Below are 72,089 nucleotides of genomic sequence, written 5' to 3' on the forward strand. Positions count from 1 at the left end.
GTAGGCTGACAGGCAGGTTATTTTAGCCGGGCCGGCTAAAATGATTGGTCGTGTTTTTTACAGTACTACGGCTTCCACAGATGAAATGTTTTTATGGATTTTTTGTCAAAGCACTTAAGATATTCATTGCTATCCGGATGTTAAGAGCATTCCATGGAATATAACAAAAAGTGTATCTCGAGCCGGTTTCTCAAACTTACCTACCCCACCTTTAATTGAAATATTCTGTTATTTTCAAAAGCTTTTTTAGTCTGATGCTTCGATTCATTTTAAACAGACCGTTCAACAAAAGGATACCCAACATCTAAATATTGGTTTGTTCTTTCTTAGTAAGATCCAATTTTCATTTCAAATGTGGTCTTACCTTGACTTGAAGATGAAGTCCATGCTATCCTTCTGGACAACAATCTCCATTACCTTTTTGTAAAAGTCCTCCTTATCTTCCTCTAGTTTCAAAAGTCTAGTTTGTTGTTTGCGTCTACCGTCTCTGCGTAGAATAATAGTAGCAACAGGAACCTGTGGGCTCACTTGCGCCCCCTTCAGTGCGGTAGAGGTTATGGCTGCCTCCCCTGGTGCTTTCTCATTGCCGTTGTATGATGAGACCAGCGAGCTTAAATATCATACGTGAAATAAGTTATTTAGAGACTATGGATGGCGAGGATAAATGTAATAAAGGGATCTACAAACATTACATTGGTGACATACAGTGAGATGGTAACAGGCATGCGCTTAGGGTCCGCTTTCCAGCCAGTTTCTGTGGGGTGACGCATTCTGAGGCGAGGTAGAGCTCATCTGTGCCTCACCTCACCCCACAGTAACTGGCTTGAGCGCGCTCACAAAATAAGTGTCCGCGCTAAATTAGTGCCCGCGCTCCAGCCAGTTACTGTGGGCTTACGAGAGGCAGAGCTCGTCCCTGCCTCACTTCTCATCGCTCATGTCGGCTATTTGTAGCGGAGCTCGGCAAATTTGCCGATTTTGACGATAAAAAGTGATTAGAATCATACATAAATCACATCATTTACAACACAGATCAGTGGAGACATTTTATTATTATTATTATTATTTAGTTTTTCTTTCGGTTTTTTTCCGTTACATTGGAGTATGACAGGTGAGGCTCTCTCCCTTGACTGCACGTCGCTGATCAAACTATAGATCCTACACATCCACTGGACGTGGATTCTAAGAGTACAATATACACTTCTCGCTAGAAATCGAATCAAAAAGCCTTTTAATGGCCAAACTATTCTACAATTTAGGACTTTCCAGAGAGGGTTATTTGTGAATAAACGAATAAACGGGAGCATTTTGTTTCTTACACGACCACTAGAGGTGCTACACTTTAAAACGTGGCTATGGGTCCTAATCTAAGCTGCTTAAACAATCAACCTATTTGGTAGTTTGTTGTAGGAGGACAGGCTGCTAAACACAGGGGTACAACGGAGCGGATCCAGATTTGCCATTTGTTTGTTTGTTTGTTTATTTATTTAAAGGAGAGTGCACATTAATCCACATTGCTGTAAATGAGCCAGTATTAGCCAGCAGGCTAATTTTCAACTGTTGTCCTTGGCAAGATGATAAATGACCACAACAAGACTAGAGAATTTGGTGGACCCACGGCCCTATCAGAAACGTCGTTATCAGAAACAATGCGCAACACTCAGAGCTAACGCTGTACTGGAGACAGCGGCGCCGGATTCATTTTAGAATCCCGATTTCATTGCCCTCTCCCGGTTTCCTCCCGGGGTCATATTTATCCCGCATGTCTCCCGACTAGATCTGATTTGTGAGTCACGACCTGTTTCATTCTAACATAACGCTCCAAATGTTACTGTTTCCACTCAGACTTCAATACAGCTACACCATTGTTTGGTTTCCATGGTAACAAGTTGACTGGTGTTCGACTGAAGTAAGCCCACTTTTTTTTGACACACTCTCTGTGAAAATGAGACTTTTCGTGGCTGTCCAGGAGGCTTGGGCACTTTTTCCAGTTATATCCGGTATTTACAAACCTGTCGTCTCCACATTTGGAGAAAGTTACAAGCCGTTTGACAGCAGCAAATCTGTATATTTCACAGAAGGCTCGTTTAGTGGTTTTGCAAAGAATGAACCACTCTCTGTTTTTGTACCATTCTGCATTGAAGTACCTTTCTCTTGTGCTGCTTTACCCGTCTCAATGTCCCGACAACAAACCTCCACGCAGTCGGAACCAGCCTGTTTCGGTTCAACGATGCCGGCATTTTTTACAGTCTCAGCGGTCGCAGAGCTGCTGCTTTGGGGTTCATCTGGCTGCGCTGGTTCTATGGTTGAAGGGCCAGGCTCCGGAGTTGTGGATGTCAGGGATGTGACATTCAAGTTGTTGAATTTCAGTTTTGTTTAACTGTATTTTATTTTCTTATGCGCTGGTTCTTCTGACATGTTTGTGATATCAATACCTACATTTATCTATCTAGGTTAACGGCTGACACAGAACAACGTAACAAAGAAACAAATCTAAGTTTTATTGGTTGTAATGTACATGGATACATTTGAAGGTGTGACAATGTCCTATTTGATTGGATTAAAATGTATATATTCTTCCTGTTATGTTTGCCTGCTTTATTTTATCTAATGCAATATACAGTATGAGCCTCTGTCGCTGCCTGTATGAGATTGTCTTATCATCTCCTCAATTTGCAAAAATAACAAAATATACACATCTAGATCAGATCGCGTTCTTTTTAGATGCAACTTTAGAGTAGAGGGGAATTATTGAAAAGGGATGTACAGTGTTCCACGGCATCCGCCGCTGCGAAAATGTGGGGCAGGGCTGTAAATTGGGGGGGCCAATGGCCCCTTGCCCCCCCTGCTTCCGGCACCCCTGACTGGAGAGAGTATGTGCAAAAAAGCAGGAGAAAAAAAGGAACTCACCCTGTGGTAAACCTGCAAGAGAAAAAGCATTTGAGCTTCATACTGTTTCAGAAATAATCCTTGATGTGGTTTTGGACATGCAATGGCGTTTCATCACGGCAGCATTTAGCTGAATATCTCAGAATAATTCTGAGCAGGCATTAGCTCCCCGCCGTCTTTTTTTTTTTTTAAAGCTACAGACCCAGAATCAGCACTTCTCTAACAGAAATGGAGGGGTATGAGGCATGGCTAGAATGTGTGATCTGTTTGGTATTTTTAGCAATATATCTGAGACCCATAATATATGCCTAAAAATAGCAAGATAGGAGATCTTTAAGATTGTGATCTGCCAGTCATCACGCGTATCAACCAATGAGAGCATTTGGGGCGGGCCTTGCAGCGCTCACATGAAGGGACCAGAAAGAAGAGGCGGGGACAGAAACATGGAGGAAGGTACAGAACTCTGACAGGGACATTTACATCTCTTCAGACGGAGGAGTTGATAGAACCAGAGTTATTTGTAACCACTGCAGAGTTTTCTTATTTCTGGACTCTGAGGGGAACTACTATAACAAACTAGATAACACATTTTGGTTTGTATATTTGATTTGAATACATTAATTAATGTCTAAGTTGAGATTTACAAGACATATTTTAACTGCTACTGTGTAAAGGGAATATTAATAAACAACACCTTATTGTTTAAAGAGTTTGCAAACCAAATGTTTTGCACTTTTGTTCATATAGCAATACTTTAAAATTAAAATGAGCAATAACATCACTTTGTCAATTCATTATGTAATTTTGTGCATAACAATGATCAAATCATGAGATAAGTTGCAGAAATCTTGCGATTAATCGTTGCCCAGCAGGGCAGCACTAGTACATTTATAATTTCATTTTATATTTACCATTGCAGTCAACCCGCCAGCATATATTCTACTATGTTATACTTATTTTATAAATACTGTTTACTTACTTTCACTGAATGTGTACTTCTGTAAAACAAAAAACTAAATTGTATTTTAAATGCTATATGTATGACTTCTAGGGATGTAACGATATATCGCGATATCGCGGTAAATAAATGTCTCAATATCGTCGTGAGACTGACTTAATTCTTTTTGAAATATACATATATTTTTTAAAAACCTTTATTTAACCAGATGGTCCCATTGAGATCATCGATCTCTTTTTCAAGGGAGACCTGTCCAACATGGCAGCAAGTAGGTTGCAACATGAACATAGGACATGGTATTTACATGGCTACATGTACATACCTAGAGACATTGACAAGTACCAACAGTATGTTTATATCTCGCCGTGTCAATAAGCCTCACCTTCTTGGCAAAAACTGTATTGTTTTTGAAGTGGTGGAGTCTCCCATCTGGCTTACTCCTGGAATCCTCGCCTGTCCCCGACCAGCCCTTTGCCTACTGTCTGCCGGTTTGTCCCCGACCAGCCCTTTGCCTACTGTCTGCCGGTTTGTCCCCGACCAGCCCTATGCCTACTGTCTGCCGGTGTGTCCCCGACCAGCCCTTTGCCTACTGTCTGCCGGTGTGTCCCCGACCAGCCCTTTGCCTACTGTCTGCCGGTTTGTCCCCGACCAGCCCTATGCCTACTGTCTGCCGGTTTGTCCCCGACCAGCCCTTTGCCTACTGTCTGCCGGTTTGTCCCCGACCAGCCCTATGCCTACTGTCTGCCGGTGTGTCCCCGACCAGCCCTTTGCCTACTGTCTGCCGGTGTGTCCCCGACCAGCCCTTTGCCTACTGTCTGCCGGTTTGTCCCCGACCAGTCCTATGCCTACTGTCTGCCGGTTTGTCCCCGACCAGCCCTTTACCTACTGTCTGCCGGTTTGTCCCCGACCAGCCCTTTGCCTACTGTCTGCCGGTGTGTCCCCGACCAGCCCTTTGCCTACTGTCTGCCGGTTTGTCCCCGACCAGCCCTTTGCCTACTGTCTGCCGGTTTGTCCCCGACCAGCCCTTTGCCTACTGTCTGCCGGTTTGTCCCCGACCAGCCCTTTGCCTACTGTCTGCCGGTTTGTCTCCGACCAGCCCTTTGCCTACTGTCTGCCGGTTTGTCCCCGACCAGCCCTTTGCCTACTGTCTGCCGGTTTGTCCCCGACCAGCCCTATGCCTACTGTCTGCCGATTTGTCCCCGACCAGCCCTATGCCTACTGTCTGCCGGTTTGTCCCCGACCAGCCCTTTGCCTACTGTCTGCCGGTTTGTCCCCGACCAGCCCTTTGCCTACTGTCTGCCGGTTTGTCCCCGACCAGCCCTATGCCTACTGTCTGCCGGTTTGTCCCCGACCAGCCCTATGCCTACTGTCTGCCGGTTTGTCCCCGACCAGCCCTTTGCCTACTGTCTGCCGGTTTGTCCCCGACCAGCCCTTTGCCTACTGTCTGCCGGTTTGTCCCCGACCAGCCCTTTGCCTACTGTCTGCCGGTTTGTCCCCGACCAGCCCTTTGCCTACTGTCTGCCGGTTTGTCCCCGACCAGCCCTATGCCTACTGTCTGCCGGTTTGTCCCCGACCAGCCCTATGCCTACTGTCTGCCGGTTTGTCCCCGACCAGCCCTTTGCCTACTGTCTGCCGGTTTGTCCCCGACCAGCCCTTTGCCTACTGTCTGCCGGTTTGTCCCCGACCAGCCCTATGCCTACTGTCTGCCGGTTTGTCCCCGACCAGCCCTATGCCTACTGTCTGCCGGTTTGTCCCCGACCAGCCCTTTGCCTACTGTCTGCCGGTTTGTCCCCGACCAGCCCTTTGCCTACTGTCTGCCGGTTTGTCCCCGGACACTATCCCTGGTTTCCCGTGTGTTGCATTTTGGTTCTCAGCTCGTTTTTGACAACAAGAAACCTCCATTCTGGAAAGAGTCACCTCCTCCATCCCCCCAGGACCAAACTGAAAACCATGTGAGACTGAGCCTTCTGCTCTGAGACTGCAGAATGAGCAAAGGATACCACACACTGTGGATGCTTTTAAAAGGCCTAAAAACCCATATTTTTAGCAACGCTTTTTACTAGAACTTTAACCACGCATTAGTTGCCATGACTGCCTTATGTTTTTTATTCTGATAGTTTATGTTTTATTTTGTTTCTACAATTGTATTTAAAAGCACATTCTTCTTAAAAGTGCGCTTATTAAAATGCATTATTTAGTGGGAATGCTGTTTACATTACAGCATTCCCACTAACTGTTCTTCTACGGACGAAAAGTGTATTATTATTATTATTCCGCTGGTATTTTGGCCCGCTTCTCCTCCCGCATTGAACATCGCAGAAACTCCGTTCAAACATCAAAACGTTCAGCTCAGTTGGGAATCGCAGGCTATTACTTTTCTCATTCATAACTTTCATAATTCCAGAGATACATCCCATAATACATCACATTTTTAACATCGAAGTCAATGGAGAAAATCTTCAGACTTCAACAAATCTTCATGCGACTTCAACTGCTAACTGTTCATTCATACTTTCACTCAGAAACCTCATTCCAACTTTAAAATGTTACACATCTTTCTGACATTATTCGTGTAAAACAACTTTTAAATCTGATTCGTACTTTTAGAGATATTAAACATTGTTCAGACCTTGTTTTCGAGGTTTTCTTCACATTTTAACATTAACTAGAGTGCGTGATGTCACAGCTAGAGGGTAAGAAATCTTGAAATTTGCCTTCATATTTTCTTTTAAAACTGCCATAATTCCCAAACCCTACATTCCTGAGACATAATTTTTCATGACAAACGTAGGAAAACATCTCATAGCTTGAAAAAGGACAAATAATTAAGCAAAAATGATTAAACAAAATGCCTGTTGAGGGCATGAAGTGACAAAAACTTTCAACATTCCTCCATTAAAACCTGTTAAACCGTTAAATGGCGTTTTTTTTCACGACACTGTGTCTCAGGGGATCTTAATATTTAAGAACCTAATAATGTGTTATACCAGATTAACGGGAATAATCTCAGCTAACTGACGATACAAAACACAAGTCTCATAAGAAGCATCTAAATGACCCCTTAGTGAAAAATGCTAACGGACATTGGCACAGAACTCAAGATAAAATATACCCTTATTACTTATCATAGCTGCACATACAAGATATCCAATTAAAGCTGAGGTTCCACAGATTATTTAAGTATATAGTATCATCACTGAGTGATCCGAACTCTTTACAGGGGAAGCAAACACAGACACCACAACACGTACCTTTACGGAGCTTCTAGGGAGATCGTCTCACCGTAGCTGTCAATCTGATCAAAATACGTGTTCAATGGCATTAAAACCAGAAAAAACGCGGCTGAATCGGTTAATCCATAGGTTTTTAACGTCTCTGTATAAAAAAATGATTTAATTTATAATCAATAATTCAATTTGTATGTAAAAATCGTAGAGCAAAAGTTAGTTGCTAATGGTAGCTACCAGAGTGGCTGCTGCTTCCGGTCTAGGCTATGCAGCAGTCTAACACACACATTACCAAATAAGGACTATGTGTGAGTTCCCCTCGATTCCATTGGCTCTGATGGTTAGAAAGAGATGTCACATGTCAAAATCCAGCAAGGGGGGCCAGAGATATGGAACATTTCACTTGTTTTGCATCAATCTTGATATAGGGTACTTATTATTTGTTGTACTTTGGATTCCTAAAGCTTGTAGTCTACTAACCCATCATCCAAGGTTAGTTTTCACTATAAGTACAACATATGTTTTGGACGGACACTATAATTTATAGTTTTTTACTATGTTCAATCTGAATTTTCTTTAAAATAAAAAACATCTATATTTATTCTGACTTTTCTACATCCAACACACAGGTTTATCATTACTTTGAGAAAAAATATTATTAATTTAACCCTTTTAGAAGGGAAGATATGGTCATTTGTTCTGGGAATGTCCTTTTCGAGCCTGAGACCTGAAAAACAGGCTCGGGGTTTAACAGGTTTTAAAGCCCATTGTAATTTCAGCCAGATATTTCCTCACGGCAGCAGCCGCACACCTTTAGTTAAACTGCCAAAAAGGCCACATTATTAACCCGAAAGTACACAAAAATTCACGTTTTGAAATTTCACAGATATCTGTTACGGTTCTTCCACAAAACGTTCACATGTAAGAGGTTCATCTCTCATTCAGAACAATGGAAACCTGTGATCTCTACAGAGCTCGTTAGCTCAACTATAAACACCTGTGTAATGGAACACGATGATGTCATCGCTCCAGCTGACATGCTCAGAGCAGCAGACTTCAGATAGCAGTGTGCTAACAGTCCAGCTGTGAAGACATCTACGGGACAGTTTGGAGAGTTCTTCAAATGCCGTTGCCATGGCAACACATTGCTCGCCTTGAAACACGGTTTTCTCATAACTTCAGTGAAAATACTCCAAACAGCCCAAGACTTCACAGGTTTGGTAACGATGCAGCCTTCAACGCATCTAAGCGTAGTATGGGGTGTCATCAAATGCCGTTGCCATGGCGACAGATCATTCGCCATCAACTTAGTTCAGAAGTTTGCGGTTCAAATATTCTGCTGCTTTTCCAAGCCTTTTTACTTTCTTTTCTTCTCTCATCGCTAGGGTTGGGTACCGAGAACCGATGGCATCATTTAGAAATGTGAATTTCGGTTCCGCTTTTCGATGCCTGAGGAAATGTTTCTCGCCGCTCTCCGTAGCCTACTGTATGACTGTGAAGGGGCGGGAAATGTAGCGTTGTACCCAGGGCTCTGGTTGTATCTACACTTCCTACAGCGTAACCTGGGACCAGGGCCGGCCCGTCGCACTGGCGTTATAGATGTTCGCCTAGGGTGCCAGATCTGTGGAGGCGCTGCGCTGACAGCTCTGGGAGGAAAAAAAAATGTTTTGACCGTTGGGGCTCATCCTAATGTTCGGCCTTGATGTAACAACATTCATAATTAAGTAAATGTAACACCCTTTTCATCCCGGTTACACTTTCCATTTGCCCTGTACGATGGGCGCTGTCAGTGATGAAAATGGGGGATGTTGGCTTATCTGGCACCCGCAGCTCACAGCCAAAGTGCGAGTGAGCGTGGGAGCGAGCGAGGGAGAAAAGGAGGGTGCACCGGTACCAGCGCTGTTGTTATTAGCATCTGCTGCGAGCTGCTCTAACAGAAGAAGAAGATGTGTCTACAATGATGTGGAGGGAGAGTCCTCTACAGTCAGACTGAGAGGCTGATAACTACAGCTCAGTGAGGTAAAGGACTCTTGAGTGTTTAGATAGTTCACTTTAGTCTAAGTTATCTCAGTGGGTCTCAAACGTTTTGATCACAATTTATGTAAACACATATTTCCAAGGCACTCCTTTATAATTATTGGGATAAAACAGGTTTGAAATCATTCCAATGTATACTATAGGACAGTAAACCAGACATATCGTTTTAAACTAGAGATAAAAGAATATGCATAAATAAAATAGTAAAATAAGATATGAATGAACAACACAAATAAAATACGTTACATGTATTTGTTATTGGCTATGGTAGGTTATTGGTTATGTTCACATACTTATTTAATTATTAAAATGTAAACCGATCTTTTTCATATGGGTGTTTAGAGTTGTACCCCCTAGATCTACTCTATAGTCATTCTGCTTAAAGTGCACCAGATTGAAGCATTTTACTTTAAAATGTTCAAACATTTCTTCCCGGTTTGCCTGAGAAGGCAGATATGCTTGTTTTTCTCAACAAGAACTGTTTTTAAATGGGGGGGGGTTTCCTTTAAAAGTTGGACTGTTGTAGCTTCAGTGGTTCTCAGGTTACAATTACATAGCAGTGAATATAAACAGACTGATTCATGTGAATATTACTGTAAACTAACCTGTGTAAAAGTTTCTCGAATAAATGTAATGTTTTTGGTGGAAGAAGCATGTATCATTTTTTTACCCTGCCCCTCAAAGAATCGGAATTGAGAACCGTTAAGAACCGGAATCGAAAAGTAGAATCGGAATCGGAATCAGAATCGTGGAAATTCAAACGATACCCAACCCTACTCATCACACATTCAAGCCCCCAGTGTTCATGTATCATTTCAATCTAAATTCTTCACTTTCTTCTTACACATTTAATTTGAATCTAAATGATTCACTTTCTTCTTACACATTACATTTCAGCATAGCAGTTTAGCGTCAGCTTTTCAGCATAAAGCATTCCCACTAGCAATTTCTTCAGGAATTGCATTCTCTAGTTGTTATTGTTCTTTATTTAGCGTACATGTTTAAATGCTTTAAAAAAATGTCTGAATCTCAAATAATTCGTGAGATCCTTTATTAGCATTTCATATACAAAGATGGCACCAAAGTTATACATCAATGTAACAGCCAATAATCAAGTTACATTTTATGCTAAATAAGTTATTGCTTCATTTAGTCAGAATCAAGTATTATATTGTGAGTTCTTACATTTAAAAATGACATGATATGCAATTATTACATTAACCTCTCTACACGATGCAGAATGAAAGAGTAGTATCATGGGCTGGAAAAGGCTTGTCTGAAGGATACATCTCAAAAGCAGCAGAGGTCTACAACATGATCCCACAGCAGGAGCAGCTGTGAGGAATGTGCTCTGAGTTTGGTCTGGATCCCTCAAGCCACCAGCTGAAGTACAACGTCTGAAAAGAAAATACTGGGAGGTTAAAGAGAAGATACATTCTGGGCTTTAATCCCAATTCATTTCTAGAATGATAGGATGGCTGTACATAAAAAGACAGCTCTAACATGACTGTGGTATATAATGCATACAATTATGTGTGACATGAAATATACACCTGCTGTGTTGTGCTCGGATCTCCTCTCACTCTGGAATGTTGGGAGGCCTATGGAAAGTCTCAGTGCAGACACACTCAGCTGAATACACAGAGAGGCGGCTGTGAGATACAGAGTAAATAAACTCCTCTTCATGTGTCACAGTCATCCTCAACTTTATTTAAACATTTTCAGAAACACAAGTGCAAGTTCTGACAAACAACATGAGTGAATTGACATTACATTCTACCAGGATCGCTGAAAAACAAAAGGACGTTTTTGAAAATGTCAGCAAATTCTGTTGAGCCACTAGTCTGACAATGAGCAATGTCACACTCATTGATTAAACTGCATCACACAGTCTGTGTACAAACAGGAGGGCAGTAAATGTGTCTTACTGTGTTGTGTGTGGCTGTGGGAGGTAATTATAGGGAGGACAGTAAGGCGTGCTTGGGCTGCAGGTCATTTAGAAGGAACATGGCAGCGCTTTCTAATCCCTCAATGCTCTGGAAGCATTTACATGGCTCATGTAATGCTACAGTGAGCTGCTGACTGTGAGAGACTGAGTTCTCCCAAAACTGAAATTACAAGAGCTTGCTTGCCTTCAGAATATGTCTGGCCATAAATAAGATAGTGAACGTCACAGAAACAGTGTGTAAGGTCAGGTCAATATTTTGTAACAAGTTCCTTCCGTAAAGGAAGAGTCAACTTCTGATTATTTAGTTTTGTGTGTATACAGTGTTCACTGATGTCAAATCACATGAATGTTATATGAATACCGCTGAGGTCTGAGTTCCTGCACACTGGCTCAGTCTGCAGGGTCCTGGCCTTGGAAATGAAGGCTCGCCAGTTCATGTCCTGATCGGAGTGTGAACTGGTAGCTGGAGTGGTGCCAGTTCACCTCCTGGGCCCTGCCGAGGTGCCATGAGCAAGGCACAGAATCCTCAACTGCTCTCTGGTGACGGACAGCCCCTTAGCTCTGGCACCTCTCTAAATGCATTTGCATGTGTTTCAAGTTTCAAGGCTTTTATTGTCATGTGTGCATAGCAGTGTAGTTATGACAATGAAAATTGTAGGCATCTATACCTGTGTGTATTTGTACTGTGTGTATATTAATACATGTATAAACAGAGTTGAAAACTGAATTTCCTTCTAGGGGGATCAATAAAGGTTCATATGAATAATAAGCTTATATGTGTGTGTTTATATGTGATCTACTAGTATATCTCAGGACATGTATTTATTTATCAATTGCTCTTAACACAAACCATATGACTGTAACATGTTTGATACATGTTGGAAAATATGTTGTCCTCCATTGCATGCTGTGGTTTCAATGTTCATATACCATGACTATTATTTTACAATAGAATTGAAAATCGTAATCCCATCCTTTAAGACTCAAGACTTTGGCTGAGCTTATGTTCACAGATTTTAGAATGCGCACATATCCTCCCTCTGTATTTATCAAATGTCAAAAATAAAACATCAAACAAAGCTATGGCAGGAATTCTACATCCATCCAATACCAAAAGGAAGTTGGGTCATAAACAGCCTGGCTCAGAGGGAGTCCTTCCTGTTGGGCTCTCTACAGCAGAGCGGCGGGGTCTCTGAGTGCATATGTTTCCTTTGCTACGTGATCACATCCACAATCAAACAGCTCAGTGGCTCAGAGACTTATTTCACCCTGCTGACTAATCACACTGTGTTCCTGCAGTGAGTCAACACTAATGCATGTTTTTACAAACAACATGTCCCTGTCTGCATGTTCAGTGTTTAACAGATTCCCAATACATTGGGTGATTTCTCTGTTATATCCATTGCTCTTCAATTAAATGCCAATTTCTTTAGCTGGAACATAAACTTCATATGCTGTTTTTAATTTCAAAGATAGCAGCATCTAAACTTTTACTAGCCACATTTTAAACTGCTGATACCTTCCAACAAAATCAAGGCTCTTTCCAAACTCATCTAGAGAAGATCAGAAAGCACTTTAAAATTAAAGTGCAGTGTATCTTGTATTGTCATTATTATTATTATTATTATTATTATTATCAAGCGAAAGGAAATTAACTGTCTTAAGAGTGTTGTTGGAATTAACTCGTAATCCTTGCAGGCATTCAGTCATCAGAGTGTAAAAGACACTCACATGTAGACATGAAGCATGCCTGTTTAAGAAACAATGAGCTGGAACAGAAACATGTTTAGATTGTAAAAATCTCTTTCACACACACACACACACACACACACACACACACACACACACACACACACACACACACACACACACACACACACACACACACACACACACACACACACACACACACACACACACACACACACACACACACACACACACACACACACACACACACACACACACAGTGGCAGGCACCAGAACCCTGGAGCACTGGAGCACTAAACAAGCAATTAGTCGTGACTCAAAACTTTATGATGAGAAAAAGCTGTCGTATAAAAACATTGTTAACTTTCATTTCACTCTGAGCCACCAAAACAGAGGTTTTAATTGCATTGCGATCTTTTGTTTAGACAAAACAAGAACCCAGATAGAACAGCACAGTGGTTCTGCAACACTTGATGTGGACTGGTCGGCGGGGGCGGCTTCCAAACTTTTCACCCTTTGCATATTTCAAAGCTTTAGCTACACGACAAAGTGGAGAAGTGCTGACTTCTGCTAATGAATCCTTTCATGGTCGGGAAGTGGTCACTTTTAAATACATTGAGTCTAAGGAATATTGTTATCAGCCTGTTGGAATTGAATTGCAGAATGTTGTTATAACATTCCCAGACAGAATACCAAAGATGAGAATGAGGTATATTAATAACATTATACATATATATCTGCCTCTCTGAAGAACCAGCACCTTACCGTGGTAGAGAGGTTTGTGTGCCCTGATGAACCTGGGGGCTGTGTTGTCTGGAACCTTGTGTTCCTGGTAGGGTCTCCCATGGCAAATTGGTCTCAGGCAAGGGGCCAGACTAAGATTGGTTCAAAAGACCTCATGAAAGACGACACAAGAAGTGAGGATACCCGGCCCGGAGGAAGCCCGGGGTCCCCTTCTGGAGCCAGGCCCAGAAGGAGGACTCGTCGGCGAGCGTCTGGTGGCCGGGCTTGCCACGGAGCCCGGCCGGGCCCAGCCCGTAAAGGCAACGTGGGCAACACCTCCGCTTCTCCGTCCCGCGGGCCCACCACCTACGGGAAACAGCGATGGGGTCGGGTGCGCTGCCAGAAGGGTGGCAGTGAAAGCGGAGAGTCTCGACGGACCAGACCCGGGTGACAGAAGCTGGCTTTGGGGACGTGGAACGTCACCTCTCTGGGAGGGAAGGAGCCGGAGCTTGTGCGGGAGGTGGAGCGTTACCAGTTGGATCTGGTTGGGCTCACCTCTACGCACAGCGTCGGCTCTGGAACCTTACTTCTGGATAGGGGTTGGACTCTATTCTTCTCCAGAGTTGCTCAAGGTGTGAGGCGCCGGGCGGGTGTGGGGATACTCACAAGTCCCCGGTTAGGTGCTTCGTTGTTGGAGTTTACCCCAGTGGACGAGAGGGTCGCCTCCCTACGCCTGCGGGTTATGGGGGGGAAAACTCTGACTGTTGTGTGTGCTTATGCACCCAACAGCAGTTCAGAGTATACGGCCTTCTTGGAGACCCTGGAAAGAGTCCTGTATGGGGCTCCTGAAGGGGACTCTTTAATCTTGCTGGGAGACTTCAACGCACATGTGGGCAATGATGGAGACACTTGGAGGGGCGTGATTGGGAGGAACGGCCCCCCTGATCTGAACCGGAGTGGTGGTTTGTTACTGGACTTCTGTGCTAGTCATGGATTGGCCATAACAAATACCATGTTCGAACATAAGGATGCTCATAAGTGTACGTGGTACCAGAGCACCCTAGGCAGAAGGTCCATGATCGATTTAGTTATCGTATCATCGGACCTGAGGCCGTATGTTTTGGACACTCGGGTAAAGAGAGGAGCGGAGTTGTCAACTGATCACCATCTGGTGGTGAGTTGGGTCGAGTGGCGGGGGAAGCCTCTGGATAGACCTGGTAATCCCAAACGTGTAGTTCGGCTAAACTGGGAACGTCTGGAGGAGGCCCAAGTTAAGGAGGCCTTCAACTCACACCTCCGGCGGCGCTTTTCGGGCATTCCTGTGGAGGTTGGGGACATTGAACCAGAGTGGTCGGTGTTCAAAGCCTCTATTGCTGAAGCCGCGGCGGGGAGCTGTGGTCTCAAGGTCCTAGGTGCCTCAAGGGGCGGTAACCCTCGAACCTCCTGGTGGACACCGGTGGTCAGGGAAGCCGTCCGACTGAAGAAGGAGGCCTTCAGGGATTTGTTATCCCGGGGGACTCCCGAGGCAGTTGCAAGGTACCGACAGGCCCGAAGGGCAGCAGCCTCATCCGTGGCCGAGGCAAAGCAGCGGGTGTGGGAGAAGTTCGGAGAAGACATGGAGAAGGACTTTCGGGCGGCACCAAAGTTGTTCTGGAAAACTGTCCGACACCTCAGGAGGGGGAAGCAGGGAACCATCCAAGCTGTGTACAGTAAGGATGGGACGTTGTTGACCTCAACTGATGGAATGTTAGGGCGTTGGAAGGAACACTTTGAGGAACTCCTGAACCCGACAACTCCGCCCTCTATGTTAGAGGCAGAGCTGGAGTATGACGGGGGATCAACACCAATCTCCCGGGGGGAGGTCACTGAGGTCGTCAAACAACTCCACAGTGGCAAAGCCCCGGGGGTGGATGAGATCCGCCCGGAAATGCTGAAGGCTCTGGGTGTTGAGGGACTGTCATGGTTGACACGTTGCATCAACGTTGCGTGGAAGTCGGAAACAGTACCGAAGGAGTGGCAGACCGGGGTGGTGGTTCCCCTTTTTAAAAAGGGGGATCAGAGGGTGTGTGCCAATTACAGAGGCATCACACTACCCAGCCTCCCCGGGAAAGTTTACTCTAAGGTACTCGAAAGGAGGGTCAGGCCGATTGTCGAACCTCAGATTGAGGAGGAACAATGCGGATTCCGTCCTGGTTGTGGAACAACGGATCAGCTTTTTACTCTCGCATGGATCCTGGAGGGGGCCTGGGAGTACGCTTATCCGGTCTACATGTGTTTTGTAGACTTGGAGAAGGCGTATGACCGAGTTCCCAGGGAGTTACTGTGGGAGGTGCTGCGGGAGTATGGGGTGAGGGGGTCTCTACTCAGGGCCATCCAATCTCTGTAATCCCAAAGCGAGAGCTGTGTCCGGGTCCTCGGCAGTAAGTCGGACCCATTTCCGGTGAGGGTTGGCCTCCGCCAGGGCTGCGCTTTGTCACCAATCCTGTTTGTAATATACATGGATCGGATTTCGAGGCGTAGTCGTGGGGGAGGGGGTCTGCAGTTCGGTGGACTAAGGATTGCACCACTGCTTTTTGCAGATCATGCGGTTCTAATGGCTTCATCGGTCTGTGACCTTCAGCACTCACTGGATCGGTTCGCAACCGAGTGTGAAGCGGCTGGGATGAGGATCAGCACCTCCAAATCTGAGGCCATGGTTCTCAGCAGGAAACCGATGGACTGTCCACTCCAAGTAGGGAATGAGTCCTTACCCCAAGTGAAGGAGTTCAAGTATCTCGGGGTCTTGTTCTCGAGTGAGGGAACAATGGAGCGTGAGATGTGCCGGAGAATCGGAGCAGCGGGAGCGGTACTGCAGTCGCTTTACCGCACCGTTGTGACGAAAAGGGAGCTGAGCCAGAAGGCAAAGCTCTCTGTCTACCGGGCCATTTTCGTTCCTACCCTCACCTATGGTCATGAAGGATGGATCATGACCGAAAGAACGAGATCGCGGATACAAGCGGCCGAGATGGGTTTTCTCCGCAGGGTGGCTGGTGTCTCCCTTAGGGATAAGGTGAGAAGTTCGGTCATCAGGGAGGGACTCGGAGTTGAGCCACTCCTCCTTCGCGTCGAAAGGAGCCAGTTGAGCCTAGTTAGCCTAGCACCTAGTTAGGATGCCACCTGGGCGCCTCCCTAGGGAGGTGTTCAGGCACGTCCAGCTGGGAAGAGACCAAGGGGTAGACCTAGGACCAGGTGGAGGGATTATATCTCTTCGCTGGCCTGGGAGCGCCTTGGGATCCCCCAGTCAGAGCTGATTGATGTCGCCAGGGAAAGGAAAGTTTGGGGCTCTCTGCTGGAACTGCTACCCCCGCGACCCGACCACGGATAAGCGGGAGAAGATGGATGGATGGATATATATCTGGCAATTCGTCACAACTTCCAACAGACAGGAATGCAACCGAAAACACAAGTCATTCTTCTACTGCTCTAAGCCAGTGCTTCTCAAAGTGTGGTCCGCGGACCACTGGTGGTCCATGAGCGCCCCCTAGTGGTCCGTGAGTATATTGGTAACATTTCACATTTGAAATAAATAAATACATTTAAGTTTTCCGCACTCTCGTGGGAATATCTCCGCAATGGAGCGAGCTTAAGTTTATTTTTATTGCATGATATAGCCCAGCTGAACACCTTCATCACACATGTTGCCACTTGTTTGTACCATTTCCAGGCGATTTGTAATCTGTTCTAGAAAAACGATGTGATTTTGGATATTTGTTGAGTTAGGTGGTCCGCGAGTGTTTTTTTATTGGTTAAGTGGTCCTTTTTCAAAGTTTGAGAAACACTGCTCGAAGCAGAGATAGAGAACGTGTGTGATTAGCTGTATGTGGCCCTCTGGAGGAGTGATGTGTATCACCTCCACCCAGTAGCGTAGGCAGAAATGTACTTTAGGGTGGGCCTGTAAAAAATAGGGTGGGCCAGATCTTTCTTCTGCGCATCAGAAGCTAACAACAATCCCCGCCGGTGGCAGATTACTTTTAGAATACTTTTGGAATACTTTCTTTTTCCATAACAGATGGGTATGTTTTGGTGAACAGGAGACACGTATTTTACTGTTTTAATGGCTTATCAAGAGCACAAACACAACATCTTGGTGTCATTCTGGACAGCTCTCTCATCTGCACCACACATAAAAAACATCACCCGGACTGCATTCATTGTACTGGCTTAAAACCTTTCCTTAGAATATGTTATGAATTGTAAGGTGTCCTTGGGTGCTTTGAAAGGCGCCCCTAAATAGAATGAATTATCATTATTATTTATTATTATTATTATCTGAAACGATGTAATAACTTTTAAAACTTTTTCCAGTCCGGCGCACTTCCTGGGGGCTTGGTTCGGGGTGTCACTACTAAGCCCCCAGGAAGTGCGCCGGACTCAGATGAAAATATTCGTGCTGGCCAAACGGCGGTACTACACTTCCGTTTGGTTGCCAGGCCCGGAAACACTTTTTCCCATTGACTTACATGGGGAAAGAGTGGTCTGTAACTCGTTGGATATATTTTTTTAAAACTAAATAAACTACCCAGTATGAACACTTGTATAGCCCTTATTAAAAACATTCGTTCCTCAAGTTGTAAAAATGTGCTAATAACGTTATTCTGAGAGTTATTTCCCTCTGCATTATGAACGCGCATCTAACCCACGGGACCGCGCCGCCCGGCACGTTCATGTTACGTGTCCCGACCAATCAGAGCACACTGTGCTCACAGGGAGGGTGGGGCTGGAGCTATTGGAGCTACAATGAGCCGTTAAAGGCAGAGAGTGAAATTCAGTGAATACACGTAGTTTACAGAGATGCTGTATGAGAAACCAATGTGAGTTGCGTTTATCTTTACCCATGGATAAGAACGGATCCATATCGTCTTACTGCCATCCCACGGAGCTGTAATAATGGATATATTGCACATGTTTGCTGTAATTCATTATCATACTACATGGGCTGTATGATTAAATCTTGTACCGTAAATGTTGTATTAAATAAAGTTAATATTACCGACATTATTAACGTCCCTGTAGCTTCGTATTGCACTAAGAAGCTTATTGCACTGTATATAAATATATATAAATATATATATATATATATACAGTGCAATAATTATTTCATGCTAAATGAAGCTCTGTTGGATATCACTAGATCCTGTTACAGCGTAATATAAGTACATAACGATTGATGTGTACATTAGCATCATTACTAGCTAGCCGCTAGCTGCTAACTGCCGCCTCGTTCATATCAAATCCATGATAACAACAATCCATTACCATGCTGTCATGAACGCGTGGTGCTGTTACGTGTACGCAAATTGACGTGCTTGTTGTGAACGAGCATTTCGGTTAAAGTTGCGCATGCTCTATGAGTGCACATACGGGTACTTCTCAGGCATGCTGGGTAATCTGTGACGTTTCACTCTCTCAAAAGTTGGGCCATTTTATCATCATGCGCTAATGAGCAGCTCTCATAGGAATGAATGAGGCCCCGCCTCCCACGCTGTATCCAGTTCTTATTATACATCCATAGTCACTACCCGATCTGCAGCTCTGCCCGATCTGCAGTGCGCATGTGCGAGATGGTCCGCCATATTGGACAACTCCGGACGGTAACCCGAGATGGACACTTGACACAGTGGCTTTTAGCAAAGCTCAAAAATAAAACGAGAGAGAGATGAGTTATTGTTATTACGAATTGTTCACAAGTGAATTTTCACAGAATTTTCACTTTCACAGTGAATCTTGATTTAACTTCTGTTAGACAGCTATCATACTGAATACATATTTACTGTGAATGTGTGCAAAAATGTATGGCATATGGCTGTCTAACAGAAGTTAAATCCATGTCTCACTTATTCTGACAATATACTTAACCCCAAATAAAAGAACCCAATAAAAAGAATTGTTAAATAGTAGTGAAGTCACGTCGTAATAACAATAACTCATCTCTCTCTCGTTTTATTTTTGAGCTTTGCTAAAAGCCACTGTGTCAAGTGTCCATCTCGGGTTGCCGTCCGGAGTTGTCCAATATGGCGGACCATCTCGCACATGCGCACTGCAGATCGGGCAGAGCTGCAGATCGGGTAGTGACCAAGCCCCCAGGAAGTGCGCCGGACTCAGATGAAAATATTCATGCTGGCCAAACGGCGGTACTACACTTCCGTTTGGTTGCCAGGCCCGGAAACACTTTTTCCCATTGACTTACATGGGGAAAGAGTGGTCTGTAACTCGTTGGATATATTTTTTTAAAACTAAATAAACTACCCAGTATGAACACTTGTATAGCCCTTATTAAAAACGTTCGTTCCTCAAGTTGTAAAAATGTGCTAATAACGTTATTCTGAGAGTTATTTCCCTCTGCATTATGAACGCGCATCTAACCCACGGGACCGCGCCGCCCGGCACGTTCATGTTACGTGTCCCGACCAATCAGAGCACACTGTGCTCACAGGGAGGGTGGGGCTGGAGCTATTGGAGCTACAATGAGCCGTTAAAGGCAGAGAGTGAAATTCAGTGAATACACGTAGTTTACAGAGATGCTGTATGAGAAACCAATGTGAGTTGCGTTTATCTTTACCCATGGATAAGAACGGATCCATATCGTCTTACTGCCATCCCACGGAGCTGTAATAATGGATATATTGCACATGTTTGCTGTAATTCATTATCATACTACATGGGCTGTATGATTACATCTTGTACCGTAAATGTTGTATTAAATAAAGTTAATATTACCGACATTATTAACGTCCCTGTAGCTTCGTATTGCACTAAGAAGCTTATTGCACTGTATATAAATATATATAAATATATATATATATATATATATATATATATATACAGTGCAATCATTATTTCATGCTAAATGAAGCTCTGTTGGATATCACTAGATCCTGTTACAGCGTAATATAAGTACATAACGATTGATGTGTACATTAGCATTAGCATTAGCATCATTTATATTTGAGTGTTGTATGTCTTTTAATAATGGACCAAGAGTCTCTTTAAATAAAGATGATGATGATTACTAGCTAGCCGCTAGCTGCTAACTGCCGCCTCGTTCATATCAAATCCATGATAACAACAATCCATTACCATGCTGTCACGAACGCGCGGTGCTGTTACGTGTACGCAAATTGACGTGCTTGATGTGAACGAGCATTTTGGTTAAAGTTGCGCATACTCTATGAGTGCACATACGGGTACTTCTCAGGCATGCTGGGTAATCTGTGACGTTTCACTCTCTCAAAAGTTGGGCCATTTTATCATCATGCGCTAATGAGCAACTCTCATAGGAATGAATGAGGCCCCGCCTCCCACGCTGTATCCAGTTCTTATTATACATCCATGGTAGTGACACGGGGTACCAGATGTGTTCGGGGGCCATCTCTTACCAGTGACGTCACGCATTGTACGCATTGTGATTGGCTGTACGGTAATTTACCCAGGGGTGCTCGGGGGCAAATCACATCTACAGATCATGACGAACCGAATTGAAGTATTCCTATACTCCTAGCGTGTGAAAATGTTTGTGAAAAACATGTTAAAAAAACATGAAAACGGAGCAATGGCTGTACGCCATTGGCTGTACGGCAACTCAAGAGGACCATCATACACGGTCAAATTCCGAACATTTAAACATAGCCTACACTTCATTCTTTACTTTTTCCGTTATTATATGTAGAAGATATTACTTTTTTCTCCATGATGTTGTTTCCATAGCAACAACTTCAAACAGGAAGTTAACCTAAATTACATTTAAGACACTGCAACGATAATATTTGTGAATAACGTGTGCAAAGTCTCCGAAGACGGAGCAGTGGCTGCGATGCTAGCTTTGCGGCTAGCGGTTAGCATTTTCAATGGAAATATACATCGAAACATCATGTTTCAGTAAAAAGAAGGCCCCACTGATCATCTAATGTCTGAGACGATTCCAGGGATGCCTGACTTGAGTTTCTAGCACCAGGGAAAGTGGACAAAAGTGCCCGAGATCAGCCTCTTAATTTACCCAGGGCCTAGTGCTTGGCTTTGGGCATAAAAATTCAGGAAACTCCTGAGTATTTTATTACATATCTCAACTTTGGAGAGGAGTTGGGGGACGAACGACTCATCAAATCACATCTCCACATCAAGCTGAAGCTAATTAGAATATTCTTGTAAATCACATTACGTCATTACGCCGTACATCGTACGTCGTGACGTCACTGGTAAGAGACGGACCCCGAACACATCTGGTACCCCGAACACATCTGGTACCGACACCGGAACCAACAATCAGTTTTTACCGTAAATGAGTTCGGTTCAGAGGATAACACACATATAACATTAATTAAACTCGATATTTGTTCACTTGAATTTCACTTAGAATTATTGGATATTCTCAATGGGTGAATACATTTTTTGACACCAAAGCTTTCTCAGAGTGGGCCAATGAGTAAACTGGGTGGGCCTGGGCCACTGCCTCCACCTCCAGCATGTTCAACATGTGTCTGCCCGAAGACTGGAAAACACTTTCATCTTCAGGATGCAAACATCTTGACAATGATTCTGGCGAAGACAGATTGATGTTGAAACACTTGTACACAGTATTGCTAATGGATAGCATTGTGTGTGTTTATATGTATGTATTGGCCTTTATTGCATGGCTGAAATGTACAATTTCCTATATGTTTGAATATTAACTTTGCAGAGGAAGAAAAAAAAGGTTGCAGATACACTGAACAAAAATATAAATGCAACATTTTTGTTTTTGCTCCCATTTTTCATGAGATGAACTCAAAGATCTAAAACATTTTTTATATACACAAAATAACCATTTATCTCAAATATTGTCTCAAAAAATCTGTGATAGTGAGCACTTCTCCTTTGCCGAGATAATCCATCCCACCTCACAGGTGTGGCATATCAAGATGCTGATTAGACAGCATGATTATTGCACAGGTGTGCCTTAGGCTGGCCACAATAAAAGGCCACTTTGAAACGTGCAGTTTTGCTTTATTGGGGGGGGTCTGGGGGGGTCCGAAAACCAGGCAGTATCTGGTGTGAGGGGTAGGGGTAGGGTTAGGGTTAGGGTTAGGGTAATGTTGTGAATCGAGTGGCCCATGGTAGTGGTGGGGTTATAGTATGGGCGGGCGTATGTAATGGACGACGAACACAGGCCCCTCACACCTGGTTTTACGCGCTAGGGCTGTCCCGAATACCATTTTTCGGGCTCCGGATATTCGGTAGTAATCAGCAGCAAACCGCTTCAACACGTGTATTTCGGTTTATTCACGGCATTCATTTTATTATACTACAGTATTGTTGTTTTATAGTTATTTGTTAATGTAACCCAATTTGTGTTCTTTGAAATTGAAAAGGATATTGCATTGTGTTTGTTACTTTCGTTGCAGTTGTATATGTCTTAAGTGTAATTTGTCTTGGCTTCCTATTTTTTATGGACATGCTTTTATTTTGAAGGAGAGTTAGCGCTGTTGACAGGAAGTTGTTGTTGCTATGGAAACAACGTGACGGAGAGTAACGGAGAAAAGTCATATCTACATATAAAGACGAGAAAGTAAACGATAAAGTTTATGGTTAAGTGGTAGCACCTCCCGAAGAGGCACAAGCTCTTACGTTGATATTGGAGATTTCAATAAATTCAATTTGGCAGCCGCAGTGCAGCTCAGCTGCCAAAAAAAACGAAAAAATAAATAACGAATATCCGAATAACGAAATTGAAACCCGAATAGTACTCCAACGAACGAATATTCGGATATTCGGGTACAGCCCTATCACGCACACACACAAACAGGTAGATTTCAGCACGATATAGTCCAAGTTTAAACACACACACCAGGCCTGATCGTCCTGCTTTACATTACAGTTATGACAATAAATGTATTGTTATCAACAATTTCAATAATAACACCAAAGCCATCAGTAAACCAACCACAGCGGGGACTTCAATGCAACAGTGCAGTTTATTCTGAAACAGTTTTGGACAAGCTGCTCTGTGTCAGGCCCATCACACTGAACAGCTGAGAACGAAAAAACATGACACTCACTGCAACAACATGGGTTTACCCACAGTAGAAGGATTTTTTGTACTGCCGTAGATCAGTATGACAATCGCATGAATCAGACAGAGTAAGCTCTTCAACAGTCCTGCAGTGAGTAAAGCCTTTAACGTATTATTAGATTAAAATAAACACTCATGTGCATCAGCACTCCAAACCCTTGAGACAGATCAGTGTCTGCGGCCTGAAAAACACACACACACACACACACACACACACACACACACACACACACACACACACACACACACACACACACACACACACACACACACACCACACACACACACACACACACACACACACACACAGTTTAAATGATAACTGCTGATACTCCCTTATGAAACCTTGTGACGAACATGTTCCCTCATTAGGCTAACACTTTAAAAGCTAACACAATAGATGACACGTTGTTTTTGCTATTTCTTTGCCAATATTTAATTATTGTCCGAGCGTCAGATCACATCTAGGCTGCCAAAAATGATTTGATCAGAATTATCAAATCATGAGATGACTTCATATGTTTAGTGTATTTTCCTCTGTAATGGCTAATTGTTTTACTTGTTTTGCTTTTAAAAGACAGCTGAATCAACAAAAAGCATTGGGAAATAAATCTCAGTCATACAGAATTATATTGAATTATTAGATGCTGGGTAAACTATACTCATTTAGCTCTATGTGGTCAAGATGAACATAGTTTAGTGTAATAACTGAATATGTACATTGTTCTCAAACATGCTCTAGCATTAGGATGAATTTATAATATTACATTGTTGCAAAGCTTACATTCCGTACATGTCCTCTTAACGTGTCCTCACTTCAGCAGCTCTTATTTAATATCAACTCAACTATGGCCAGCAAAGATATTGTGTTCTCGGCCCTCAGAAGCCCTAGCTGGGGGGAACTCATGCACAGATTAACGCCCAACAGGCAGGTGGGACTGATATTTTTCAGAAACACGCTTAAACTTGGTGGAGGGATGTGTTTAGGGACAACATGGTGGTGTTAGTGCAGCCTGCTCTGTGTTATTCCAGGTGACCGTGGAACATGAGAGCCGCTCAGAGGAAAATGAAAACATATGCCAGTGGCAGATCATTGTTGTATCTGTAGTGAACACCTCCTATTATTATTGTATCAGGAGGAACGGAGGGGGGGGGGGGGGGGGGGGGGGGGGGGGTGGGAGCTGCTGAGGATGAGGGTGGAAAGAGTTCAGCCGGTTCATCAAAATCTTCAAGTCATAAACAGAAGCAGAATGGAAGTCAGTTTCCACCTAAAACTAATATTTCTGTAACACATTTTTCCAAACTGCCATTGGCGGACATGTGCACCCTGGGACCTGGGACCTGGGACCTGGGGGCCCCGCATAGACACTGCATGTGTTTAAAGTAGAGCTGTCCCTGGCAACGCTCCCAATTAATTTTGGAAACCTTAACATGTGGAAAATAAATAACTTATCACATTACCAATATTGACCAAAACATCCTCCCGTAATAACAGCATGGACTTTTGCCATGAACTGCATGGTAGTGAAAAGGCAAACACGGACCACTGGACATCAGCAGATGACAGATAATAAACTGTACTTGTTCGCTTTAGTTGTGGTGAAAATGCGAAAAAGGTGTTTTGCTGAAAAATGCATTTTTTTGAAGTTGCAGACGAGAGGGAGAAAGCGGACAGGGTCACATCTGTAGGAACAGATCTATGACAGTGGCTTTCTCGAAGCTTTTGCTAATTGTTGGGAATAAGCGCCAGACTTCATGCGAATCATTTATAAATCATTTTATAATAAACCAAAAAACCCTCTGAAGTCTCTGCCGAGATTGCCATGCATTTCTTAATTACAATACCATGTGTTATTGTTTTAACTCACCCCAAAATACAAGCAAATCCTATGTTATAATTGTCAATAATAATGAATCATGATTAATCACATTCATTAATACAAATATCTAAGCATAATTGAAACACAATTACAGCACATATATTCGATAAAAAAAACATTAGTTTATACTCTAGAAATACAAGCTTTTTCACCATGTCTTCATCATGAGTCTGAGTCTTCATCATGTCTTCACCATGAGTCTGAGTCTTCATCATGTCTTCACCATGAGTCTGAGTCTTCATCATGAGCCTGAGTCTTCATCATGTCTTCACCATGAGCCTGAGTCTTCATCATGTCTTCATCATGAGCCTGAGTCTTCATCATGTCTTCATCATGAGCCTGAGTCTTCATCATGTCTTCATCATGAGTCCCCCAGATTTCCCCTGCCACTGAACTCTCACCATGCTCTGCCTCTGCTTTGCCCCCCGAACATCTGCCCCAGATTCTCTGCCAGGGAACTTGGATACCCGCCTTCCCTTCTCCTTTCTCTGCGCTTGGGTCCTGATAACCCCCAACCCTGACAAATAACCTGCTTGGTTTAGCCTGAGTGTCAGAATGCAAACCTGCCAGTTTAAAGGCGAGGTGCTTCACATTTGCAGGCCTTTTGTCTTGTTTGATGGTTCAGAGTTTATCCTTTGCACATGATTCCCTGTGAAAGGTGGCACAATGCTCGGAAATATTGCAGCTGGTGATGAATCAGCGTAAACCCAGTTTGATGGTTTCAGTGGTAAACAGATTTATGTAAGTTGGTAGTTTGCACCCCGTTGCAATAACATCCGAGCAAGGATAGTGATGCACATTCTCTGTTAGTGGCACTGGATGATGTCAAACTCGGCCAATGTCGCCCGTTTAGTTTTTGGAAGTAGCATTGGAGATGGTGGCTTTTCCACTATTATGAATATTGCAATAAGAATCTAATTGTCCGATAGGCAAGAATATTTTAATATCCACAGAACAAGGGAAGCATGTTTGTGACAAGTGATTTGATCCCCAGGGTCTTGATCTTAATTGTGGGTGCTTCAAAACAAGGCCAAACTGAATGGGCAAGAATAGCAACAACACATATAGCAATCACTGTAGCATAGAACGAAGCAGGTTGCTTTGTTAACATTTGCAGTATGGTTTTGTTTTACATTTTGAGGGGGGGTGGCAGCGAGGCAGCACCTGCCATACCGCAGGCTGCCATCTTTTCTGTTGCAGTTTAAAGGTGTGCAGCCACCACATTGTCTGCAAGGATTTCATTAATGCGTGTGTGAAAACAAAATGATCATAATAATTGCCTGTAAAGAGCTCTGTCTCTGGTATTTATTCTTTTTTCAATGTTCAACACATTACAATACAAAGCAACAGCAACACAAACTACATGCTCCACAAGGACATCCCTGTAAAACAGTTTCGACCAAGTGTATGATAAATGAGAGGGTTTATATTATTATATTATATTACATCAGTTTTAGCTATGTGTACATAATAAAGTTGTTTCAGCTGGTTCTCCCTGCTACAGTCTGCAGCTTTGCCCTGTGAGAGTTACAAAGTGAACATCTCCACCACTGTTCTTTGAGTCACACAGTTACAGTCAATGACAAAAAGCCATCTCATGATGATCAAAATGGTTGTAACTGCACTCACCTACAGTTAACACACACACACACACACACACACACACACACACACACACACACACACACACACACACACACACACACACACACACACAGTCTCACTGATCAACTAATTGACTGGTATTGTAAACTACTGTTTACTTATTTGCCATATTACTGTAATCTTCACTAAAATGTCAGTTTATGTTCTTTCCCAGCTCCCACCACCCACTGATTTAAATGTGTCTCAGGCTGAGGAGAGGAACAGAGCCTCAGTTTAGTTGCAGTGCCTGCTATTGTAGCCCCAGCTCTTAAATACAGCTCCTGCACAAGATGATAGTAATTATTTTTAGTGAGTTAAGTGCCACTTAGGACTGAAGAATAGAGATTTGGCCACACCGTATCAAATGAGAAATATAATTATTTACAGCGTGACACTAAATGATGGTTTGATGTTTGTACTGAGATAATTACTGCTCTCGGGCCGGATCATGATACAGCGTCTCACTGCAGGCTGGGAAATAGAGAACCCACACACAGACACACATACATGTACATGCAGTGGTTGAATAAAAAAAGGTACATTCACTCAAGTATTGTATTTATTTTACATTTTCAACGTACTTAACTTGAGTATTTCCCTTTTGTACTTTATACTTCTACTCCCTTCCTTTTTTCTGAAAATATTGTACTTTTAACATGTAAAAAAACATGATACATATATGTGATATGATGCAGTGCTGTACTGCTACTAATCTAGCCAATGACAAAGAAACAAAAAATGGCTCCACAATGACAAACTGACATGTATTTGTTGTGATAAAAACTGAATAATAATATTCTATAATAATGTAATACTGCAAACTGAGTACTTTTTTGATGATTGAAATACATTTACATAATACTTCTGTACATGTACTACTCAATTAACATTATTAATTCAGGACTTTTACTTTTTTAAGAGCTTTAAGATCATAGTATTTTTACTTTAACTTAAGTAAATAATTGTTCACACACACACACACACACACACATGTTGATATTCTTCAGGCTGCCTGGTCACAATCACTTCTCTATGCCATGCTTATGAGAACAGTAAATGCCGTCATGGGTTGCTTCATTATGTAATTTCCACACACACAAACAAACAAACACACACACACACACAGTAGACAGGCTTCATTAGCAGGGATCAGAAAGCACACTGAGGACAGATGTTTCCAACCTTCAGTGTTTATAATATGAACTATAATCTCTGAGGAGTTTTTTGTTTGAGGAGCCACAAGACAATCACTGTTGGAATAAAAGTATGTGCTTTGAATAAATCAATGTCCACAGCCTCTATGAATACAAGATTTATCTACAATAAGTCAAATGTTTTTTTTTTTGTATTTAGAAAAAGCATTTCCAGCACACTGTTGTAACCGTATATTTATTTAGGTGGGCCAACAGATTCAAATCTGGCTTTAAGCATGATACTTTAATGCTTTATCCGGTAATTGTTTAATTCCAACCTATCTGGTGTTCTGCTTGTGTTTCATGCCAAAATGTTTTTATCTAAACTGAAAGAGAACTATTTTGATTGTAACATTACATGACATTGACCTCAATTCTGTTGTCAAAAGATATTTCCGAACCAAGATGTTATTAGAGTGAGAAGATATATATTTGTTTACATATGGTCATTTTCCCAGATTTACTATCTTTCCCTACTGGGGTAATTTGCAAGAGCTCATCAGAGATTAGACCCTTACTTTGTTTGACTATTGCTACATTTCCATTTTTCATTTTATTATGAAGGGAAAAAACTAAATGATTTCACAGTTTGTGTCATGGACGAAACAATAAACCAACTAAGCACTCCTCGTAAGACCCCCCCTACCAACACACACACACACACGCAATAACAGTTACATGGGAGTGTGCATCCCAGAGCTCTTCCAGGGACATTAGAGGAGCTGTACCCTGCTGGCTTTCCTCCTGCTCCTCTGACCTCCTGTGGAACATTCCTGAAGGACATCCTGAAGACAAACAATGGCAGAGAACAAAGATAGGCAGCAGTTCCCAAGCTCCCTTCTATCCCCACGTTCAACCTGAACAATAACACACGGATGGACCTAACACTATGCTAACACTGGACTCCAGTCTCTGCTTCCCGGTAACTGTCTTTCCAAGGTCTGCTGAGACTCTCCACTTTTAGTTAACCAAAAAAAAAAAATGCACTTATGTACTCCTTTTCCGATGGATGTGCCAAGATAAGGATTTTTATAATTTATTACACAAATAAGATTTTGTTGTATTATTAATCATTATTTGGATGGTATTTTCTTGGTCACACACACACACACACACACACACACACACACACACACACACACACACACACACACACACACACACACACACACACACACACACACACACACACACACACACACACACACACACACACACACACACACACACACTGACTGGCGCAGACGGGGGCGGGTCTTCTTCTGTAGTCCTCTGATGACGTAGTCTCGGCTCGTCTCTCGCAATATTTCTCATACAATTCTTCTTATGTTTATTGGTCATACACACGTAATAATAGCGGTAATGCAGCGTCAATAAGTGAGAGTTAAAGACGGTGTGTTTAGTGTGTAACTCCACACGTCATTCTCCTTATATTCACATACACAAAATACTATTAGCTACAGGCTACAAACAATAAATATCGTGAAACCGGAAATACAATGAAGGACTCTTTGTTTGTAGATATCTACTAAACTACAGCAAATACAGAGAGTAATGTAGGCCTGTTATACTGAGTGATATATATTTTACACACTGCTCTGCTTTCTGCACGGACCTCACAGCTGTTCTCTCTGGAAACATCGCGTTGCGATGAAAGCAGTTTCTAAAATAATATCCAGGGGATGCATGCAGAGCTGTGATTGGCTGAGATAAGTCTGGCCGTGCGTCACGACTCTTTGAAACATCTCCGTTGTCGGAAATACATCAGCGGGGGACCCGCGGAGGACCCATCAGTGTATCCTCGATTAGAGCTCCTCCAGAGAGCCTCCTCGACGCTCGATCCTCGATGTGCATTTAGAGAAATTAGATGTCCTTCAACATGGCGCGCTGAAATCCATTTCCGGGTCACTACCGGAGGACCGAGGAGTCGAGGAGGGGAAATTAGAGAAATGAGAAACATTCACTGTCGCCCACATCCGGTCCCGGGAAACACTGCTTCAGTAAATAATATCATTTAAAGTTCCGGAAAAATATATTGATTTATTTCTTACAGTTGTAAGCTGGATCATGGATGTCTGCACACCACAGTTCACTGAAAGCTCACAGCACAGCCATCTGCTTCCATTCGTCATACAAATAACAGATTTGATCTTCACTTGAAACAGTCCAACTCTCAGCTTTCTCATCACTGCACAGGGAGATTAGCCTTTGATTTGAACAGGACTCAAGAGGAATGCAATCATGCCTGAAAGGATTGTTCCTTTAGCCACACTGTCTGTGCTTTAAATCACACCTAAGTGCAACAAATTATGGCGAAGATGGGAGCTATTTTTTTTTTTCATCAACTGATCTCAACTTGTGATGGGTGTGTAGATTCCTTCTTTTTGTACCACATGGAAATACCTAAACAAGCTCTGGATGAAAAAGATTGACTGTGTGATCTGCGTCAGGGCAGAGACTAAACAGTGTATTACAGTGTACAAATGTATTCATCGCAGGGCTATTGCAGTGTGGCTTTTTTCTGGTCACTTAGTAAATAGCAGTGCAATATGTCAGAATGGTGCTGATGGTGTGAGGATTTATTATATCCCGTGTAATGTGGGGAGACAGTTGCATACTCCTGTGACCCCCATGTCTAATGTAATGATTAATATATATTATTTCAGAAGCAGTCCTTGTTATCACGTGAATTAAATGTGGACAACCTCACCCTGCCAGATCATTGAAGGCCATGAGATCCAGGACATCCAGGTAAGTAGTCCTTATGGGATGGAATTTATGGAGCAAATGTTCCTGCAGTTTTTTTGCACACTGAACATCTAGAGGCTTTTCTTAATGGTTCATTCTGTTAAAAGGGCAAGAAAGCGGAGGAATGGCACAGCAGATGTTACGCCCCTGATAAAAGGGGAGAATTATGACTAGAGTCAAAGTTAGGTTTCACTTGCCGGTACTTTACTCGAGTGAGTTAACAAATGCAACATACAAATGCAATCACGAGACTCCTTAATTTCCACAATATCATTGACAAGATAGCAACAAAAAAAAAATAGTTACTACACTCATTCTCGGCTATCACACGCACCAGCCCAAGTTGATCAAACGTAACAATAACACACTCAATATTTCACAGAACCGCTTTAAAACACTCTTTAAACATGTTATGTTATAGTTTGGCCCAATTTGCTATGTTTTTGTACTATACAAACCTGATAAAAGGGGAGAATTATGACAAGAGTCAAAGTTAGGTTTCACTTGCCGGTACTTTACTCGAGTGAGGAAAGTGCCGCGAAACCCCTCAGATATGTGGGCGGAGACAAAAACAATCGATCTCCGGCTCCCAGATTAATGCCATCTAGTCGATCACAGTTCAACAGATCACACGTCTCCAAAACGAACACAAACAAGCACACACAGAATACCTTCTCATCCTTTCCAAACATCCTACAATTCAACTACATTCATTTAATTTCAAACCTTTATTTAATCAGATTGGTCCCTTGAGATCATAGATCTCTTTTTCAAGGGAGACCTGCAGCATATAGGTTCCACATGAAACATGAAACAATAAAGGACATTATACATTATATTTACAGGATACATTTACATAGTTAGACATTTACAAGTGGCCATAGTATCAACGAGCATTTCATTTAGCCTAGCTTTAAAAACATGCAGAGGAATGAGATTGCTCAGTTTCAATTCTTGTTGAAGACTGTTCCAAGCAAGTGGAGCTGCACATAAAAGCTGTCTTACCTAAGACAGTCCTTGCTCTTGGCACATCTAACAAGACTACATCATGCGATCTCAGACAATAGCTGCTTGCAACTCTCTGTGTTATCAGAGAGCAGAGATAATACGGGAGTTTACCCAACAAAGCTTTATAAATAAACGTGTACCAATGACTGAGCCTCTTTACAATAAGTGATGGCAAACCTGCCTTGGCATACAGGGTACAGTGATGTGTAAGTGCTTTACCATTTGTGACAAATCTCAGTGCGCTGTGATAGGCGACATCTAACTTGTTCAGGCAATAGGCAGGTGCATTCATATACAACAAATCACCATAGTCCAGCACAGGTCAAAAGGTCACAGGACTTGTTTCTGAAAAAGAAACCTAGTCTAACCCTCAGCTTTTTAAGCAGGTTATTGACATGAAGTTTGAAAGAGAGACAATCATCAAGCCAGATACCTAGGTATTTATAACAGGTAATCACTTCAAGTACTTGTCCTTGCATAGTAACAATATCTAAAACAGGCTCTGCTGTCTTTTTTCACTTTTGAAAAGAGCATTACCTTGGTTTTATCAACATTTAAAAGAAGCTTAAGCTCAGAGAGCTGAGTCTGAATAATGTTAAAAACAGCCTGTAATTTAACACTAGCCTCCTGAATGGAGGGACCTGCACAGTACATCACGGTATCGTCCGCATACAAATGTAAAGTAGCTTCATCCACATTTTCACCTAAACTGTTGATATATATGGAGAATACAAGTGGACCTAAAACAGAACCTTGAGGAACACCATTAGCAATGTTTAACCACTCAGAAGACAGCCCATCAAAATGAACACATTGGGACCTTTCAGAGAGGTAGTTCACAAACCACCCACTGCATGGCTGGATATGCCGATACTGAGTAGCCTCTGCTTTAAGATGCGATGATCGACGGTATCAAACGCTTTGGAAAGGTCAATACATAGAGCTGCACAACTCTGCTTATTATCTAAAACAGGGGTTCCCAACCTTTATTGTGCCAAGGACCAGCAGATCCATTAAAAAAAAAATCGCGGACCGGTTGTCAATTTTAACTGATTTTAATATTTACTCACCACCAGCAGCAACAGAGGCTAATTGTATGTTACAGCCTGAACAAATACTAGAACAATATGCATCCAAAACATTAACAACGTTTAAAAAAGAACCGGTGTCGTTTTTTGGTTTTTCGGAAAAACGGAAAACCAAAAAAACGACGTTATTCAGTTTTTAAACCAAAACAGGAAAGCAGATAAATCAACGTTTTGGTTTTGTTTGTATGATTTACGGATAATCCAGTGAATGCTGGGAAAACAAGGAGAAGGCGCATTATGAAGGAGATGTCCGGTCGCCAGGGTGTGTGTGTGTGTGTGTGTGTGTGTGTGTGTGTGTGTGTGTGTGTGTGTCACTGGCATTTGTTTTCAGAAGATATTATGATAGTGACGTTCGTTCCGGTGCACTCCGACAGCATTTAGCTCTACATCGAGATTAAGATTAAACTATAACTTCTTTTGGGAACACCCGCATATAGGCTACCTATGGAGTTAGCCAGATGTGTGTAAATTACTGTTCATGGTCATTTGAAAACAAATGCCGGTGTCGGACACACCGAACACACAGAGCTGAGCTGAGCAGAGCACATACACTCACACACACATCATGCGCCTTGGTGACTGGACATCTCCTTCATAAAACTAATAAAAGGGGGAGTAATCGGGCAGTTCGATTTGTGTAGAGGTGTGTGTGGTTAACACGTAGCAGCCTGCAGTCAATCGCTGTTCTGATGAAGGTAAACACAGCGAAGGCGGTGCGTAAAAAGGCACATATTTACCCGCTGGTGCTGCACTTCTCAGAGGCGGAGTATACGTCCCGCTGCCTCCTGATGCTGCAGCCATTTCATGAAGTGAAGGAGGTTTTCCTTCTATAAAACAGCTGTGGGCAGCAGATACTGTGAGAGCCCCGGACATGAATTCATAGGAAAGGTCAATAAATAGAGCTGCACAACTCTGCTTATTGTCTAAAATACTCGTAATGTCATTCACCACTTTCATTGTGGCAGTGATGGTGCTATGTTGCTTTCTGAAGCCTGACTAATGTTTACACAGGATATTATTTGTACATAAAAACTCCTTTACTTGTTCACTCACTAGGCATTCGAGCACCTTCGCCAGAACTGACAATTTAGAGATTGGCCTATAGTTATTTAAAATAGTTGCCTCCCCTCCTTTTAGTAGAGGCAGGACATAAGCTGACTTCCATACTTTTGGAATTGCATTTGTGCTGAGGGAGAGGTTAAAAAGAGTATTGAGAGGAAGAGCAATCAAATCTGCAGCTATCTTTAAAAAGAAAGGCTCTAAGTTGTCCGGGCCAGCCGGTTTCTTAGAATCTAACTTGGTTAAGACTTCATGAACAACATTAACAGTAAAAGGAGTAAAACTGAAAGGGTGTTCCAGACCACATTGTTCAGAGTCACGGATTGGGGTGTTCACAGCAGCAGAGTTAGAAACAGAATCAAACATAGAACCGCAGGACACAAAATGCTCATTAAAGCAATTTAGCATAGTGGCCCTGTCCGATATAGTGCCAGATGCTGTGGTAAGGCACGGAGGTAGCTCATTACGGATCTCACCGGTGGATATCGATTTTATGGCTTTCCAAAATTTCCTAGGATTATTTAGGTTTTCTGTGGTTACTGACAGATAATACTTAGACTTAGCACTTTTGACATGTGAAGTGAAGCTATTCCTTAGCTGCCTAAAACGCAGCCACTCTACCTCTGAGCCTGAATTCCTAGCCTTTGCCCAGGCCTTGTTTCTCTCATGAAGGAGACTGGACAGTTCAGCAGAGAACCAAGGATTGTCTCGTCCCTTCACTCTAAATTTACGCAGGGGTGCATGTCTATCAATGATCTCCATAAAACCAAGATACAAATAAGACCATGCGGTTTCTACATCAGCACACATATCGATTGTTCCCCAATCAAACCCAAACAGATCATGTACAAAACCCTGCTCCACAAAATGTTTTTTGTCTCTCTTAATGATAATGCGAGGTTTACCCTTTAGGACTTTTGTGTCCCTAATTGTGGCTACAACACAGTGATCGCTCAGATCATTTGCAAATACTCCCACAGATGAGTATTTATGGGGAACATTAGTTAAAATGAGATCAATTAGGGAGGATTTATTTGGGGACTTAATGTTAGGGCGAGTAGGACTGTCAACAATCTGAGTAACATTCAAAGAGATACAAAGGTTTTTAAAATCCTCTGATACTGCAGTTAACCAGTCCCAGTTAAAATCTCCAAGTAGCACTATTTCCTTGTAGTCTAGTTGCGATAAAAGATTTGCTAGTTAAGACAAGGAGTCCTTGCCAGCTGAGGGGGGTCTGTAACAGCCCACCACCATGACCTGTTGACCCTTTGCCACTTCTATATTTAAGGCCAAAAATTCGAATTGCTTACTGATAGATTTGGAAACTAATGTGGATACACTGAACTTATTCTTAACATAAATGGCAATGCCACCACCTTTATTAGGCCGGTCGCAACGATACAAATTAAAACCATTTAAGGCAATGTCAGAGGCCAAAATAGATTTGTTTAGCCATGTTTCTGATAAAACAATGACGTCAGCGTCAGTTGAGCTCGCCCAAATGCAGACAAAATCTAGTTTACCTAACAGACTGCGCACATTCAAGTGGATGAGACCCAACCCAGACCAAGCTTTAAAATCAGCAGGAGTAGCGATCTGACTACTACTACTGGGCGGACCAGGGTTAGGTTGTACATTTCCTCAGTAATAGCAACAAAAAAAACAGGCATCTTTTCCTCTTAAAGGAAGCGTCCAAGTCCAAAGCCCTGTCGCTACCTCCTCACCGAGATTTTCCCATTGATCTCTTACCGGGAGCCCCCATTTCCAAGGGGAGACTTTACTCGATTTCGAGACCTGAGAGAGCAGCAATGGACGAATACATCTCCTCTTCACTCAAATCAGGGATGATCCATCCTTCATCTTCTCCAGCCGGAGCGGGATTTTTCTTTGTGGGAAAGAAAGACGGGTCTCTGAGACCTTGCATAGACTACAGTCCACTAAATGACATTACGGTGAATAACCGCTATCCTCTGCCACTCATGTCATCTGCTTTTGAACTGCTTCAAACTGCCAAGATATTCACCAAGCTAGATTTAAGAAATGCATATCACTTGGTTAGAATAAGAAAAGGGGATGAGTGGAAGACAGGATTCAACACTCACAGTGGTCACTATGAGTACCTAGTAATGCCTTTTGGACTATGCAATGCACCAGCTGTGTTTCAAGCTTTTGTGAATAAGGTTTTGAATATTTCAGTGTTTGTGTATCTGGATGATATTCTGATTTTCTCCCCAGACGCTAAATCTCATGTTAACCATGTCCGACAGGTTTTGCAGAAACTGCTTGAGAATCAGCTATATGTCAAGGCAGAGAAATGTGAGTTCCACACAGAAGAGGTGTCGTTCTTAGGATACATAATCTCACCTAATCATATGCAAATGGATCCTGCTAAAATAAGTGCAGTATCCCAGTGGCCCACACCAGACTCCAGGAAGAAGGTTCAGCAGTTTTTAGGGTTTGCTAACTTCTATAGGAAGTTTATTAGGAATTTCAGTTCTGTTGCTGCCCCTCTGCATGTTCTGACTTCTCCTAAGGTTCCCTTCAAGTGGACTCCCCAGGCGGACATCGCTTTCCAACGCCTCAGAGAGAGATTCACATCAGCTCCCATACTCACCATTCCAGATCCCCAGCGCCAGTTTATGGTCGAGGTTGATGCTTCCAATAAGGGAATTGGAGGAGTACTGTCTCAACAATCTGTAGAAGACAACAAGATGCATCCATGTGCTTACCTGTCGCGGAAGTTGACAACAGCAGAGCGGAATTATGACGTGGGAAACAAGGAACTGTTAGCTGTAAAAGCTGCCCTCGAGGAATGGAGACACTGGCTAGAGGGTGCAGAGCAGCCGTTTTTAGTCTGGACAGATCACAAGAATCTGGAATATATAAGAAAGGCTAAACGTCTCAACTCCCGTCAGGCCAGGTGGACACTATTCTTTAGTAGGTTCAACTTCACACTCTCTTTTCGTCCCGGGTCTCAGAATCAAAAACCTGATGCTTTGTCTCGTCTTTACGATCCAGAACCACTTGCTGTAGAGCCCAAGACCATCCTTCCACTTAACCGTGTGATCGGAGCCTTTTCCTGGCAAGTGGAGTCGGACGTTAAAAAGGCGAATGTCATGAATCCAGCACCTAGCGAGTGTCCCAACAATCTGCTGTTTGTTCCTGAGGCTCTTCACTCCAAGGTCATCCACTGGGCTCACTCATCTGTGCTTTCGTGCCATCCGGGAGTAACAAGGACAATGTTCAGGATTCAACAACGTTTCTGGTGGCCAGCCATGAGGAAGGATGTGGCGGAGTATGTAGCGGCTTGTCCGGTGTGTGCGTGTAATAAGACCTCGTCTCAAGTCAAGATGGGCTTGCTCCAGCCGCTGCCGATTCCCCAACGTCCTTGGTCACACATTTCAATGGATTTTGTGACAGGATTTCCTTTATCCAGAGGCAAGACTACGGTTCTAACAGTGGTGGATCGATTTTCAAAGATGGCTCACTTCATCCCATTGACCAAGCTTCCCTCTGCCAAAGTCACCACAGAGGTCATGATGAATCACATATTCAGGATCCATGGATTCCCTGATGACATTGTTTCCGACAGGGGTCCACAATTCATTTCCGGTTTCTGGAAGGAGTTTTGTCGACTCATAGGTGCCACCGTCAGCTTGTCATCAGGATATCACCCTCAGTCAAATGGACAGTCGGAGTGTCTGAACCAAGAACTAGAGACTACGCTACGTTTTCTCGTCTCCCGGAACCAGACCACCTGGAGTGACCACCTCACATGGGTTGAGTTTGCCCACAATACTCTTCCTACGGCAGCCACAGGTCTCTCTCCATTCCATTGTGTCAATGGTTTCCAGCCTCCGCTTTTCCCTAACAACGAGGAAGAGGTGATGGTTCCATCAGCTCATGCCATGATCAGACGTTGTCGCCGAGTTTGGGCTGGTGCTCGCAGTCTCTTCTCCGAAGTTCAGCTCGGATGAAGGCTGTTGCAGACGTCCATCGCAGGGTCGCTCCCTCCTACAGACCAGGCCAAAAGGTTTGGCTTTCCACTAAGGACTTACCACTCCATGTCGCCTCAAAGAAACTGGCTCCGAGATTTGTGGGTCTTTTTCTGGTGTCCAGAGTCATCAACCCGGTGTCTGTACGCTTGCAACTCCCCAGGAATATGAGAGTGCATCCGACGTTTCACGGCAGTAAAATTAAGCCAGTGTGTGAGAGCACACTTGTTCCCGCCTCCAAGCCCCCTCCACCGCCCCAGTTCTTTGAAGGGGGTGAGGTTTACAAGGTCTGTAAGCTACTGAAGGTCCGTAATAGGGGGAGGGGGAAGCAATTCCTGGTAGACTGGAGGGGTTACGGGCCTGAGGCTTGGAGCTGGGTAGCTGCTTCATTTATCGTAGACAAGACTCTTATCCACGACTTTTACAATCAGCCTGGGCCATCAGGAGTCGGCCCTAGGGGGGGGTACTGTTGTGCACCGACAGAAATGCTAGAGAGGTTCAGGTTCATGTTTTATGTTTGTTTTCTCACTCACCTTTTATCTCTCATTCCAGGCTTCCTGATTGTTTTCACCCTGTGCTCATCAGCGGCAGTCCCGCCCCTGATTGGTCTCACCTGTTTCTCATTATCATGTGTTTAAATTCCCCTGTCTCCCTGTGTTTCTCGTCAGTTCGTTTTTGTCGATTGCCATGGTCAGTGCTTTACTCTTGTCTCTTGCCACAGTCAGGTCTATGCTCTTTTGAGGTCTTGATAAGTTTGATCCTCACTACGTGAGCGTTTTCATTTTTGTTCTCCATTTTGTAGAGACCATTTTTTGTTGATCATTTTTTGCTGTTCATTAAAAAATAAAGTATCTTACAAATACTTTAGCTCTGTCTCCCGGGTCGTGCAATTGGGTCCTACCTCCTAAGTGTCTGAGTTTATAACACAGGCTATAAATGCACTATACAACAGTGGCGGTTCTAGACCAATTTGACTGGGGGGGGCCAGTCTGGGGCCAGTTATTTTCTGAGAGGGGCACACCAAATGCAGGACGAAAAAGACAAAGACACTATGAAGTAATTGCACATAAGAAAACAATGCAATACAGTTATTGGTATTTGTTTCAGTACATGTTACTAGCCTCAGGCCTAGGGGTACCTGGGCCAGCAGCAGACTCTACCTCTGTATATGAAAAACACACAAGGCAGAAATGTTAGCATGTTTGTAGCTCAACTGCAGGATTTAATCTGCTCATTTGGAAACATTCCACAACAAAAGCATTTATCCATGCTCATTTCCATGAGGCAACAACACCAGAGATCAATAAGGCAACAGCATCCACATAACAACGATGACATCATGGTAAAAATACAACAGAAATGTACAATAAAATCGTCACACTCAGAACTGACTGTTATCCTCACACTCAAATTCCAATACAATACACACACTTCAAAGAAACATATACAACCTATATGCATAAACACAATCTACCTCTCATAGTCATTTACATCATACCCAAGCAACACGTGTCTACATAGTACTGTTTAACCTTAGCGTTAGCTCCGCTAGCCGTTAGCTCCGCTAGCGTCACATTGCACATAACTATACATAACTGCCTTAAACAACACACTCATAACACTTATACTGGGACACTATGGTGACATTTGAAGGACTTAGAACCCACCTGTATATGACAGTGGCGAGCCGTGACTTTTATACCTAGGCCCTCTGACCCCCCTTCCCTCGAAAAAAAAGAAGAGATATTACGTCACAGCGTATACTTCAGCGTAGTATCAAAACCCGGGGTGCAAAACGCATCAATGACAGCGACCCTCTACCACACAAAACAATACAATTTATATAAACACCTATCATGACAGGCTCCCTTACTTACAGCCAAGTAACAATTGCAAATGAATTAAGTCGGCACGGCGACCCACATTGAAAATGACTTAGGCCTACCTTTGATGATCAAATCACTTAAACACAAAGTCCATCCTCCTGTCCTTTTGGATGAAGCACTTGATGGCGGGTCATGCAGCTGATCCTTTGCCACTCCAGTTTATCATTGTAACTCAATCTTGAAAATGACTCGGTTAATAATTTCGCAACGATGTCATCACTATCACTGAAGTGAGCCATCATGAACGAACTTATGCTAATTTATAAATCTATCGATCATAAATCTATCGTTTAGATTTATGATTCAAAGATAATAAAAGTAGGGTAGACATGTGGATATTATCCGGCTGAACAAAACGTGCATTTATCTAACAGGTTCGTTTTCCACAGACCTTATTTCGAGCTATTTTCCAAAATCCTATGGAGAAATCCCACTGCTTCCTGTCGAGGGAATCCGAGCGAAGCTTACTTCCGGGTTATAGGATGCGTCACTGCACCACTTGCATAGACCTCACAGCGGGCGGAACTTGTCATAAAGTCCGCGAAAATAAAGCCCGCCCATTTAGAGGGAAGATATGATTGGTCAATTGTACTGTCATTTGACATTACTCTCTCGTTGAATTACTATAGCTGGCCCTCTGTGAATGTAGAGAGGGACCAACAAGCTCTCCCGTCTTCACATAACTCGCAGAGACGGCATTTAACCCTTCACAATCTAACAGAAACTGAACAGGCAGATTCGAAGGATTTATTTCTTTGGAAATATTATTTTAAATACAATTAAATCAAGTTATTTTGGTAAAACTAATGAAAAATGTAACAACAACAACATATAAAAAAAATATTTAAAAAAAAATGTTTTTTTCTTAAAGGGATAGTGGAAATCCGCGAATTTTGGGTTTAACTTATGTATTTTTATTAAAAAGAAGCATATTAAACAATTTTTTTTTATTTCATCCGCCTAGTTTCATTTTATTTTCAATTTTACTGCGCCCTCTCAATGAAACGAAATACTTCGGGAATCGTCGGGAATCTTCGGGTGATGACGAGAGCTCAGGAAGACGGGCACAAACAATGGCGGACATTCAATAGCATTTGCATGTGAATAGCCGACCTTTATTATGGTGAATAGATGTGTTTTGTATGGCTGTAGTGCGACAGAAAAATTCTACGTGACACAACGACATTGGATTAACCTTGAGATGCGTTTTTATTCCGTTGAACACAACTTTTGATCACAAATCAAAAAAGGTAAGACGTAATTATTGTAATATTTTTGGAACCGGATGTTGTTTACTTTCTCTTTTCTGGCTGATAGCTCCAGGAATTCGAGGTCTTACAGTGATGACATTACATGTATGGAATCTGTGGAGTCTCAGCTTTAACTCGTATATCTTGTTTGTGCAGTTAAGATAGTAATAAGGGCATTTCTACCGTGTGTTGTGTGTAAAAAAGCGTTAGCATTAGTTAGCATTGTTTCGCTCAATGCTAATTCAAAGGCTTGGTATTACTCTTGTGTTTTTTCTAGCTAACAATTGTTCTTATTGTCAGTTAGCGGAGTTTCTTACCTTTAAAAGGGTATGAAACCTTAATAGTTTCATAAATGTTAAGAAGCCCTGAGACATGTGAGAGAAAAAAAACGGTGGGAGGGGTCCACTGGGGGGACCTTCGGCCTTAACTGGTTAACAATGATTAATATTTGTAAAGGCTACAGGTGATCTTAAGATGCGTGAGCTATGCTTAGGGACCTACCAGTCAAGATTATTTGTGCGTAGGGGTGCATCATCTGTCGCCTGGTCCTGGTCATCCTCGCCATTGCCCATGCCGTGAACCATCACCTCGGGCTCGGGCTCGAACAAATAAGGACGTAATGGTCCATCTTCTGGCTCAATATTGTCACCATCGTCGCTTACTGAACCGGATTCAGATTCAGTTCCTAAAACGACATTTTCGTAGGAAAGCCGAGAGGATGTTTCTGACTCGCTATCATCACTGGATACCTCGTACAATCCTTCTTCTTTGTCTGGTATATTTGCTCTTCCACGTTCATTCTGCATAGACGCCATGGTTTGTTATCGTATCGTCTTCCTGAGTTTTCGTCACTTCCGGTTAGGCTGAGAAACATTTCGTTTCTAAAAAACTTCGGGGAAGCTGCAATAAAGTGCTTCTAACATGCGTAAGGCAATTATTATATATTTTTAATCAGGTGTGATTGTTTTGGTACGTAATTATGCTTGTATATAAGTTAAAACGAAACTATTTGAGGTTCCATTTCCACTATCCCTTTAATGTTTTCAAATATTATTTTTTAGAATATCTTAGGCCCTCACAGAGGGCCTAGAGGGCCCTGACGGCTCGCCACTGGTATATGAAAAACACACGAGGCAGAAATGTTAGCTTGTTTGTAGCTCAACTGCAGGATTGAATCTGCAGGGTTCTAGATCCTCCCGAGTGGTATCGCCCTTTAGTGATCAGTCCGCCACACAGTTGCAATGTAATACAGTTTAATGACTTCTAAAGAGACATCAACAATAAAAAATATGGGGGTGACACTTTTTCAACTTAACTTATTTTTTTTAACAATGAACTGGTTTAACCCTTTACATACACATATTTATTTCAGATATAGGTATCGAATCTCCCTGCGGATGTAACTTACAGGCGAATACAGTGATGTGCTCTCACAGTACCATGGAAAAGTGAAAGTGACCAGAGAGGAGTGATGATTGGTTAACACGGGATAACATTTCAGGGTAAGCTAATCAGAGACAGAGTTGGGCGGGTCTTGCCTTATGGGGAAAATACACAGACACACAAACACTTGCTAATACACACACATACATGACAACGCCCACCACCAGCACACACACAATGGCAGATGCAAGTATCAACGAGAGCAGCAGCGCATTTACAACTTGGAGATATAACCACTTTGTTACACTGCCAAAATAGTGTAGTTGTTGTTAATGTGTACACTGCCAAAAGAGTGTAGTTGTTTTTATTTAATATTGCACTACAAGTGCACTACTTAGAACTTGATTGTTGAGGCTACAATAAAGATGCCTGTCAAAATGTCTAAACATATCTTTTGTGTTTTATTGTTCCACTACATTTCATAATGATAATTTCTACAATGATGGGGAGTTGTCTTTTCTCTTACGGTGCCACAGAACAACACAAACACTTGTATTTGTATTGTTATTATTTTTAAAGTAAAGTAACTTGTTACTAGTTACTTTTATAATTTGGTAACTAATAAAGTAACTAGTTACTTTTTTGAGAGCAGCAACTATAACTATTACGAGTTACTTTTTTAAAGTAACTTGCCCAACACTGATTATAATAGAGCCAAAAAACAAGCAGTTAATCAAAATGTAACTGTCATCAATATACAATCATTGTCATAGTTCATAGTCCAATGTTTGTGTTAGGTGTGCTTGCATGAGTTCAAGAGAAAATCGGGGGGGGGGTGGCATGTGTGTGTATGTGTGATACTGGGTGTCAGAGGTTACTAGCACATGACATCTTGTGTTCAATCAACTGCTTCCAGGAGCAGACAGAGCTTGTCAATTGGTCGCTGTAAGGTGCTACTCTTGGTTTTCACCAAGACACTTCGGACAAGCCCTTTCGGACCCTGACAGTGTCTTTATCACCCGGCCCAGTTGCCAGGAATTTATTGGTGCTGTATTATCCACGATGACGACGAGATCATTGGGGCGAAGGTTCCGTTTGGGGTTGTGCCATTTGACTCGCTGTTGCATGATTGGGAGATATTCTCTTATCCATCTCCTCCAGAAGAGATCTGCGAGGTATTGTGCCTGTCTCCATCTCCTCCGTGAGTACAAGTCCTCCTTGTGAAAGAGTCCAGGTGACATAATCGGTTTTGACTTTAGTAGAAGGAGGTGATTTGGCGTAAGGGGTTCGAGATCGTTTGGGTCACTTGAAACTGTAGTCAATGGTCTGTCATTCATGATGCTCTCAACTTCGCACAAAGCTGTCTGTAGAGTCTCATCATCCAATCTCTGTTCTTTTAGAACGGAACACAGAATCTTTGTTACAGGTCTGATAACCCTCTCCCAAACTCCATACGGCGGATTAAAAGTCCATTTTACTCCGTCCCCTGAGTAATGCATTTTGAATCTTGTGTTGATTCAGGTCTTTAAGAGCAGCTCTCAGCTCTTTCTGTGCTCCCACAAAGTTTGTGCCATTGTCTGTCCTGATGCTTGTCACTTGCCCTCTGCGACATATGAATCTGCGCAAAGCATTGATGCAGGAGTCAGTGTCCAATGAGCTCGAAACTTCCAGATGTATGGCACGACTCACAAGGCAGGTGAAGATTACTCCCCAACGTTTTACATTTGCTCTGCCTCGTTTAACCTCCAGGGGTCCAAAGAAGTCGATACCAACATGAGTAAAGGGTGGTAGATCTGGAGACACCCGATCCTCTGGGAGGTCAGCCATTTCTGCTCTCCAACTGTGGCTAGCATTCTTCAGCAGAAAACACAGGCTCTGATTATCTTTCTGGCTGTCGAGTTAGCACGAGGCAACCAGAATCTTTGATTTAGTCTTGAGAGCATGTGGCTTCTCCCCGAGTGTCCAATCTGCTGATGGATGTGGCCCAGGATCAGTTTGGATACAGTAGAGTCTCTGTGGGGTTCTTCAGATCCATTGGCATTGCTGATTTGCTTATTCGTCCTCCCACTCTTAGCATGCCTTCAACTAAGATTGGGTCCAGCTTCCTGATAGAGCTGCTTGCTCTTATTTGCCTTCCTTTCTCCAAAAGTGCATGTTCCTGAGAGAAGTGACGTCTTTGCTCGGAGTGAATTATTGACCTTTCAGCTTCTCTAATGTCCTCCACAGACAGATGTTGTGATCCAAATGTCAACTTTAGCTTGTTCATTTTGTCCTTTAAGGATTTCAAAAGAGTCCCATCTGGGGCAAGGTCAGCTTTTGCAGATGTCCTTCTTTGAGCAGAAGAATAATTCCCCTTAATTTAAGTATCCAAGCAACCCCTCTCTGCAGTCTGCTCCATGATGAGTAATACTCAAACAGTTTGCTGGTTGGGTTGGTTTCATGGACACTCAAACTGTTAACTGCTACGTCCTTTCTAACCTCTGGGTCCTCTGATGGAATAAGGCCCAGGTTCTTAGGTGTTTTTGGCCAATATTCCTTTTCCTTTTCCAGATACTTAGGTCCTGTTATCCACCTTGATGTCTTTAGAAAGTCTTCTACATGCAGCCCATGGGACGCGTCGTCGGCAGGGTTGTCTATGGAGCTCACATGCCTCCACTGCTTCTCCTGAGACAGGTCCTTGATCACTGAAACTCTGTTTGCCACAAATGTGTGATATCGTTTAGTCTGGTTGCTGATGTATCCGAGGACAGAGGTGCTATCTGTCCAGAAGGTTGAGTCGTTGAGGTCCACTTTAAGCTCCCTTTTCAACATCCTGTCCACCTTTACTGCAAGTGTTGCTGCAGTAAGCTCCAATCTGGGAATAGTGATCTGTTTGAGTGGAGTCACTCTGGATTTTCCCAAAATAAATGCAACATGGACCCTTCCCATACTGTTTGTAAAGCGAAGATAGCTGGTGGTGCCGTAACCTTTTTCGTTTGCGTCACAGAAGTGATGAAGCTCTGCAGTCCTGATTGGTCCAAAATTCTCAGGTTTCATACACCTGTGCACTTGAAATCTGCTAAGCTGTTCCAACTCTGTGATCCATTTCTGCCATTGTTTTGAGTATTCTTCTGGGATGCTTTCATCCCATCCACACTTTATCCTGCATAGCTATTGGAGGATCTGCCTGGCTTTAAGGATACATGGGGAGAGGAATCCTAACGGGTCGTGGATGGAACTGACTGTAGAGAGGATCCCTCTCCTGGTAAGAGCTCTGTTTTTGATATTGACTTTGAATATGAAGGAGTCTTTCTCTGTATCCCATTGGATTCCAAGTGCTCTTTCAATGGACAGGTTTTCCCTGTCAAAGTCCAGATCCTTGAATAGCTTTGCTCTGTGATGCTCAGGTATACTTGCAAGCACTTCACGGTTGTTACAGACCCATTTGGTCAATGAGAAACCTCCTTTGGCGCATGCGTCTCTGAGGTCTCTGATAAGCTTAATGGCTTGTTCAACTGTGGCCACTGTTTTGAGGTAATCATCAACGTGAAAGTTGGAATTGATTGTTTCAGTTACCTCTTTGCTGTACTTGAAGCTGTTGTCTTCTGCCACTTGTCTGAGAGCATAGTTAGCAATGCTAGGTGAGGACACAGCACCAAAGAGGTGGACCTTCATTCTATATGCCTCCAATGCATTTTCAGTGTCTCCATCTGGCCACCATAGAAACCTAAGGAAGTCTTTATGCTCTCTCTGGACTTGCACTTGATAGAACATTGCCTCGATGTCCCCCATGAAAGCAATTTGTTCTTGGCGGAATCTAAGCAGAACTCCAATGAGAGTGTTCGCCAGGTCTGGACCTTGGAGAAGTTCCTTGTTAAGAGATGTGCCTTTGCATGATGCAGTGCAGTCGAACAAAACTCTAAGTTTGCGCTTTTGTTGATGGTAAACACCAGGGGCGTCGCCTGGGGTAGGCAAGCCCCGGATGTTTTTTCTTTAGCCCCGGACAAATTCTCCCTCAATAATATAATACATTAACCTACTTTACCTATAGGACGGACGGCAGAAATGTAATTTCCCATGTTCAGTGAATGCAACACAGAGGCAAGACGACGCCACCAGACCAATCAGAGAGTTGCATGGAAATAAACGTGTTTTATTGGCTGACAGGTACGTACCTCTCCTCTGTGATAATGTTTAAACTTTAAACTGTCAGCCCCGGACGCGGAGATTCTGAAGATGGACATTAGACATTTCTTTAATAAAAAAAGACGGCAATTCTCAAGTGGTGGCTCACACAACAACCCCAGAGCCACCACCTGAGCCAGGTGAACAAGGTATGTACCTGTCAGTAAACTTACAAGTTATGCGAACATGTAAGCAAAGCATAAATTACAGCTACGTTGACGTTACTTTGAATCGCGCGGGTAAGCTAAACCGTTAGCAAGTAGCTATAGCTAGCCAGATATATTAAATAAACACTTTGTCATACAATCTAAATGTTGTGTTTTTTTAGCGTTACCTGGTGATTTCAAAGAAAGCTCTCTGGGAAATGTTGACTTACTGTCAGTGTTCGACATGAAGCTAGAAGCTACCTTACAGTAGTACACAGTTGATCCTGATTCCTGAGTCCTGTCAGTTAAAGTGTTTCATAGTTAGCTTAGCTAAGCATCAACCTAGCACTGAAATATATATATGGATGTTATGTGACAGTATTTCTGAGGAAAAGTCAGCTGAAATGGTGGCATACTTGCCACTGCTTTACGTGTCGACAGCATGTTTGAACGTATTTGCAGCAATAAATGTGGCTGTCTGGCCACTGACGTTGCCATAACAACACCTGAATTTAAATGTGCAACCTCTTTTTGTGACAGATTTTGCATGAAAATATAATTCTTCTGATTGATATTTCCTATTGACAGCTAGTTTCTATGTGAACATTATGAGATGGACAGCCAGCTAACAAGCTTTTTATACAAATATTTCAGATCAAAGCTAATCCAGTGGGGCTCCTGAAAGGGGGCAAGGGACACTATGCTCCCAAATATTAAGCCTTGACCCCCATCTTAAAATTGATATGATCAATCAATCAATCAATCAATGTTTATTTATATAGCCCAATATCACAAATGTTACATTTGTCTCAGTGGACTTTACAGTTTGTACAAAATATCAGTATGACAATACGACACCCTCTGTCCTTAGACCCTCACATCGTACAAGGAAAAACTTCCGGAGAAAACCCACAGTTTAAAGGGAAAAATGGGAGAAACCTCAGGGAGAGCAACAGAGGAGGGATCCCTCTCCCAGGACGGACAGACGTGCAATAGATGCCGTGTGTAAATTGAAAAGATAATACATTTGCAACATAGGTAGTCCAAATGTTTGGAAATGCATGTGTGTATAATAGGAAGATGAATCCACGAGGATATCCATCCAGGACCTATGATCCAGGACCACAGCCACGACTCAAGATCCAGGGCTCGCGATCCAGGACAGAGGAGCGCAGGATCATCCATGACTCCGGATCCCGGCGTATATAGACACCAAAAAGAAAGACATTTGGGGAAGCTGGGTTAATCGGAACATGAGAGTACACAGGTATAGACAGAGAGAAGGAAGAAGTAAGATGTCCCCCGACAAACTAAGCCTATATCAGCAAAACTAGGGGCTGAATCTAATCAGCCCTAACTATAAGCTTTATCAAAAAGGAAGGTCTTAAGCGCACTCTTAAAAACGGATAGGGTGTCTTCCGCCCGAACACAAACTGGAAGCTGATTCCACAAATGTGGAGCTTGATAAGAAAAGGCTCTGGCTCCCATTGTACTTTTAGAGACTCTAGGAACAACCAACAACCCTGCATTCTTGGAACGCAATGCCCTAGTAGGACAGTAGGGTATAATGAGTTCTTTAAGGTAAGATGGCGCCTGCCCATTAAGGGCTTTGTAGGCGAGAAGAAGAATTTTAAATTCTATCCTGTGTTCTATAGGGAGCCAGTGTAAGGCAGCCAGAAAAATGATCAAAAAATGATCTGCATTGTCGGAGGCCTTTTTTCCTCATTATCATGTCAAATTGTACAGCTTTCCTTAGTGTTGAATGCAGAAAGATGACTATATTAGAGTATTAAGTGAAAATGACTATATTAAAGTTTTAAGTAAATATATTAAGTGAATTACTCAAACTGCATTTGTATAGGAATGATTCTGTCCTATTGGCAGATAACTACTCTAACAGTGATATCTACAAGAGGTTTCCAATGTAAATTTAACTATTTTCAATTGGTTAGTATTACATTTTGTGACAGTGTGGTGACACTCATTTTAATGAAGTGTGTATCTTGAAATTCATTTATTTGACAGAGCTGGAAACTGATACATACTTGTTTGTGTTTACCTACACAGTCATCACAGATGAGCCAAACAGAGTAGAGGATGAAGAAAGGAGAACAGGAGAAAGGGACACACAAGAAGGAGATACAACAGACAAGAACAACAATGGAGACAACAATGAACAGGAACACCAGAACAGACAAGAGTCAATGGGTAACATGACTGATTTAGGGACTGCAGATACAGGGCCAAGGCAAGTGAGACATCACTGCTTTCCATCCAGCATGTTTGGCCAGCAAAAGAGATCATTTCAACCGCAAACAGCAAGTGATGAGGGAAGCAGCAAGAGATGAGGGATTATTATGTCCTCCTTCCATCCCTTTTTTCTGTTTAATCTGATTACTAACTACTTCTAATCATTTGACATAGTTTATGATTTAATTGGAAAATGAAGTGTTTTTAAATAATAAACCCGTTTCTGATTCTGATTCTTTGATTTCTTTTTGACATATGGGTGTTGAGAGATGTATCCATATCTCTTAATGTTGCTCTCAAAGTGCACAAGATTGATGCTTTTAACTTCAGTATTTAAAAAAAATCTTCCTGGGGGACCCCAGAGGAGGTGAGTTCCCCCCAAAATAGCACTTTATCTCTGCTTATGTAACTCCGGTGTAGTGTCCCCTCGGCAACAGATCACTCAGAGCTGGTGATTACTTTCCTGCATTTCAATGGACAGCATATAAAAAGGACACGTAAGCTGCATTGCTTAAGAGATCTTCTCATGCTATCTCTTTTACAAAATAAGTGTCCAGTCAACAACAAAACATCAGTGATCGTATAGTGGTAGTATATTTTTCACAAGCAATGTGAAACATTAAACTTATACAAACTGGTGTACAAAACTCACATACCTGCGTTGATCTCCTGGAGTGTCTCTACTCTTTCTTCTCCACATCTCTTTCCACCATCAGAGATTGCAAACATTTCAGAAACAGCTAGAGGTAGGGGACAAACAACTTGTTCGCTGGGCATGTCAAAAACCTCCATGCTTTGATCAAGACTTTAGGGAGCCTTTCAGCCCCTCTAGCAAAGGGACTGGAAAGCAAGCTTTGAAAATTCAGTACCATCTACATGCTGTCATGTTCCAGACACTGCTCTCAACCACTCAGGGCCTGCTTGAATACCTGCAGAAAGAAACACTTGACTTGGTGCAGGCAGTAGATTACAAAACAGCAGTTGAGAACACACTGAAAAGTTACCGAAGTAACGAGAAAGCACATGAGGTCTATGACAAGACCAAGGCCCTGTGCAATGATCTTGATATTGCCGAAACTGTGACACAGAGGAAGAAGCGTAGAAACATGGAAGACTTTGTAGTCAAGGCATCATGTGGAGCAATGTGAAACATTAAACATAAATAAACTGATGTACAAAACTCACATACCTGCATTTCAATGGACAGCATAAAAGGACACGTGAGCTGGGTTCTGGTGCTCAGATTAGCTATTGATGATCACGTTGATAAATCATATAAAACAAATAGCCAATCACACTAAAAACATGTTGCTGTGACTGTGAGCATTAAACAATTAACATTAAACTAAACAAACACAACAGTACGTTATTGTCCTTATAAAATAAAAACATACATTTTGTCCACCGAGATAATACAGGCACCTTACCCTCAAGAGATGCTCACGTGCTATGAGAATCTCCCACACTCCATTGCCGTAACACAGCTAATGCAGGCACACGTTTGTGACACCAGATGGCGCAATTGTGTATCTGCGTGTGGGGAGTCTTGCAGTAGAACATTTGACTGTAGCGCCGCCACTGTGGGCTAAGCCCCGAATGTTTCCAGGTCCAGGCGACGCCCCTGGTAAACACCGTGGTGAGGTATGTACCATATCTGTCCATCATTCCTGTTAAGCTGTTCTGGTGGCACTCTCTCTGCATAACCCTTTTTTAACACATCCTCCATGAATGTTTTGTATTCCATGGCATATTCTGCATCCCTCTTAAACCTCTTTAGGAGATTTAGAGTACGTTGTTTTACCATTTCGTAGTTGTCAGGCATAACTAAGTCCTTTTTTCGAAAAGGCAAGGGTAGGTGATAGTGTCCATCCTTGAGTGCTACTGAGCTTGATGCTATCTCCATGAACCTTTTGTCTTCACCTGACATTTTCTTCTTCTCTTCATAATCTTTTTCCGAGAAGTCCTGATTGTATTGTGTGATGAGGAGATCATTCAGGTTGGTTACTGATATTCTGTTGACCATTGTGACCACAGGTCCGGATTCCACAGTTTTTAGCTGTACTGTACTGTACCCAATATACAAGCTGTTAATAAACTTTTCAATCAAACAGCAGTACAAGCGTTGAGTGGTCCATTTACCACCCATCCAAACACTGTCCTGACTGCATATGGTCCATTTCCTTGACTTCTTATTATGTCCCAAGGTTCCATTGCCTTGGGAACATCAACTCCTGTTAGAAGCTCTATGTGAGCATCAATTTCTTTCAGCTGTATGTCACTTAGATAGGCCATCTTTCCAGATCCTTTTGGGTAGGTACATTTTCTTTTGAGACAGGAATCTTACTCTGTGTGTACACCTGAGGTAGGTCATGGTAAGTACTGCCATCTAAATGTCCTATCTCCAATCCTTTGAGTTGTAACTCTTTACAAGTCTTTCCTGACCCATTGTTCGTAGAACGACTGTCGTGTTTCATGATTTGGGATTCAGCTGTCTCATTAGATTCTCTGTGCAGAATGATGCTGAACTGCCGGGATCAAGAAAAGCATAGGTTGAGATAAACTTATCTCCTTTGTGAACCTTGACTCGAACAGGCACTATGGCTAGGGCACAATCCCTACCGGCCCCAGTGGCTTCACCAGCCGAGACAAGTGCACTGTTGACCCAAGCTCCTTTTGTTTCAGTAGGGGGAGGCTTTTGTAGGAGTGGACTGTCAATGTGAAGTATTGTTGGGTGACTCTTGACACTTTTGACATGTCAGCCAACAATAACAATTTATCTTCAAAAAGTCAACCTTTTCCTTGTGTGGATGATGTTTGAACTGATGGCAATCAGTCAGCACGTGCTTGCCTTTACAAAAGTAGCAAAAAGAGGCAGGACTGCCCCCTTGTGGCTGTTTGAAGGTGCCACGCTGCTCTGTGTTTGATGGTGCAGCGCTGCTCTCCTGATCACATGCTGCTGCGATGATGATGGCGAAGCTGCTGCCTCTACTTTTAGGTGTTCTGTGGCTCATGGGTTGGCTCCTAGTGGCCATCCTTGGGCTAGAGATGTGGCGATCCTGTATATCCCCAAATAATGGTTCCAGGAGTATTTTAGCTTGTTTTTCCATAAGCTCCACTAGGTCACGAAATCTAGCTCTCTTCTTTGTTCTCTGTAATATCTCATAAGCCACTGTCCGCCATTTTTCTCGCAGTTTGTAAGGGAGTTTAGATATTATTGATCTTAGATTGGAAGGAATATCTAGTTCATCCATGTACTTTAAATCTTGCATAGCATTGCAGCATCCTCTTAAATACATTGCATATGCCTGAAGCGCTTTGCCATCATCCGGTCTAATTGATGTCCAGTTCATTGCCTTTTCCAAATAAGCGCTGGTTACTTTGATCTCGTCCCCAAAGTGTTCCTTTAACAGCTGTTTGGCTTCTGTGTAACCTCTTTGGGTATCCATATGCAGGCAGCTGCGAACAAGATCTTTGGGCTGGCCGGAAGTGTACTGGTCGAGAAAGTAGAGCCTGTCATGACTGCTAGCCGTTTTATCCTCAATAAGGTGTTCGAAAGCTCGCATAAAGGACTGATATTCAAGTGGATCACCATCAAACACTTTTATCTACATTGTTGGTAACAAGGTAAGTTTCTGCTGCGTAATGATGAGGTCAGCAATATCTCTCTGTCTCTGTATAACAGTGTCGAGGTTATCATGGGTTTCATTGCGTTGGGTGGAGCTATGCATTGTGGGCATTTTAAAAGGTCTAAACTGTATTGTGGGTTGCTGAGGGCTGCGAAAATTAATGACAGTCCTCTGAAGTGGTGTTTTAGGCACTGCACCCAATGGCATGAACTCCATGGCTGAGATTTCAGGATCCAAAGTGTCTGTGCTTCTTTATTTGCTATCCTCCAGATAAGCATTCATTCCATCTTGAATTTGGTCATCAATTTTTTCCTCCACGTCAATGAACCTTTATTTTAGCAGCAGATGCTGCAATTTCTGTGTCCAGTTCCATTTGTTCCAGTTTTTGTTCCAGTTCATACTTTTAGTGTTGCTTGTTGTAATAGCAGTGCATGTTTGTCCTTTAACCCAGCTGCTCTGGCTAGCAGGGCAGCCTTTTCAGCAGACGCTCTTCTACATGCTGAGGAGACTGAAGAAGTTTTTGAGCTCCTTGACTTGTGTGAAACATTAGAGATGCTGTCATGGGGATGAATCTTTGATTGTGCAATTTTTTCTCTTTCCATACATCCACATCTTTCATACAATATTCAAAATGTGTCATTTTTGGATCAAACCAGTCCACATGATCCTCCTCTCTCTCTTCCTCTGATAAAAGCTGCTGTACGGATCCATGAACACTGCACAAGTCACTTATATTTTGTTGAAACATTTCCAAAGCTTCATTCACATGTTCCACATTCCCATCCTCCACAAGCAAGGCCTTCATTTCGTTCATTTTCCTTGTGCATGCTCCTAATTTCCCACTGCGGGAGGCTTTGAGTGATTTTAACAATGTTTCTGCGTCAGCAGAAGTCCTGGGATCGTCCGACATTATTTATTTATTTGTTTTTAGGCCGTGCGTAAAAGACGTTGCGCTCCTTTAAGGCCCTGTCACACTGTCCCGAAATTGACACCCGATGGACACACGATAAAGGAAATGTTCAAATTCGGCTGTGATCGTAGCAACATCGGGCCATTCGTGAGGGCATCTTAAGCCATCGTATGACCGCCGGTGGAGTTTCTCAGGCTCCGGCAGCAACTTAGTGAGCGGCAACTTCGTAAGGCACTCGTGAGGACATCTTGTCAAATCGTGTCATCTTCGTGTTATCATCGGTGCCATCGGGCATTCGCCCTCACTCTGATCGGGGCGAATGCCCGATGGCACCGATGATAACACGATGCCCTCACGATGGCCTTACGAAGGGCACAATTGACACACGAATTCAATACGAAAATGAACCTTGGCAAGGTCCTTCGGCAATTTTTTGGCATGCCAAAGATTTTGCCACCGCTCACGAAGTTGCTGCCGGAGCCTGAGAAACTCCACCGGCGGTCATACGAAGGCTTAAGATGCCCTCACGAATGGCCCGATGTTGTTACGATCACAGCCGAATTTGAACATTTCCTTTATCGTGTGTCCATCGGGTTGTTTTATTGCACAACAAAATCATGTAAATATATTATGTAAATAACCCAATTTGTGTTCTGTGAAACTAAAAAGGATATAATATATTATTTTGAAGGACAGTTGACAGGAAGTTGTTGTTGTTATGGAAACAACATTACGGAGAAAACGTAATATTTTCTACATATAACGACGGATAAAGTAAAGAACAAAGTCTGAAGATATCAGTACAGTATCATAGTACTGTAACACAATTGTTTTTGGTACTTTCATTGCAGTTGTATGTCTTAAATGTAATGTAAATGATGCCTTCGTGTGTGGTTCGGGGCCATCATCGTGCGAAATTCACAATTCCATATTCGTGTGTCCATCGGGTGTCAATTTCGGGACAGTGTGACAGGGCCTTTAACCTTTGTTGCACAAACAAATTCAATCACATTCTTTTCACAGACAATCCACAGGTATTTACATTCCTCCTCCAATGTGTGCATAGCCGTTATGATTTCCTTTTAGACTTTAACACATCCGACATTCCATTCAATGCGAATATTTACTCACGACCGGCACAGTCTGTCAGCTCCGGTGTGTCCCTCTTTTCCGGGGATCCAAACGGTGTGTGTATCTTCCTTACGGAGTTTTTCGACTTGATGTAATGGCATCCAAGGTTTCCTTTTGCCACTATAGAGCGGGGTTGACGACACGCGATCCAAAACAATAAGCAGCCGAAGGTTTTCAGTCAAAAAATGTAATTTATTAACAAAAAAGTATTGACTTAAATAGTCTCAAAATAACAAATCTAAATCAATATTTCGGCGATATACTTTCTTATATAAACTATACTTTGCAGTCCAATTTGCAACACTAATTTCCGTTTACAATTTGCGGTTGAAAAACTGTTCCGCTCCCCGTCTCATCAGGTCTCAGAGCACCGCGGCTGTCCTCAATTACCTCACTTAAAGGAGACCTATCATGCAAAATGCACTCTTGTACATCCTTTATACATGAACATGTGTCCCCGGTGTGTCAGGGAACTCACCAAGTGTCAGAAAATACAACCTTCTCTCTTTTCCTCTATACCCAAATCTCTAAAAATGGGGCTGCAACGGATCTGATTCAGATTTGAACTATTTTCTACGTCACAAAAGGGGTGCTCTGCTTAGTGGTCAATTCTCCACCTATCAGGGGAATGAGAGGTTGGGCCACGGCCGGCTATTGCCGCTCGAAAGCGCTGGAGACGCTGTAGTACATATGCCAGGCCTGTAAGTGGCACTGTAGTCTGCCATAAAAGCAGCGAAGAAGACTTCCCTTGCATGGTTGTCTTCTTCTTGTTTTGTGTAATGTTAGAGGTCCAACTCGGTGTCGTGTAGCCATGCCCACATCTCTGGTCCTAGGTCGAAGAGGCTGGCTTCTGAGGGTGGTCTATATAAGCGGCAGATGTTGATATGGACAGCGGTCTGCTCAGGGTCACCGCACTCACATGCCGCACTGTCCGCCAAGCCCCACGTCTTCATCGATGTTTTAAAGCGACCGACCCCAGTTCGTAGACGGTTCAGAGTGGTCCACTGCCGGCACGGTAGGTCGTCTCCTCCAATGGCGCCATCTCCTGGGTCCCAGATGTAACGGTGGATTTGTTGCTTGAGTCTGCTTGGAGTTGCTGGTGTTATTGTGGTGTTGTGCAGGATGTGCCAGTCATACTTTTGTGCCTTCCTGGCCAGGACGAGGGTGGCAGCCTCCCGTCGGAGGCCGGCCGGTGCTATTCCCGCGAGGACTGGCAAGAGGGACACAGGGGTAGGCTTTAAGCATCCAGTTATTATTCGGAGGGAGGTATTGATAGCCACGTCGACCTTTCTCGCATGAGGGCTTCTGCTCCAGACTGGGGCGCAGTATTCCGTTACAGAGAAGACCAGGGCTTGAGTGGATATTTGCAGCGTCTTAGCGGAGGCTCCCCAGGTTGTTCCAGCGAGGCGGCGGATCAGCGCGACCCTGGATGTCACCTTGGCCTTGACTTTTTCCAGGTGTTTTTTAAAGGATAATGTCCGATCCAGACGCACTCCAAGATAATTCGGGGCTTGCTGGACCTACAGACATTTGTTGTCGACGCGTAGCTGTAGCAGAGGAGCAGAGCCACACGGTGTCATATGCAGCAGTCAGATCCAGGTACACTACCCCAGCTTTCTCATTGTCCTGGAAGCTGTCCTCGATGTCCTGACAGAGTAGTGTTACCTGGTCTGCTGTTGATCTTCCACGACGGAAACCAGCTTGTTCCCGTGGGAGCTGTGAGCCCACCACTGGCTCGATGCGGCTATGGATCATCCTCTCCAAGATCTTAAATGGGACACAGAGCAACGAGATTGGTCTGTATGACTTGGGGTCTTCTGCAGATTTATTTGGCTTCGGCAGAGTCCAAGTCCACAACGCCAAGTCTTTGGGAGCTTTAATCTCTGGTAGCATGATGTATAGAAAGCACAGAGCCAGCCAGTTGTTGTTGTGCTCTGGTGGATGACGAACTCCGGGTGGATGCACTACGCTCTGCATCAGCCAAACGACTCGTTGCGCCCTCGCTGCGAGGGGGACCCAAGTTCCCATCGGCGAAAACACGTGGGTTTGCTGTCCTGGCTCCAAGATGGTGGAATGAGCTCCCCATTGACATCAGGACGGCAGATAGCTTGCACATCTTCCGGTGCAAACTGAAAACTCATCTCTTTCGACTCCACTTCGAGCGTTAGAACTATTAACGAAGCACTTTTATACTAATAAAGGACTGGCTTACCTAAAGCCAGTTGAGTAGCACTTGAAATGTTTGGCTCTATGAAACCTGATGTACTTATATGATTCTGTTTTCTTCAAGGTTGTGTCTTCCTGGTCGAATGTACTTATTGTAAGTCGCTTTGGATAAAAGCGTCAGCTAAATGCAATGTAATGTAATGTAATGTTGTCACGGCCAGGGGATTTGCCTGGCTTGAGCTTGCTCATGGCCTCACTGAGATCCTCTGCTGTGAATTCTCCCGAGAGGTTGGAATCGACACTGGCCGCTCCCGAGATGCAAGACACCTCACGCGATGTCAGTCGGGCAAAGGCTTTGTGAGCATCCGGGAAGCGGCCGTTCTTCAGGAGCTGGGATGTGATGGCGTTTGCTGTGACTGGGCAGCTGTGGGGTGTTGTATTTCTGCCTGTGAGCTGGTTGATGGTCTGCCACGCCTTGCGACTAGAATGGGTGAAGTCGATTGATTCAACGACCTCTGTCCATCTCAGGGTCGGCTCTAGAACAAATCGAATGGGGGGGAAATCATTTACCAAGGGGGGGCACACACTGCCGTCAACAACCAACACACAAACACCAACGCAACTTCAATTTAAAAAAACATGCTGTAAAGTCTCTTGTCTTTCACACACATTGCAGGGGTGTATGCTATTTATAGCGCACCTATGACCTGTGCATACATGCACGGTTGTGGCACGACCACCAAAACAGAAACATATGGACATAGGCCACCATATAAAAAGTATGCAAATGTATTTAGTATCCTATCCATGTGAACATGTTTTAGGTGGGGGTGGACCTAACCTGCTCTAGGAGGGTCTGGGGGCATGCTCCACCGGGAAGATTTTTTTTAAAAATGTTTGAGTTGAATGCATCAATCTGGTGCACTTTGAGAACAACATGAAGAGATCTATGGATAGCCTACATCTCTCAGCATCCATATGAAACAGAACTGTACACAGATTTACTTTTTCTTTATGGATATTTTACTAATCACTCCCCTTTTAAACTGTATTCTTGTGTTACTGTCCTATAGTATTTCGTACCCGTTTTTCATTTATTCTCTTATTTTTTAATAACTATAATGATCATATAAAGCTGTTCCTCGCAAATACTTGTTTACATAAATGGTGACCAAACCGTTTGAGACCCACTGAGATAACTTACACCAAAGTGAACTATCTAAACACTGAGAGAGTCCTTACCTCACTGAGCTGAGGTTATACGATCCTCTCAGTCTGACAGGAGAGGACTCTCCTCCACCTTGGTGTAGAAACAGCTCTTTATCCGTTAGCATAGCTAGCGAACCAGATGCTAACAACAACATTCCACGTTACCGCTCGCGCACTCACAAAATACGCCCGTGCCACACACACACAGAGCCGAGCTTGAATGAAACACAGAGACCCAGAAGTAGGCTACTTGTACTGTACTGTGTATCATATTATTTTCGATGGCTTTACTGTATAATCAGTGTAACAGAAGGACAGATCGCCACTGGGCTTTCATCTAAACACACAGCCACGTAATGATAACAAAACAAAGGTCGGGGGTCATTGGTCAAGCAACACACCAATCAGAGAGCAGCAGTGAGCACACCTCAGGCTGTGTTTTATATTTGTATTCTTTATTTCTGACGTATTTCACACAAAAAATCTTTAGTGAAAAAAAAAAACAGCAAAGTGGCAAAGCTTGCCCACCCTGCGTTGGTGGGGCACAGTGACTCATTTGGGGGGGCATGGCCCGCGAATGACCCCCCATGACGCCGACCCTGGTCCATCTGGCCCTGCGGGTGATATCCAGCTTCTTGAGCAGTGCTGCTGCAGTCACATTCACCTCTTCTCTGGAGCTAGCCCTCTGGTGGTCACACAGAAGGTGGCTGCATTCCTCGTCCCAACCCGGGATGTAATTCCTGTTATAGCCACGTGGGATGGATTTCTTTGCCGCACCCAGGAGGACCTGGCAGTAGGCTGCATAGGCCGCATCCAGGTCGGCTGTGTCTGGGTCTGGCAGGCCAGCTGACCTTCTTTCAGTCTCCTCAGCATACGACTCCCAGTTGGCCTTTCGGAAGTTCCATCGCTTGACGGGTTTCCCTGGTACCGGTTCCACCAGTGATGGGACTTTAATGATGGATGGTCGGTGATGTGAGCGGGGAAACCTGTCCAGGACGCGTCTCACTGGTATCGGGTCGATACTGTGGCATAGGGCGAAGGCCAGGTCCGGGTTGGTGGAGGTGTTCCAGCGTGCAGAGAAGAAGGTTGGAGGCTCCTTGGGGTCATACAGCAGCAGCGCATCAGTGTTGGAGGCCCATTCACTCGGCGCCACTCCATTTGGTGTTGTGTAGTCTGTGTGCTGACAGTTGAAGTCACCTGCATAGATGGCGGGTGCAGTTATTGGTGGGAGTGACGTCGTGGACAGCTCTGATGGTGGGGGCTTATATACGTTGACGACTGATGTTTCCTGGATTTTTGTAACCAGCCACTCGATGTTAGAGCCTGGTGGGGATTGGCTACTGGCTGACCAGCTTATTTCAGTCCGGACGAACGTTGCTCCACCGTGTTGCTTGCTGTAGATGGACCCAGCGAGATGGAACCCAGGGATCTTGAGGATGTTGTCTGATGTGCAGTGTGTCTCCTGCAGGAGCAAAACCGCTGCCCCATTGGAATCAGCCAGGTGACGCAGGACTTCGAGTTTGGCGGTTGTTAGGCCCTCGACATTGAGTTGAAGCATTGACAGGCCTCGGTTTTCGATGGTCGGGATGATTGCCCGTCCGCCGGTCCTAAGCCTGCCAGCTCGACGTTTGGTTGGCGACATTAGTTTCACAAGTTGGTCTTGCACCATTTCTTGTTACTTGCAGAGGAGGCCACGTGGAGGCTGTCGTCTTCTCCTCCATGGTTGCCCTTCTGTTTATTCTCCGCTGTGGCAAGCGTTTGCCCCTCCTGCTTTAAAACAAATGAATAATGACTCTATATAATCATATGTAAGGGATAATGTGCAGCGACGCGGTCATTATGGGGAAAAGAACACCGACAGGCTGATCAGGAGCCCGACGCGAAGCGGAGGGATCTTGATCGGCATGCACATTATCCCGCTTATTACATGGCCACATTCTCAACAAAGTAACGATATGACTCCCAATATGAATTGAAATGCTTTTATGGATTTATAAAATGATTTTATTGATTTAAAAAATTTGCTTTAAAAGTAGCACAATTCATTATGTCAAACCTTGGAAAGTATCTAGATATCCCTGCCCTAATGCCAAAGTAACTGGCAACTGAATATGTGTCGCCGTTTGATGTCTATGTCTGGACCGCTGCGTATAAGGAGGGTTTCTTCCCCATTACTTCTCTTCTTACTTCTATAAGAATAAAACACGGTGGACTGAGATCTCTTTTTCTCCCCCTCTTCTCCCCGCTGCAGCCCAGCAGCTGATCTCAAAGCATGCTCCCCTCCCCTGTAGGGGGGCGTGGTCAGCTGCAGCTCACAGAATCAGCCCCCTGCAAAAACAGCGCTGGAAAGAGCAAATAGAGCGAAATGAGGCATGGCTAAAATACAGGATCTGTTTGGTATTTTGAAAAAAACAACTATATTTATATACTTTATATGGGTATGGCCCTACAAAATATTGTTCAAATATAGCATGATATGTCCCCTTTAAATAAACACCGGAAGGCAGGGGGACCCTGATGTAAACAAGACGAAAGTCTTTCTCTGGTCTGCATCCCCTTAACAATTGTATGTTTTGAGCTGTAATGTACTGTACCCAATATACAAGCTGTTAATACACTTTTCAATCAATCAATCAATCACAAGGAAACAGATCATATTTACGATTTGAAATTAACAATCATGTCATCAAAAGATATTCACCATGGCAATATAAATCATTTCCCATCATTAATTCATTTATCAAATTATGAATCTAAATAATAACTTTGCCTTCATTGTGGCTCTAACACATGTATTAAACTGACTGAAGACCACTGGACATCAGTAAGAACCATCACTACCTTGCTGTAACGGCACACCTGCACTCGTTCTTTAGGTGGGGTGAAAACAGAGGAAAATACATTTTACTGAAGCATGCTCCAGTTTCTTGAAGTTACACAGGAGTGGGAGATAGCAGACAGGGTGACCACAACAGATAGTGCTGCAGTATGAATGCTACCATACAAGTGTATGTCCTGTGTACCACACATTATACAGAGGGGAATCACTTCATGCCAATAATTCAGAAATCATCAAGGATGTAATTATAAAGTAAAAAGCCCTCTGATTTCTCTTCCTAGTTTGTGCATTCCTTTATTACAACACCTTTCATCTACCTCAAAATACACGTAAATGCTAGCATTTTAACCTGTTAAGCCCCATCCTCCCGCCGGTGGGGGGAAAACGCATCATCTGCAGGAAACAGCGTCTGAGGGCTTCTTAATATTTAAAAACCTATTAATGTGTCATACCCACTTAACGGGAAGAAACTCAGCTATTAGACAATATTAACCATTTTTAGCAAAATAAAACATAAGGGTAACAAAGGCTCTGAATTAGCCTTGAGCGAAAAAACAAGATATTGATTAGCAAGCTGAGATTGCACAGATTTGACAAGTATTGGTATCATTACTGACCGATCCAAACTCGCGACATGAGAAGCTAACAAAGACATCACACCACATAGCATTAAGTAGCCAACACGGCAATATGTCTTACCTTTGTTGTTTTCTGATCAAAAGTTATTTTCAATGGCATTAAAACGATAACAACTCTGCTGAAGGTTAATCCATAGGTCAATCCAATGTGTCTGTGTCACTTTGAAATGATTTCTTATAATCCATCAGCAATAAACCTGGTTTTCACTTTTCAGATTTCAGAGCGTAAAATAGGTTATATCTCTCACAGGCTCCGCCCTCTACTGCACTCTATGGGTACTCCCCCATATCCTATCATGCACTAGGGATGTGAGTATCCGAGGCCGATGCGATGCGCATCTCGATACGTTGCCAACGATACGATACATTAACGATACACCAGGCGATGCGATACGATTCACGCCTGTTGCAAAAAAAAATGCTTTACATATTTGGTTATCTCTACTAGTACTGTAAATCCCATCATGCTGTTTATTTTTTACCTTTTTTACCTTAACAAACTCTCCAGAGTCCAGTACAATTGTATAACACCTCACAGTTAAGCAATTTAAGGATGCATTGCCCATGATTAACAATGTGCAAATAACAGCTACCATAGAGCAATGCCCATACAGTCTGATGTGCTGAACACTCATTCATAGGCTAAATCACCAGTGAGCAGAAAGCAGTGGTTTCTATATGAGCAATAAAGAATACAAATAACCTTTCACAAACAGGTCTTTCATAACTGCTTACAGTAAGGAAGACATTTAAACTATTATTGGCCGTCACAGGCTGCTGTAAACTAAACACCACTCTCTCTGACAGAACACCTCACTGAGTGATTTCACTCATATGTCTAACTTTCAGGTTTCTCTTTTCAGACGCAGACCCCATGTCGCCTCTTTATGTGCGTCGCTAAGTTCCTCGTACTACTTGTGTACTTTAAAGCGGCTCGGCATGATTTACAATTTGCGAGCGATTTTTCAAGTTGTCCATCTTTCTTGAAAAATCCGAAGTGTTGCCAAACGTTTGATTTGTAGGTATTTTTCGGTGCGCTGTGTTTCTCTTTCTCCTCGACTTCCATGTGTGTTGATAACTGAGACTCTCGGCCTCCGTAGTACGAAGCAAAGATCAAAGATCGTCTCTGCTGAGTGCTGACAGGATGAGAGGATATTATATGAATGAATCGTTTTTTTACCGATGCAAAGACGCTACAATCGATGCATCGCGAGTTCAACCCAAACTGTAGCCGATGTGCACTCTCTCAACCGGTGCACTCGCATCTTGAACGTTTATGCCGGTGCACCGATGCAAATCGGTGAATCTTAACATCCCTATCATGCACGCATTCCTTCACTGAGACTTCCATAGACGTTGCCGCCCCCTGGGCGGGCCTACCTGAATGCGCGCGCACTTGACGCATAAGAGGCGGCCTCACCCACTCACTTGTATCCCTTTCTCTTCAGCTAAGCAGCATACGAGAAGTAACTGAGTGAAGAGAGACGGATAATAATTAAACGACAAAGAAGATTTCTTTAAAAACACACAGTATGGACTCTCCTGCGGAGCGCCCGTGTCCTACGTGTCTGGGTTATATCGGGAGTGACGATCCCCATACTCGGTGTATCGAGTGTCTGGGGTCTGACCACGCTGAGGCTAACCTACCTCCATCGGCAGTCTGCAGCGCCTGCCGGTTGTTGACTCGATCCAGCCGCCTGCACAGAGTGGCGGTGTTCGAGGGGTGCTACGTCTCGTCGGTGGAGGACCCAGAGCTCGACGTGATGGAGATGGAGGACCTCGAGCAGGGAGTGCCCTTCGTCTTCGCCATCCCAGCAGCCCGGACGGGTCCGAGCGTCGGAGAGAGGGACGATGATGAGGACTCCTCGTCGTCCGAGATCTCCGGTGACCGCCAGGACGACACGACTTTTTTTTTTTTTTACTTTTATTGTCATTACACAGTAGGCCTACTTACTATGTAACAAAATGGTTTCTCTGCGTTTAACCCATCCTAGTGTTAGGAGGTACTTCTCGGCGGTGATGGCTATGGCGGCGGAGCGTGCAGGCTTGCCGCTCCTCTCACCGTTGCCATCGAGGCCGGTGAGCCGCCTGCGTCAGGGCTTTTACGGCCCGGCTCATCCAGCACAGCCGGCCTTCGTTTCACCCCCTCTGCCAGACATCCGGCGGTGTGTGGAGGCCGCGTGGCGGCAGTTACTGAGAATGAAGGCTCCGGTGGCTACTTGGGCTGGAATCCTGAGAGTGGAGGGCCACTCGGAACGAGTGTCCCGGTGTGGCCCCACTGGAGGAAAGCCTAGCAGCCCATCTGCTTCCGCAGACAGCCGGGTGGGCAGAGGGGAGAAGGCCCCTGTCCCCGCTGTCGCGTGACCGCGAGAGGCTTGTATATCTGGATAAGATATTCAAGTATTTTGCTGCGCTTCCGCTCCGCCGCAGCGAAGGGGTACTGGGTGGGGAGCTCCGTCCTCCAGGAGTGTACTGACGGTGGGAGAGAGGTGATTTCTCCGGCCAGGACGCGAGGGCGAATCCCGCCTCCTCCCTGTTTGACCGACTGGTTACAAAGTCTTCTTTTCAAAATAAAAAAAGATAAAATGTATTCCAGTTTTGAGTGTCTCTTCTTTCCACACACCCACACAGCCACGTAATGTTGATCGTACAGTTTCCCCACTCGCTGCCCAAGTTGTAACTCCAGTAAAGGAGGCAGCTAGTGCACATGAGAGTGATAAACCGCACTATGCGGGTACAGGGACATTATGGCCGGCGTAGCAGGGTTAGGAAACATTTTACGCCGAGTGTAAAAACTCCCCTTGATGCATTTCACTGTTTGGGTGAGAGCATCATGGCGGAGCGCGCGCTCCCACGAGAGTGCGCCCCCCTCGCAGGTTTTTTTTTGCAGCGGGACGGGTCACCAGAGAGTACCACAGCTTTATCGCTGGGGCCTCACAGCTGGTCGCACATCCCCTATCACAGTCTTATGGGGAATGGAGGCGCAGCTACGTGTTAACGGAGTGGACGAACAGGACGCTAAGACTGAGTTATTTACTCCAGTTTTGCAGCATCCCTCCTCCGTTCGAGGGTGTAAGAGAGGCAAAGCTATCATCCCGAGGCAGATAGGTTTTCTCTCAGCAGAGGCTCCAAAACATATTTGCGTTTTTTGCCTGGAGAGCTGTAGTTGGGCGCTGGTCTCTAACAGAGACGTGGCACAGCAACCTCCTAGAGCTACGGGCAGTAGTGTTGGTCCTCCAGCATGTCAGACCCTTAATTCAGGGGAGACATGTAATGGTCAGGAGCGACAACAGCACCACAGTGCATATAACAACAGGCAGGGCGGAGTCCGCTCCGCCGCTTTGTTGACCACAGCGGAGGGAAAGGTCCCGGCGGACAAGAGGTTTCTCCAGGACGCGAGGGCGAATCCCGCCTCCTCCCTGTGTAACCCTTTGGTTGCAATGGCATCTTTCTCATTGCTTTGAGAAAAAATATTATTAATTTATCCCTTTTAGAAGGCAAGTTATTCATTTTCGAGCCTGAGACCTGAAAAACAGGCTTGGCGCTTAACAGGTCAACACATTTGACTACTCACAAATTATTATTGTTATTATTGCACTTAATTACGGTGTCCCTAAAGTGCAAGTCAAAACAACATTTCACAAAACACTACAGCATTTCACAAAACACTACAGCATTTCATAAAACACGAAATTTCAAAAAAATGACCAGACCATGAGCATCAGGGAACCCCAATGAACTGATATATGTTTTTTGTTTGGGTTTTATGTGTAAAATGTGGAGATGAGAGCAGTTTCTCTAAAGTGTAATTCTCTCTGTTCTGAAGAAAGATCCAGATGTTTTTAACATGGGAATCAATTGGGAGCTAGCTGGACTTTTTGTCTCTTCATGCCCTCAAGAGGCATTTTGTTTAATATTTTGAACAAAAAAAAAAATTTTGTTTTAATTATTTTCCAACCTAGGAGAGGTTTTCCTACGTTTTTCATGAAAAAATATGTCTGAGGAGTGTAGGGTTTGGGAATTATGGCAGGTTTAAAAATACTTTTTGGGAGAATTTCAAGCACTGCTGCACTCTGTTTTGAGATCAAAGCACTCTAGAGTTAATGAGCTTCTCCATCCACTCTAATGTTAAAATCTGAAAAAGGCCTCTCTACTAAGCTCCAAACTAAGTTAAATATCTCAAAAAGTTTAAAAGATATCAAAAATTGAATAGAATAGCTGAAGGTCTTGTGATCATTTTAAAGTTGGAATGAAGTGTCTAGCTGAAAGTATGTGGAACGAGAAGCATTTGGCGTAAGGTGTAGGAAAAGAGGATTTGAAGAGTCATCCCATGTTAAAAAAACAGTTTAAAAAGCTGAATATTTCCAAAAGTATAAAATATTTTTAGAAAGTTGAAGGTTTCCCATCCCAGTTTAATATTTGATTGTTTTCTGTAGCTGAAAGTAAGCTGAAGTTATGGAGAGCCAAAGTATTGGCTGAAATAATAATAAGGGGAAGAATAAAGATTCAAAGAACTATAGTGGAATGCTGTAAACAGCATTCACACTGAATATATATATGATATGCTTTAGGAGCTGTAGCCTGTAAGTGTGTGTGGTACAGTGTGTAGGTGCGTGTGGTACAGTGTGTAGGTGTGTGTTGTACAACACACCCACACTGTACCACACACACCTACACAAGTACACTGTACAAGTACAGTACTGTGTGTGTGTGTGTGTGTGTGTGTGTGTGTGTGTGTGTGTGTGTGTGTGTGTGTGTGTGTGTGTGTGTGTGTGTGTGTGTGTGTGTGTGTGTGTGTGTGTGTGTGTGTGTGTGTGTGTGTGTGTGTGTGTGTGTGGATGTGGATGTGGATGTGGCGGACAGACAGGTCTCAGTTGGTTTGGTGTCCTATGCTTACTTTTAATACTTGTAAATACAACTTTTGGCCCGTAATTTAAATTCCCCATTTCAGCAACCAGAGGAGGGGGGGGGATATATATCCAGTCTCTGATAGTGTTACGTTATTATGAGAGTGCTCTCATACTTGTTTGATTCTGAAGTGTATAAATATGTATGTGTGTGTTTGTGTATATATGTCCGCATCTGTAGCCTCTTATTGTCTCATTATACCGCACTGTCAATTAATTAAAGTAAATATATAAGTCATCATGAACACATCTGTCCATCAGACAGAGTGCTGCTGTGCCTCCTGTCATCATTAATGGACGTCTCTTTAAAATGACCGCTCAGAGGAGAGGAGTTCTCATTTCTCTAACCGCCTGCTGCGTCCCCTCCTCTCTCCTTGGTTCCCCTCCTCGACTCCTCCCTCCTGTGGGCGGGACTAAGACCCGAGGATAGGAGTCGAGGAGGGGAATTAGAAAAATTAGAAACCTCTCATGTCTCTCTCCTTTCCATAACCTGCACCCTCTCTTCCATCTTCTTGAGTCTCTCTGTCTTCTTCCTGTTCATTACTCTCTGTCCTCTACTCTTTCTCTTTGTTCAATCTCTCCCTCGTTGTTCACTTTTTGCTCCTCCTCACTTGTTGCTCCTGCCACTGAATTAAAAGCAATTCAGCAATTTAGTTCATTTCACTTGTTTGCATTATTTTTTTTAATTTAAATCTGTTTTGTTTGATTCTCAAAAGAGAACAAAGATGTAGGCAAAGTGTGTTTTATACAATTGTATGTTATTATGACATCATAACTGCAATAGATGTATGTTGTTTTAAAAGTATGCCTATTGTCTATATTGTAAATGAAGACTATTGTTATAGATAACTAGATCTATCTAAATAGACTAGATCTGAGTCAGTGTAAAAAGAAAACAATACATTGTTATATCTTCAATGTTTTATTCAAATTGAAATGAAAGAAAAGCATTACAACGTTTGTTAAAAGGTAATCCTTCTGACATTGGATGAATGTAATTAACTTTAGCTCTCTAGCTAGTTTATTTACGCAATTTAAACCAAAGTATATCCTATAGCTGCAATATAAGTTAGTGTGCAAGTTGTCGGACGTCCACTGACTAACATAGAGCATTCACACAGGATCTGCTGGTCATATGATGTCCTGATGAACAGAAACACAAGCAGCCTGCTGGACTCAGATCTCTAGATACCTCATCACTCCTCTGGACTCAGATCTCTAGATACCTCATCACTCCTCTGGACTCAGATCTCTAGATACCTCATCACTCCTCCTCTGGACTCAGATCTCTAGATACCTCATCTCTCCTCTGGACTCAGATATCTAGATACTTCATCACTCCTCCTCTGGACTCAGATCTCTAGATACCTCATCTCTCCTCTGGACTCAGATATCTAGATACTTCATCACTCCTCTGGACTCAGATCTCTAGATACTTCATCACTCCTCCTCTGGACTCAGATCACTAGATACCTCATCACTCCTCTGGACTCAGATCTCTAGATACTTCATCACTCCTCTGGACTCAGATCTCTAGATACTTCATCACTCCTCTGGACTCAGATCTCTAGATACCTCATCACTCGTCTGGACTCAGATCTCTAGATACCTCATCTCTCCTCTGGACTCAGATCTCTAGATACCTCATCACTCCTCTGGAATCAGATCTCTAGATACCTCATCACTCCTCCTCTGGACTCAGATCTCTAGATACCTCATCTCTCCTCTGGACTCAGATCTCTAGATACCTCATCACTCCTCTGGACTCAGATCTCTAGATACCTCATCACTCCTCTGGACTCAGATCTCTAGATACCTCATCACTCCTCTGGACTCAGATCTCTAGATACCTCATCTCTCCTCTGGACTCAGATCTCTAGATACCTCATATCTCCTCTGGACTCAGATCTCTAGATACCTCATCTCTCCTCTGGACTCAGATCTCTAGATACCTAATCTCTCCTCTGGACTCAGATCTCTAGATACCTCATCACTCCTCCTCTGGACTCAGATCTCTAGATAGCTCATCTCTCCTCTGGACTCATATCTCTAGATACCTCATATCTCCTCTGGACTCAGATCTCTAGATAGCTCATCTCTCCTCTGGACTCAGATCTCTAGATACCTCATCACTCCTCTGGACTCAGATCTCTAGATACCTCATCTCTCCTCTGGACTCAGATCTCTAGATACCTCATCACTCCTCCTCTGGACTCAGATCTCTAGATACCTCATCTCTCCTCTGGACTCAGATCTCTAGATACCTCATCACTCCTCTGGACTCAGATCTCTAGATACGTCATCACTCCTCTGGACTTAGATCTCTAGATACCTCATCTCTCCTCTGGACTCAGATCTCTAGATACTTCATCACTCCTCCTCTGGACTCAGATCTCTAGATACCTCATCTCTCCTCTGGACTCAGATCTCTAGATACCTCATCACTCCTCTGGACTCAGATCTCTAGATACCTCATCACTCCTCTGGACTCAGATCTCTAGATACCTCATCTCTCCTCTGGACTCAGATCTCTAGATACCTCATCTCTCCTCTGGACTCAGATCTCTAGATACTTCATCACTCCTCCTCTGGACTCAGATCTCTAGATACCTCATCTCTCCTCCTCTGGACTCAGATCTCTAGATACCTCATCTCTCCTCTGGACTCAGATCTCTAGATACCTCATCTCTCCTCTGGACTCAGATCTCTAGATACCTCATCTCTCCTCTGGACTCAGATCTCTAGATACCTCATCACTCCTCTGGACTCAGATCTCTAGATACCTCATCACTCCTCCTCTGGACTCAGATCTCTAGATACCTCATCTCTCCTCTGGACTCAGATCTCTAGATACTTCATCACTCCTCCTCTGGACTCAGATCTCTAGATACTTCATCACTCCTCCTCTGGACTCAGATCTCTAGATACCTCATCTCTCCTCTGGACTCAGATCTCTAGATACCTCATCACTCCTCCTCTGGACTCAGATCTCTAGATACCTCATCTCTCCTCTGGACTCAGATATCTAGATACCTTATCACTCCTCCTCTGGACTCAGATCTCTAGATACCTCATCTCTCCTCTGGACTCAGATCTCTAGATACCTCATCAATCCTCTGGACTCAGATCTCTAGATACCTCATCACTCCTCCTCTGGACTCAGATCTCTAGATACCTCATCACTCCTCTGGACTCAGAACTCTAGATACCTCATCTCTCCCCTGGACTCAGATCTCTAGATAACTCATCTCTCCTCTGGACTCAGATCTCTAGATACTTCATCACTCCTCCTCTGGACTCAGATCTCTAGATACCTAATTTCTCCTCTGGACTCAGATCTCTAGATACCTCATCTCTCCTCTGGACTCAGATCTCTAGATACCTCATCACCCCTCCTCTGGACTCAGATCTCTAGATACCTCATCACTCCTCTGGACTCAGATCTCTAGATACCTCATCACTCCTCTGGACTCAGATCTCTAGATACCTCATCACTCCTCCTCTGGACTCAGATCTCTAGATACCTCATCACTCCTCTGGACTCAGATCTCTAGATACCTCATCACTCCTCTGGACTCAGATCTCTAGATACCTCATCACTCCTCTGGACTCAGATCTCTAGATACCTCCTCACTCCTCTGGACTCAGATCTCTAGATACCTCATCTCTCCTCTGGACTCAGATCTCTAGATACCTCATCTCTCCTCTGGACTCAGATCTCTAGATACCTCATCTCTCCTCTGGACTCAGATCTCTAGATACTTCATCACTCCTCCTCTGGACTCAGATCTCTAGATACCTCATATCTCCTCCTCTGGACTCAGATCTCTAGATACCTCATCTCTCCTCTGGACTCAGATCTCTAGATACCTCATCACTCCTCCTCTGGACTCAGATATCTAGATACCTCATCTCTCCTCTGGACTCAGATCTCTAGATACCTCATCACTCCTCTGGACTCAGATCTCTAGATACCTCATCTCTCCTCTGGACTCAGATCTCTAGATACTTCATCACTCCTCCTCTGGACTCAGATCTCTAGATACCTCATCTCTCCTCTGGACTCAGATCTCTAGATACCTCATCTCTCCTCTGGACTCAGATCTCTAGATACCTCATCTCTCCTCTGGACTCAGATCTCTAGATACCTCATCACTCCTCTGGACTCAGATCTCTAGATACCTCATCACTCCTCTGGACTCAGATCTCTAGATACCTCATCACTCCTCTGGACTCAGATCTCTAGATACCTCATCACTCCTCTGGACTCAGATATCTAGATACCTCATCTCTCCTCTGGACTCAGATCTCTAGATACCGTATCTCTCCTCTGGACTCAGATCTCTAGATACCTCATCACTCCTCCTCTGGACTCAGATCTCTAGATAGCTCATCACTCCTCTGGACTCAGATCTCTAGATACCTCATCACTCCTCTGGACTCAGATCTCTAGATACCTCATCTCTCCTCTGGACACAGATCTCTAGATACCTCATCACTCCTCCTCTGGACTCAGATCTCTAGATACCTCATCTCTCCTCTGGACTCAGATCTCTAGATACCTCATCACTCCTCTGGACTCAGATCTCTAGATACGTCATCACTCCTCTGGACTTAGATCTCTAGATACCTCATCTCTCCTCTGGACTCAGATCTCTAGATACCTCATCACTCCTCTGGACTCAGATCTCTAGATACCTCATCACTCCTCTGGACTCAGATCTCTAGATACCTCATCTCTCCTCTGGACTCAGATCTCTAGATACCTCATCTCTCCTCTGGACTCAGATCTCTAGATACTTCATCACTCCTCCTCTGGACTCAGATCTCTAGATACCTCATCTCTCCTCCTCTGGACTCAGATCTCTAGATACCTCATCTCTCCTCTGGACTCAGATCTCTAGATACCTCATCACTCGTCTGGACTCAGATCTCTAGATACCTCATCTCTCCTCTGGACTCAGATCTCTAAATACCTCATCACTCCTCTGGACTCAGATCTCTAGATACCTCATCACTCCTCCTCTGGACTCAGATCTCTAGATACCTCATCTCTCCTCTGGACTCAGATCTCTAGATACTTCATCACTCCTCCTCTGGACTCAGATCTCTAGATACTTCATCACTCCTCCTCTGGACTCAGATCTCTACATACCTCATCTCTCCTCTGGACTCAGATCTCTAGATACCTCATCACTCCTCCTCTGGACTCAGATCTCTAGATACCTCATCTCTCCTCTGGACTCAGATATCTAGATACCTTATCACTCCTCCTCTGGACTCAGATCTCTAGATACCTCATCTCTCCTCTGGACTCAGATCTCTAGATACCTCATCAATCCTCTGGACTCAGATCTCTAGATACCTCATCACTCCTCCTCTGGACTCAGATCTCT

General features: G+C 43.6%; 1 long non-coding RNA gene across 1 annotated transcript; it reads right to left on the reverse strand.

The window, feature by feature from the left end:
• Positions 1 to 10,142: 10,142 nt before the first annotated feature.
• Positions 10,143 to 41,911, reverse strand: LOC117536609. The gene is made up of 2 exons (XR_004567589.1): positions 41,826 to 41,911; positions 10,143 to 10,505 (listed from the first exon to the last, which is right to left on the reverse strand). It is a non-coding gene; the product is annotated as an uncharacterized LOC117536609 (long non-coding RNA).
• Positions 41,912 to 72,089: the final 30,178 nt, after the last annotated feature.

Source organism: Gymnodraco acuticeps, unplaced genomic scaffold (genome assembly GCF_902827175.1).
Source record: "Gymnodraco acuticeps unplaced genomic scaffold, fGymAcu1.1, whole genome shotgun sequence".
Lineage (NCBI taxonomy): Eukaryota > Metazoa > Chordata > Actinopteri > Perciformes > Bathydraconidae > Gymnodraco > Gymnodraco acuticeps.